The sequence below is a fragment of the Ammospiza caudacuta genome, chromosome 14 (assembly GCF_027887145.1).
Source record: "Ammospiza caudacuta isolate bAmmCau1 chromosome 14, bAmmCau1.pri, whole genome shotgun sequence".
Lineage (NCBI taxonomy): Eukaryota > Metazoa > Chordata > Aves > Passeriformes > Passerellidae > Ammospiza > Ammospiza caudacuta.
The window spans coordinates 11,396,439-11,468,060 of NC_080606.1; the positions used below are offsets into that span (position 1 = coordinate 11,396,439).

The following is a 71,622-nucleotide window of genomic DNA, read 5'->3' on the forward strand; positions in this document are numbered from 1 at the left end:
TGTTAATGTGCAGAATGGCTGGTTAGAGTAGATTGTGATTTACAGGGAACTGGGCTAATGCCTGTTTTGAAAGATCCTGTGCACCCCTTTTGTGCTGGAGAACAACTACAGCTTTTAGTCGTTATTTCAAAGATGTTGCAAGTATTCTCTGTAGCTTTCCTCTGTCTAAAAAGTAACAATAACAATTAATCTCCTCGGGGCTTCTTCACATTGTAATTATAAGCAAGCCCCTCATTAGTCCCACAGGGGGACGGAATCCAATGCCATATGGTATTTTACACTTGGGATGCTGTGCGTACCAAGAGCTGGAAGGAGGCAGGAAAAGGGGGAGTTAACAATTCATATCCATTTATGGAGCAGGCACAGCCCTCCTTGGAGCCAGTTGAGCAGAGTCTGAGCGCCTCAGATCAGGAACTTTATCTGGCCAGGGCTGCTGCAGCACGCCGGGGCTCTGGGGAGCTCTGCACAGAGTCCCTGGGCTGGCAATCCCGCCCTGGAATGAATTAAATGCACACACTCCTCCCTGGGAGCACCATGGCTGGCTTCTACGGGTGCCTGAAAAGTGACAAGTAAGTGCCAAGCTGAGCCCTCCCCTGCACCTTCCCAAAGGGAGCTGGGTCTGGTGGGTGCTTTGAAATTCCGTCTTTGTTGTGTTGCAGCTGCAGACGTGAACAAAGTGGGTTTGCCTTGGGTCTGAAGTGCCAGCCTGAGCACGAAAGTGCAAAAAAAATGTCCTGGCTAAAATATTCATTTAGTGAAAATTGGTCGTGGTTTTTCTCCTTCAGAGGTATAAATATGAAATATTGGAAAGGGCATTAAGAACCTTTTCCTGTTTAATTATAACAAGAGGGAAAATTTCCTCTTCCCCAGTGATTAGCTGTATTGTTTCTATATTAACACATAAAAAGGAGAAATACAGAAATTCACAGTGGCTTTTAAAGAATGTTCAGCTAGAAGTCTGGCAGTAAATGCTCTTTAAGAACTTGATGAGCTCAGTTTTTCTATAAGCAATCTGACGTTTGTTTCTGTAATTGCTCCCTGTTGAGAGATTTGGTTGTATTTAAAAAAAATATTTTTTATTGCTGTGCTGGCATGTTCTGTTGGAGTAAGCTATCAAGGGAAAATAGAATGAGAGAATCATGTTTGTGCTTTAAACCACCATGAAGATGCATTCTGTTTTTCCTTTGACATTCTCCCTGCTGAGGAATAGAACAAAATTTCCTGCTGCCAAACCTGAGCAGTGGTTTGGTCTTGTTTTGCACCAGCAGACTGCAGAGGGCTCTATTCTTGCACCCAGTGAAAGATTACAGACAGGGAACATGCACAGTGGAGGGCAAATGAAATTGTATCTTGAGGCTTAAGATGTGAATACTGATAGTTAAATGTGTGGGTAAGCCCTGGATAGCAGAGGGAGGAAAATAGCTCAAAAGTGGAGCTGGCAACTCCTTTTCCTTCTCCCAAAGGTTTATCCCTCACACCAGCAGTTTGTCTCACTTTACTCTGGTGGAAATGTGCATTTTCAAAGGCACACAACTCCTACTGCATTTCTGTTGGCTTTTCCATCCCATATTGACTCCTTTCCTCCTCTGGAATTTGTGACAGGGAATTAATATTTGGCAGAGAAGTTTGATTTGGGTAAAGGGAGAGTGTGCCATCAGAACTAGCAAAAGGGCTGTCAGTGAGTCCTGGTGAAGGTAGGTGGATTGGCACTTGAATTGACAAAAAGTAGTAAATTTACATTGTTTGATTTTCCCCCCAAGTCCTTCAGAATTTAATGCACTTAAAACAAATTTGTAATTCAGAGAGAGGCTGTATAAAGGCTAGACGGATGAAGCTTTTTTACATTTTTTAAACCATCTTTTCTGGTCAATCTCCACCTGACTTATGAGGAACAGTTGTTGTTTTTTTTTTTAATTCAACAGATTCTTCTTTTTTTGTATTCTTCAGTTAGGTCTCTACACTTGATATATGTGCACAGGTTCTATTCTCAGCCTCTTATTTCAGCCCTGTGATGTGTTCCCAGGTGAATTAATGCAACTACCAACCCCTTGCAGTCTTCACAGATTTTATGTGCTGATTTGGCTGTGGTTTTAGGCACTTAAAATGAGTTCAAGACACCAGTTGCAGAAATAGTGATGTTTTTACCCTGAGATTAATTTTCAATGAAATTTGTTTGCAGTTTAACATGAAGTATTTGTCTTTCTGGACAAAAGTGTCCTTGGAACAACTTCCCCAAATTGTCACGTGGTCATTTGACCCGTAGAAGTTAATTTGCTTTCTGAATGAAAGCTCTTTTGGAATGAAATTACTTTTATGCTTTAAGCAATTGGTTTGGATACCAGCAGGAATTTGGCGGAAGTGACCTGGAGCTCAGTGCCTGCCAGGAAAGCTGCCATGGGCTTTGGGGAAGGGTTCCCCAGGGCTGGGTCCAGCTACAGCACCTGGGGTGTTTTAAAAGCTGCTTTAGGGAGTGCTCTCCTGTGCTGCTGGCACATTGACCCCACTGCCCCACATCTTACAGGAGGAGCCAAGGCTCTTGGCTCTGACAGTGCCTTGGCGCACTGTAATAATGTGAGGCTGGATCTGATTTTGTACACAGAGTCTTGTCCCTGTGCTTTGTTAATGTCCTCTTGTGAAATGAAAATAAAAGAAAACCCAAAGCCTAATCCAGGTAATTCTTCATCATAGTCCCAATCTTGGCTGCTATTTCACTGAAATAAAACTTCTAAATTGATTTCATATTTCTCTTTAACCAGCATAGGCAACCTGAGTAATCTTGAATTGTTCTGCTGAGTTTATCATCACCCTTGTTGCAGAGTTCCATTTCTTTCTTGCTCCAAGCATGGTGCCAGAAAAAAATATTAAACCTGAACAAATATGATAAAGCTTCCTAAAGCCTGTGGAGGAATCTTTTCATGTGCTGCTCAGTTTTTGGGACTAGCCAAGTATGTTGTTATGAGCTGAAAATGTGGTTGCTTGAATAGCAAGGTTCACTGATGGTCAGTGCAAACTGCCAATTTCCAAAGATAAATATAGTGTGTTAGAAGCTATATAAAATATTTGGCTGAAGGTTTTATGTGCCAACTCAGTCTGGTTTCTATAGGAGACTATAAGAAAATGTATTTAACTGTATTTAATGTGGTCACTCAGGATTTCATGCTGCCTTTCACAAACAATCCCAAATTATGGACATTTTAGCTTGAGTGTCTTCTGCTTTGCCAAGCTTTGCACTTCCAGTGGGGTATTGAGTTCTTTTCTTATATTCCATAATTGTGAAAAAATGCTGAAGTGCACTTTTATCCTGCAAAGAAGTTCAGCATTTGGGTAAAGCAAGTTGATCAAGGAATGCATCAGTAGAATTTTGAATATATTTCTAGATTGTTTGAGATGAAAGCAATTGTCCATCTAAAATGATGTTATGACCATGAAGTTGAGTAAAATATGTTCTCTGGGTTAGGTGCTGCTGCTGTATTTTGTGTTGTTGCCTGTTCAGAAAAGTGTCAGGAGGAGATTGTGGTGATTGCTGGGTTTGTTCTGAAGATGGCACAGAGCTGTCCACTGGGCAGGCTGTCTGTTCACTGCCCTGCACCTTCACCCAGCCTTCTTGTTGAAGAGGCTCATAGGGGATGGTGGAAATCCCCAAAATCCCTTTGTCCTTACAGCCAGTTGCACTTTTTACAACTTTGACATGTTTGTGTGGTCCTTTGAGCCTTGCACAGCCAGCAGCTGCTGCTTTAGCTGGGACAGTGATGAGTGGATGGGAAGTGCTTTAAAGCTCCTCCAACTGCTACTGCAGGAGCAGCTTGGGCCAGGCTGAGCCTGCTGGCTCCTCTCTGTCAGCAGCTCCTCAGCCTCCCCTGCCTCCCTCCTGCTGGAGGCTGCATTGCTGCAGGGCTGAGGAGAGGCACTGCTGGCTGCAGGGAGGGATGCACTGCTGCTGCTGGCTGCAGGGAGGGATGCTTTGCTCTTTGGCGCTGTTTTAGACATGAAGCATCTCTCCAAGACTCCAGGGCTGTTTAAAGTGAGACACTGAGTTCCCTGGCCATCCCTGCCTGTGGCATCCCCCAGCATCATCTCGGCTCAGCCGTGGTCCATGGGCTCAGCTGGCAGCTCTGGAATCAGTGCAGGCTTCCACTGCCCCTGTGGTGATCTGGGATCTATCTGTCTGTGTGGCTGGTGAATTCAGGAGAGGTGAAATGCTTCCCATAAACACTTTGGTATTCCTAAATATGTCTGTTTACATGTCTTTTTATTCTACATCACTTTAGCACATTATTTCAAAATAAGAGCAAGAATCCCTCATTAACAGCTTTTCAGTGTTGGGGGATTTTGAGATGAAACTATCTGAGTATGATAGGTGGTTTCTGCCCAGCAAAGCAAGTTCACCTGTGCAGAGACAATCCTTGGATGAGTTTCAAGAAACAGGTTTTATGGAAGGTGGAGAGCTCTTCCCCCTAAGCCAAATCAGGGAGTGTGAGCTGAGGTACAAAGACTCCTCAGGGGTTGTGAGTCTCTTGGAGGAATCCTTCCATGCACTGTCTATGAGCATGTTCCTGTATTAGGCAATTGTACAGTGTTTGGATACTTGTGAGCATTTTGTCTTCAGCCCACAGGGGTCATTCAGTGCTCTGTCTGGCATTAAGTGTATAGAGATTTAAGTCCTGTTTTCTTATTCAAAAACAGCAGAGAGGGTGAACAGGGGTAGTTAGGAGGTGTCAGAGCCATGGCACTGCAGGCAGTTGGGCACTGTCAGTACAATGGTGCTGTATTATTAACCAAAAAATCAACTACTTCTCTTTGTGATTCACTCTGTTTGACTCATCTTTGTGCAAGAAATTCAATTCTGCTCTAATCCACCAGTGAGTCACTCCCATCTCCTCATTCTGCTCGTGCTTCTCTCTGGATGTGTTTGTTTTTGCAGCCACAGTGGTACAGTGTGTTTGCTGGCTGTAGGCAGAGGAATTCCAAGCAGTCCTGTTTGTTTGGTTTCAGTAGAACAGCCCTTTTGCTATCACCAGGGTTCTGAGTATTTGGCTGATATGCTGTCAGACTGACCTCCACTGCTGCTTGTCCTGCATCCCTTGCAGAGGAGCAGAAGCTTGGGCTGGGACAATCTGCTAAATGTGATTTTCACTCTTCTGCATCCTTTGACTATCAGGTTTTTTGTCTTCATGATTTTGCCAGACTGAGCCATGAAAGCATCTTGTCATAATTTTCCCTTGTGTTCTCTTAGACAGAAACTTCTGCTGCTCCAAGTGTCTGGCTTTGTATGCCTAGAGCCAACTGGAGAGATTAATTTGTCATTTCCTCCTTGTGCAGAGTTCTACAGAGTTTTAGGCTTTCATATCTGCTGTGATGTGAAGGCCTAGAATTGGATATAAAAGCTGAAATCTGATGATATATGGGACAAAAAATGCAGTGGGTTCAAGCTGTGCTTCCAGCAGATAACCTACCTGGGCTGGTGTAGGGCAGCTGGAGCTGATTACCAGCCAGATTTGAGAAAATCTGAGATAAGTCTGTCCATGGGGAAACAGGAAAAAGCCCAAGGTAATTCCAAGGTTGATTCCCTTCCACCCCCCATATTTCTCCTGCTGTAAGAAAACAGCTGAGCACAAGGTGTTCTACACGAATGTGATTCAAGCTTATAGCTCTGCATTACATCTGTTATAGTCTCAGGGTTGGTAAAACCATTATGGATTAAGTAGTTTTAAATATTATTTTGAATACAGCATATACTAAATGCAAACTCTCATATTTTATTTTGTTTATCTTATTATTTTATTAATAATTTTTTTTTCAAGTTCACAGGTGACCTCCCACTCCATTGGGGGAGTCACTGTATAAACAAAGAATCAGTTTGATTCTTTGTTGATAGTTGATATCCTGTCTGATTTTGCTTGCAGATGCTGAGTTGTCACTGCTCATCCCTGTGCCAAAAGTCAAGGTTGTGCCAACAGCCCAATGTTTCCAACACAGTGTGTGTGAAAAAGGCCACACACACCATTATTCATTTCTTTAGCTGTTACACCTGTGTGTGCCGCTGCATTTGGAGAGGTGTCCAGGTGCCTGGACATTCTGTGCTCTGTTGTGTCCTGTCTCCATGCTACAGCATGTTGGTGTCTTTGTGACTGCTGTGCTTCAACCCCAGCAATTCAGCCCCACCACAGCTACTCCCTCCCTCTCCCCTGCTGGGCCTGGAGAGAGAATTATTAATTAATTGGAGAGGGTAAATGTGAGAAAACTCGTGGGTTGAGATCAAGACAATTTAATAGGTAAAGCAATGTCATGCACACAAGCAAAGCAAAACAAGGAATTTATTCCCAAGGGCAGGCAGGTGTTCAGCATCCCCAGAACAGCAGGGCTCTGTCACATGTAATGGTGACAAGAGGACAAACACCATCACTCCAAATGCCCCCCTTTCCTCCTTCCCCAGTTTTCATATGGTCTGGGACATCCCTGGGCTCAGTTGGGCTCAGCTGTCCTGGCTGTGTCCCCTCCCAGCTCCTTGTGCAGCTCCAGCCTCTCGCTGCTGGGTGGGTGAGGAGCAGGGAAGGCTCTGGGTAAGACCTGCTTAGTGCTAAAGGAAGCATGTCTGAGTTATCAGCACTGTTTCAAGTACAAATCCCAACCACAGGTCTATACCAGCTGCTAGGGTGAAAATTAACTCTGTCCCAGCCCTAAGGATGCTCTTAGAGGGAATTGTGGCACTTGGTCAGAGCAGGGAAACTTGGCTGTGCAGACAAAGCTGCCTGATCTTGCTTTCTAACCATCCATCCACAGCCAGGGTGGCATTCCAGCTTCAAAATTTTGTGGTGGTTGTTCCTTTTGGCCACTGAGATTCAAGGATGTGGTGTTAATTAATGAGTTAAATAAATGTTTGGCTTGTATTCATGATGAATTAATTTATGCTTATACATTCTCAGGAACACGTAGCTGTGCACTTCTGTTGGGGCTTCCAGGTATCACTCATCTAACAAGGCGCTTGTGATCCACACAGTAGCTCTGATGCAAATTTTTAATTTGAGTGGGCTAGCTCAGAATTAGGATGGAGACACAAGGTAACCATCAAACTATCTCTGCACATGAGAAAATATAGACCTGGCAGAGGTGTGGAGGAATTGTTTGCTGGTTCACTGTGGCAGCCAAACTGCTTTCCATCATTTCAGTTCAGTGAAAAGAATGTTTCAAAAGCTTAAATTACAAAGATGCCAAGAGTCTCATTGTTTCCTTTCTTGCAGCCTTGGCCTATGAAGATCTTACAGAATCTGTCCCCATCTGATTCTCTCCCCCATGTGCCTGCTTGTCACTGCTCCATCTTGCAGTTCTTGTTGTCTTTGGTGCCAGTTTCTGCTGTCATGTGCCATCTCTGCCCCCTGATGCTGCTGTACCACTGCCTTAAAATGCAATGGGAATTCTGCCTGATACTCCATTGGTGCAAAACAGTATTAGCTCAGATAATCTTATTTTAGATGATCCTGTTTTAGAGCGGTATTTGTGTCTGGAATCCCAGAGAAGTAGGATCCCTTTTTAGTAGTTGCTCATGCTAGAGCAAAAGGTCAGGAGCTGCCCTTGGGACAGAAATGGCTCAGGAACTGCCCTGAGCACATGGATGACCTCCAAGAGTTCTTTCTCCATGTGCTTCAAGGCCATTGTACTTCAGGAACTGCCTAACTTGGGGCTCTAGAGAGAGCAGAGCAGGGACAGCAGGAGGTTTTCTTTAGGATAGAAGAAGGGAGGGGAATCAAACCATCAAACTTCCCACAGAGCTCCCTCTGCAAGCACAGAGGCTGCCTCTGCCCTTCCCTGGTCAGGAGCCAGGCTGGGCTCTGAAATGCAGAAATGCCCAGGGCAGTGGGAACTCGGGCTGAGCCAGCCACACTGTGTGTTCCAACTGGAGAGGAGCTGGCCTTGTTTTTATTTGTTGTGTGTACAGGCAGCAGATACTGACAAATAGATTTTGGGACTTCACATGAAGAGAGATTTCCTGAGCTTCCTGCCAAAGGCAGCTTCTGAGACCACAAAGCCTGTGTTTTATTAGCTTCTTTATAGCCAAAAGATGGCTGGCTGGTTTTATGGCATTTTGATCTTCAGAGAAAAATTGTAACAGTTTCTCCCAGCATTTTCTGTCCCTCCCTTTTTAAATTTTTTTTTTTTAAGCGCACTTTGAATTCTAGGCCATTAAGTGTTTTATCTCTTGTCCTGAGAAGTTTCATTGTATCTGAAGACTTTTTTCCCCTCCATCTTTAACTAAAAGTTGAGGGATAAGTGACTGTTTTGGAAAAACCTTAAAAGAGGAGAAAGCTTTAGATATAGCCTGAAGTTCCATGTTTCAGTTCTGGTGTTCAGTTCTCTATTGTTTCAGTCTCATTTTTCCTGCAATAGTCAGACAGCTAAATTTGGTGAAAATGCCTCCAGACTCTTTTCTTTCAGGCTCAGGGTGTAATGATCCTTCCCAGTTTCTGAGACTGGAAATCACTGTGACTCAAATATGGGGGCAAGGCAGATATGCAGATTGCTCCTGTGAAATTTTATGGGTTTTTTTGTGATTTACCTTCTATGTCTTTCGAGCACTTGAGTCAGTCCATACAGTCCCAGCATGCTGCTCTCCTGCAGCAGAGGTGATATTTAACTCTCCCACAGGGCTCATGAAGCTTTGCAGGAGTTCAGTGTGACCATGGTGATTCCACTGGTAAAGAAGCTCATGGCTAAGTGATATATAACCTGGTTCTTGTTAGAAATCCAGCAATTTCCTGATTGAGCCAGGAAAACCAGTGAATTTACCCAAATCCCAGCCCAATAGTCTCCATCTGCTAGAATATGTTTAAAAGACAAGCTCAGTCTCATATATTTTGCTGTCTAATACTTGTCACCTTCAGAATTTGCAGATATTGGCCATTTCCATGAAGTTTTCTCAGGCTCACAGACTTCCAGCCCCTGTAGAGCATGTTGAAGCCAGCTGATGGCAAACCTCTTTCCTTTGCCACCTTCTGCTGACCCCTACAAAGCAGCCCATGATCTCCCAGGGCTCTGCACACCCCAGATCAGACCCCAGTCATCTAAATTGATGCCTGAATGCTCCAGGGGAAACTAAATTAATTAGGAATTTGGAGAGGGGGTAAAAAGCACATGAACAAGCTAGAAAACACTGCCTAAATATGCCCACCTCCAGATCTGTGATGGAAGATTACACTTGTGGAATTTGCTACAGGAGAGGCAGAGAAGTGAGCTTGACTTTTACTCCCATACTTGACTCTCTGACACCTTGACCCTGCTTGTCTGCTGCTCAGTGATAGTGGTTGACATTTCCTGCTGCTTTGCCTTGAGACCATTTCCAGAGGCAGTGATGCTCTCTGTGGGCAGCTCCCAGCTGGCAAAGGCAGCCTTGGTTACATCCCTGATGATTTCTAAATGCATGTTCTTCCTCCTCCTCCACAGCTACTTCAAATCTACCCCTGTCAACTGGATCTGAGGGTGTCTCCTGCTGCTGGCAAATGGTTCCTTTAGTGTGGTTGCTGGAAGGCTTTGCTATTCCTTTTCTTCTTTTCAGGAAGAGTGGGGGAAGATCCTCATTCCAGCTGTTTCCCGAAGTTTCCCCAGTGTGTTGGTGTGAAGATAAAGAATTACTACATGGGAAAATCTTACTCCTATGCCATTGTCAAGTGGTGGAATTTAACTGGGTCATTTATTGGCCATTCCTTTAAAATGGAGACAGTCTGGGGCCAAAATCTTGCTGTGGCTTGGATCATGATTATGTTAGAGCCAGTCTTGATTTGGGCAAATTTCTGTCACATTTCTCTGCCAATGCACTGTAAAATCTGTGATAAATTATTATTAGGGGTGGGCTATCAAGAACCATTTTCCTTGGCTTTTGGTAAACATTTGCTGTATTGTCTGAGCTGATGCAGACTTGCAGCAGAGGCCTTGCACAGACAGCGGCTACCCAAGATCATGCTAATAAGCACAGCAGAGTAATTAGGGGCATGAGGAGAGCTTGAGGTGGCACCAAAGCAAGTTAATCTGTCTGGCATTGGTGCCAAGTGTTGCAAAGCCCTGGGACTTCCCTTTGGCCTCCTGAGCTGAGTACAAACCCTGCTGCTGGTACCTGCTCAGGTGTAAGGCACCAGGGCTGTGCTACAGTCAGTCCCCACATGCAGGGACACAATTCCCTAAACCAACAAAGGGCAGGAGTGCAGGGACTCTGGGGAGATGGGGCAGCAGGGAACAGAGGATTTGACTCTCTCAGTTTCTGGACTGGTAACAGAGTGCTTATGAATTTTTCCCATTTACCCTTCCCCCTTCTTATCCTCTTGGCTTCTCACACAATTACAGAATGAGTCTGTGTGACTGTATGAAAGGCATTTCCTCCTCTTACTTTTTTTTTGAAAGTCTGCTTCAGCCCACCAGCTGCTTTCCATTAGTGTTGCACACACACTCACTAGGAGGGCAGGACATAATGCTTCAGGCACTGGTGAACAGCAGAAATCCTTCAGAGCTGCTGTCAGGCAGAGGCTTCCCAAGGCAGATTGTAGCAAACAGGAGTTCAGCACATTGGGACCTGTCTGCTGGAGAGTCTTCACAGAGGAGCCAAGGTGTGGGGACACAGGGGGTCGGGGGCAGTGTCTGAGTGCAAGGTGTGGGAGCTGGGAACAGATCTCTCCATGGGCATGGTTGCTGCTCTGGATATTTTCTCAAGGTTAGGAGCTGAATGTCGTCTGTTGCTATGGGGAATTATGACCCGCTGCTTGATTCTGGGAGGATATTTTATTGATATTAAATATTATCTAGAAGCTTATCCAGACTTCCTGGTGGGTACTGCTGCTGTATTTATTAGTTGTGATCCTTGGACAAGGACCTTAAACCTTCTTAAACTATCCCTCCTTCAGTGAAAATTACAAGATCAATATTCTACAACTTTATAAACTCTTCCCTCCCCATTATGAGTGGAGAGAGTAGCAAGAATCCTGGTGTAAACTGCTGTTTGTGCTATTCTTTTGTACCTACATTAAACAGTCATGGGAGGGACCCCATGGGAGACACCAGCCAGGGGCTGGCAGAAACCCTGGGAATTCCTTCCTAGGGACACTCCATTGTAGAAGAGCACAGTGGGATCAGCTGTACAAGGTCAGATCCTGGTTCCCCCTCTCCTGTTGGATTGCACCCTGTTTCAACAAAGCTGTTTTGTTGAATCCCACACTGTTCAGCATTTTCTGTGCTGTGGGCCTTGAGTGCAGGGCACTCATCTCATGTAGAGCAAAGGGAGCTTTGGTTGCTGAGTTTCTGATATGCTCAAAGGATGTGAAAATTGAATAGAAATCTGGCTGGCTTTGCTATTGCTATGATTGACTCTGAGATCCTGTTCAGTGAAGTTGCAGAGGGTAAACTTTACTTCTTTAGCTGTTATTGCATTAATGAGATCATTGATAGCTTGTTGGGCTCCCAGAGAGAAAAGCCATCAACCACATTTTGTCAGAACAGAGTCCTCTAATGTGCTTTAATAAGAGAGAAGAAAATTTAACCTCTCATTCACCTTTTGCTGCAGGATGTAATCTGAATATGAAACCATCCTGCATTCTGTGTTTTTTTGAACCTTGGTTTTCAGGAGAAGTAGAGGAGCTTTCTCTGAGCTCCTGCAGTGGCTGGAAGTGTGTTCTGGGGAAGATTGGCTGCAGGGTGGTGACCTGGAGGACCAGATGGGGTCCACAGGCTCCATTTTCCTGTGCTGATGCCTCTTGCTGTGAAAAGTGTGTGCCCTGAAATCTGGAGCATAAGCTTGATTTCAAACAATTTTTGTAGCATGGAGGAAATTGGTCTTTGAAAGCCCCAGGCAAAAATTTCACTTCTTTCTCTTGGTTGCTTGCCACTGTCTGTCTTCTAAAGGCCATGAGGATGCTAGCTGAATGCAGTGCCTTGCATTTTGGAGGCTTTATTTCCTCAAGCATTTATTTGATAAGAAAGAGGCTGTTCAGGGTTCAGCATCTCCTTTGATCTCTCTGTCATTAGGCCTTGTGGGATGCTGATGCAGAACCATGACTGAAGCTGAGGAAGCTCTGAAGGTGGGCTGGGAGCTGGCCTGCTGTGCAGTTTCCAAGTCTTCTGCTCCACTGGAGAGCCAGCAAGGAGCCTGTGTCCCTTTCTGAGGCTGTGTCCTTTTCTGAGGCTGAGCAGAGAGCATTTCCCTTGAACTTCTGTTGTTTGCAGGAAACTTGAGTGCTGTACAAAGCTAACCTCCCAGGAGTCCTTAAATACACAAACCAAGCACTGAAAGGGAATTGTCTTTTATTCATTTGGTGAGATTCTCTCACCCCTTACCCCCCATGTACGGATTAAGTCATGTGCTCAGCTCTGCAAAGCCAATGGCCAGAGCACCATCCTGGAGCTTTATTTCTTTTTTCCATCACTGCCCTCCCATAGAGAACTCCAAATATTTGTCCAGTTGGTTCAGTTTGCAAAGGGGAGACAAGGACATTTCTCCTGTTCCTGGAGATTTCTTATTGCTTTTCAGACTCATGAGTTCCTGTAATGAGTCGAAGGGCTCTGAGTGAATGCAGCACAGTGGGGTTATCAATGGGAATGTTATGTGGGATAGCAGGGATAACCTGGATCTAAACATCAAACCAAATGGGGGTAATGGTGACTGCTAAGTTCCATTCTCTGTTTTAAAGGGAAAGCAAACTCTGCAACTTTGAAGGAGTTTAATTGCTTTAAGGCAACCCTAGCAATGTGTAAGAGGTCTAATAATGTCAGTATTATTTGTGTGATTGAGGCTACATAGGAGCCACTCTTTGCAAGTAATTAAATAATTCCAATTTCTGGTAATCCAGCCCATCATGCTGTGCAGGGGGAGGCAAACACTGCTTTTGGTAAACTTTCAGTATTTCCCATGGCCCTGCATAGGGATTGATGCAGTGGATTTTCTGGCCATGGCTGAGTCTGGATTTTGAGGGATGTGGCAGATTCAACATGTTGTGTGCCCTGTACCTCTGCAGCAGGAGGGCTGCACATGCAGGATTGAAAATCCTGTTAGAGAGAGGATTAAGAACATTAGAAAGGTGTAGACTGGGGAAATGCACCCGCTGTTCCACACTGAGGAGAAGTCTCCTGCATCCCTGTGCAAGCATCTCTTCCCAGCTGTCCTGTGGCACTCAGGAGTATCAGAAATATGCTCTAAAGGCCATTTATTTAACCTAATATTTTTATCACTGAAAATCAATACACAGACAGAATTTGTTGAAAACTTTGTCTCTAATGGTGTAATGCTCTGGGGGAGCTCACAGGGGGTCAGTACAGCTGACTGCACTGAATGTGCAGGGTATTGATACATCCTGACCCTGTGTCTGTCTGCAGTGGTGAATGTCTGGAGGTTTGACTGGTTAATGCCTGTGCACTCATGTGTATTTGTATTGATGGGGTTTTGTCCTTTTTTTCTCCATTACACTGACCTCCAGGCTAGGGCTTGTGGCTCAGAACATTTGCTAACTGTTCTCTGTAAAGTACAACTCTCTGCCACCAGAATTTGAAGTCTAAATGTCACCTAATTGCTAACTCTCCTCCAGGTATGTCATCAGATTTTCAATGATGGAACCTCCACTTTGCTGGTGGAATGTATACACCATATATTGTATGGGCTTTTTCCTTGTAATTCAGCTGACTCGAAGCTTGTGAAAATCTGTGATGTTCAGTTCACTGGAAAAAGATGATGAGGTCCTAAATGGAGCACCCTTGTAGTTGACATTTGAGCTCCATGTGCCCCAGAGAACTCAACTATAAAATTGAGTTAATGCTGGAGCTGATTTGACTGTGAAGAAGCTGCCTCAGAGCTGAACTGCTTTGCATTGAAGCTCTACTTGTATAAAAGATAGACCAGTTGGAAATATGTGCTTGCAGTTACAATAAACACTACAGTCAAAATATCTTCAAGGGCTGGAAGGATTCTGAGTGAGCAGCTGAGATGATTGAGTTAAATAAATGTTGAACTGATGCAGACAAATCTGGATCTGAAAGCATCAATTTTATCTTGCTTTGGTTTAACAAAAGGTGGAGAAGCAGAAGTTAGAGGTCTAGATGAGCCAAATTCCAGGTCCACTCACATTCTATAAAAATAGACTCAAGTCTGGAGACTTGTCAGTTTGTCCTTGTAAATTTGTTGAATGCTTTCTCAATATTTTATTTCAAATGCATTTCCCTTTACCTCAGAAAAATCTAATTCAGTGTGCATGGTGTATAAAGTTGAGAGGAAAAATTGGAACCAAATTTCTTTTTAATATAAAGAAAGAGCCTATAAGAAAGTCTACTGATGACTGCTTTAAAGAAAGTATGCAGGAAATGCAAACATTTTCATAGATAATTGATGAGACAAGGGGAAAAAGGATGAATGGTTATGATCATCCTGAAGGAAACTTGGAAATTTTATTTTTTATTGCTTGTCAATATTTTCTGAGAATTGTTTCAAGAACAACCTCAGTGCAACTCAGTTAGGAAAGGTGTAATCAGTCCTGGTTGTTGCAATATTTTCATTGGTTTTTAACAAGTTGAAGTGAGATTATTTGTAACTAGATTGTGCTGATGCTCTCCTGTGCCCAGTGCTCCCAGGGGATCTGTTTGACTGCACTTTGCTTCTCTTCTGTACCTCCCCAATTCCTCCCCAGGGTTCAGCAGCTTTACATTTTCCATGTCTGTGTGGTGAGTGCAGGGAATGCTTTACTCCATGGCCTCTTTTGTCACAGAAGCCCTCCTGTTTTACCTCCATGAGCTGCTCCTTTCTTTTCTCTGACACACACCTGTGCCTCTGAGTTTGTGCACTTTATCTTTCAAGGCTGTCTGAGGATGTGGGCTCATAGAAAGGTCCCAGTGCTTTTGGGCATGGCAGATTTTAGAGTATGTGGGTGATGCAGAAGAAATGGAAGAGTTTAGTGACTGGCCAAACTGGTACAGAATCACAGTCTTGTTTGCTGTGGAGATTCTTGACTTGGCTGTACTGTTACAGCACTTAATTGTGGCAAACTGTTATATGTGCTCTATGCAGAAAAGAGAGCAGGATTTGATTATAAAGATTCTTGGAGTCCTGACAGCATATGGGAGCCTCTACTTATATAAAAGCACCACTGAGGTACCTTCCATGGCAAAGGACAGTGTTTGTGAGCTGCCCTGCTAAACTGTCACATTCCCATTGTTGCCTGACATTTGTACCTCCTGTGGTGTGCTGCTTCATTCCTTTGTCTGTGACAGACACCCCTCTGGAAAATACAAAGTGGAGCCAGTTACCACTGAATGATGTTAAAACTAGGCTGGACTTCTGTTTTCATCAGGGAGGAAGATGATGCCATCTGCTAATTTGGTTGATCAATAGCCCTGCTGGCGATAAGGTTTCAGAGCTTGTGCTTAAAAGCTGATTGCACTGTATCCAAAATAAATTTGATCTATTGGTTTCCACAAATGTAGCATAGCCTGGAATGATGTTTCAGTGCTGATGCTTAACTGGTTTTAATGATGACAGACTAGACTGGTGCCTGCTGTGAGCACACTGTGATGCATGAACCCTGGGCAGCTGAGCACTAACTTCTGTTTTTAACAGTGGTGTGGAGCTGTCACTCCCTAGCAAAGGTTCATTATTCTAAAACTGGGAAGCATTACAGTGCTTGCTGTGCAAGTCTAATGACATCTTTCCTGAGAGCAACTCTGATTCTGGTCTCTTAGCAAGACAGAGGTGCTGGCAATGATTAGACTGGATTGTTAGTTGTGGCTGGAGAAGTAAGTGTCACTGAAAAATGAAAAGTTCTGTGGCCAAAGTGCACAAAAGTGTGCAAGGCATGGTTGTGATAGCCATCTGGGCATGTAGTTTTAGAAAAGATTCTGCTGTATTTTTTCTTCATTCTGGGTGGGACCATGTTCTGCTGGGGAGATGGACTAAAATTAAACTGATGCTTTAATCTCTGTTTCAGTGACTATATAATGGCCACGAGGCCCACAGAGGTCACACAGTCACCTGGAGACTCAGTGGAAGAGTGCACAGGTAAGCAGCTGTTCTCTGAATGTACACCTGATGTGGAAGATTTGTTTTCTTCAATTACTCAGGTCTGTAGTGACCTGTTTTACAGTGTTATTTTCTGGAGGCTTCTTTTGTAGTGTAAAGAAAATTCTGTGTGTCTCTGTCAGCTGTCAGTATTATGGAAAAGATGATTTAATGTGCAATACTGGAGTGACATATCCTGTTGGAGGATATTCCTTTTGATTCTGACCTGGATTTTAAAAGCAGGATGTCAGAGCCTGAAGGGCTGATCGTTGTGCCTGCACTGATGGATCCTGCAGAGGTGGGAGCTGAGCCTGTTACAAATCCTCTGTCTGTGGGAGCTGTGTCAGACCCCCAGCAGCCTCTCTCTATCTCTGCCTCTGGCCACAGGCAGACATTTGTTACTTATTCTTTAATCTGTGGCATGGTCTGATGCAAACAATGTGAGGGGATGGAATAACAGGCAAGAAAGTAAAATATCTTACTTATGCCAGACTTGTTTACCTTAAAGGATATCCCCTTTGCCAGTTTGAATATGAGGGATAGCATCATGTCTGAAGCATCTCTGGAGAAGTGGCTGTCACACCATTTGATTTTTCTCTCTTTTCTTTGGCTAATGTTTTGCAATAATCTTAAATGTTTGTGTTTTAAAGGTCATCTTGCTTTATCCTTTAGAAATATATTCACCACTATCAAAATATTGTTAGAAGAGATAAGCAAATGGCAGAGAGACTGTTAGTTGAACTCTGCTTGGCAGATGGATAGAGGTGAAGAAAGTGTAATGATGGATGCTCAGCACTCTCTGGTTTTTAGATTTACAATCTAGTTTGTCACACAGTCTGGTGCTATCCCAGCGATCTGGTAAGCTTGTATGGAGCCCATGCATGAAAATTTTGTGTTCAGGTTTACCAGAAGATTCAGAAAAGAGATCAAATTCTCTTCCCAGATGATGGGAAAAGCAGGACATGGCTCATGATCTGAAATGTTGCCTCTAAATCCTCCAGGAGTATTTCTGACCCTAAATGAACATTTTAAGTAGTTAAAGGCTGCTGTGCTGTTGCCAAGGAGTTCAGGAGACACTTGGCTGGACCTGGACAAAGCAGTTTAGATCTTCTGTTTGCTTCCAAAGGTGATGAAGGATTGCCTCACCTCTCCCTCTCCATAATCAGCTCTTGATGTAAAGGCTCTGGGAGTGTGAAATCCCCACCTTCACAGTCCAGTCAATTAGACTGATTTATTGAGGTTTGCCTTGTCTGTAGTGCAGGGCTCCCAGTGCATGCTGCTCCTTCTCTGTGGCAGGAACCAAAACCTGCCAGCACTCAATGTTGGTGGTACTGAATTCTATGATTTCATTGCCTGTCTGCCAATATCTGGTATTTGTATGAAGAATCATGACACTTTCTGAGAATCTTGTCTATGGGTTGGGATTTTTTTCCAGGTGTTCTTAATGTTGAAACTATCTAGTCCTTGGATTTGAGGGTTAAAAAAAAGATAGAAAATACTTCCTGACTGCACCCTAGGAAGTCAGAGACCATAGGAGATCCCCAAATGAATGGTTTAATTTGAATATGATCACTGACCTCCCAAATCAGATGTTTCCTATGCTTTCTGCAGTTTCAATTTTTGCACTGGAAGAAGCAACCTTTTATTTTCTATCTTATTATAAGGAAAGACTACTCAAAGAGCAGAAACTCCTGAGTTAATTTTCTCTGTGCTCAGGAGGCACAATGATATAGGCAATACACATACAGTAAAAAATACAGAATTCACAGACTTTACAGATAAAAGAAAATGCTTATTCCTACTTCTTTTCTGTTACAGTTGGCTAAAACATAGCATAAGCAACTAATTTTTGGGAAGGCTTTTCCTTTTTAGGGCAGTAACCTAGAAAGGTAGTATTCTAATTTTAATGCTGTAAAACTGAAGATAAGCAACCATAAGATATCAAAAACCACCAGTGGATGAAGGGAAAATAGGCATGGTTTTCTGAGCTTGGGTTTTTGTTGTGCAATGGTTTTTCTCCCATTTAAGTATTAAGGTCCTCTTGTATTTTATTAGTCCAAGTATCACTGAGCATTCTACCAATTTATTGTTATGTTGGGCTGTTTCACAGTGCACTGAGGTGTCGGCACCTTTAGTTTAAAGGTGGCATCCTTTTATTGGTGTGCAAAACCAGAGCACAGCTGTTCCCAGCAGGGAGCAAACAAGAGCATTGTCTTTCTGTGCCCATGTCCTTTTTGCTGAGTGCTCTCTCACAGAACAGTCCCACAGCTTCCATCTGCACCCAGCACTAAGTGCCCAGCAGTTATTTGATCTTTTTTTACATAACAATATGGCCAGTGCCAGTCTCTGGAACTGCAGGGAAACTTGCTGTCTTCTCATTCATCTGAGGCAGCTGAATGTTTGCAGCTGAGCAGAGCATGGTTGAAGAGGAGTTATTGCTGGAGGGGATGTACCCCACACACCAGTAACAAATTAGAGTCTAGAGGAGGCACAGAAGTGCCTGATGTGTCTGCATCAGATCCTCTCTGTTGCACAGTGGTACAAGAGCTGTCCCATGCCGGCTGGGGATTGCTCTCTGGCAGTGTTTGGAAATCCTTTCTGCAGCCTCCATTCTACAGTCAGCACCACTTCTGATTAGACAGGTATTTGGAGCAGTACCTTGGCAATGTTTGCTTTAGTGACAAGACTCATGACTGTTTCTCTCAAACATCCTTAGGATCACTTGCTGCTGTGTCGTGGGTTTTTGGTGTGGGCTTTTAAGGTGGTTTGGTTTTTTTTAATGCTTTCCTGGTTCTCTGGAAATGCCAGCATCTAATGAAGCTCATCAATAATGCCTGCACTAGAATTCAGCTTGCTTTCTGTCTCTACAGCTGGCAGTTCACCAGTGTACATGACCAATGTATATGTCCTTGTTTCTCATTTAGATGAGAGCTTTTGAGCTGCAGAGCTCTTTGCCTGTCTCAAAGTTTGCCGTTTCATTCTTGGAGTCATTGACTGTGTTAGCAGACATTGCAGAATTGATAATTTTGGGGAACTGCTTTCATTAAACTCGTTAAACTTTTGTTTTGCCTACCTAAGATAAACCAGATCAGCTTTGACAAGTTTCCTGGAAGAATACCACACACATTGTCTAGTTGTGGATAGGGAAGACAGGAATGGTCAGGATGTGTTTCCAAAGGCTCTGAGGCACACTGACAATGCTTGTTTTACTGGAGAGGCTCAGTGTGCTTGCTGACCTCTCCTCTCCTGCCAGTCCTTGCTCCATCTGCAGCATGAGGCTCATTGAGCCCTCTGGGAGTTTTAACAAACCCCAAACCCTTGGGATCAGCTCTGGGCACAGCAATAAATACAACCTGTGTGTTTTCTGTGGCTGTCTCATTAATTTATTGCCTGATAAGCAGCAGTGGAAGATAACAAGGCCTTCCACTGATAAACCCTCCCCAAGAGCAGCCACATCCCATTGTTATTGAGGGACTGCAGTGAGAGCTCCCTTTCCATGGTTTGAAAGCTGCTTTGGCCTCAGGAGCAGCCCAGGTCACTTGGGCAGCAGCTGCAGGTCTCTGGGGGCTCTGCACAGGGCTGGCAGTGTCACCAGGCATGGGGACACTGTGGCAATGTCCTCGTGTGTCCTGACACATGGTGCTGGCACTGGGCTGAGGAGCAGGGAGGAGACAGGGGGAGTGGATCTCAGTATCATTGTTTGTCTCTCAAAGTGGCCACTGTCTGCTGCAGCTGTGTGGTGGCACTTTCAGCCCAGATAAGGCCCATTGGCACAGATCCCTGCACGTACAGGGCACACGTTGAGACAGAGCATCACCAACTAAATCACTGCTGGGAGAGAAAATAATTGTCTTGAAATAATGCCCTGCTTATGAAGGAATCCTCCAGCTGTGGGCATGTGTTATGCCAACTGCTGTGAAGTATTATTTGAACAATGAAGCTGGCTCAGATAAGCAATGATGTTATTGCTCTGAGTATGTATTTAAGTCAATCACAGGGGTCTCAGTACAATAGTTTGGCCCAAACCACTCAAAGTGACCCCTCAGTGTAAGGGTCAGGGACAAAATGCAGAACTTGTGTGCTGAAAGAAAATGTTGAATTATCTTCGATCCTATTAATAATGAAAGATCAGTGATGTTTCATGGTGGGGTTTTTAAATTCTTTTTGTATTTTCATTTGGACTATGGAAAATCTGAAACCGAATTAACACTTTTCCAATTGTGTTCTTAGGGCTGCTCTGTTTGGGGCTCTCATGTCCTGCAAGACAATGTCTTAATTTAAGTTTGCTTCTTTGTCCCTGGAGGAGTTGTTGATTTTATTTTGGGACAGGTGTTTAATGTGTTTATTTAATGTGGAAACAGATATTTTGGTTTTGGAGTTTATAAATTCTTTTTCCAGTTTCAATCTTTTTGCCAATGTTGAATGTCCTTTAGGTGCTGTCTCCTTAGAGCACTGAATAAAGAGTAAGCAGAACTAAACCAAACTAAGTAAAGAACATTAATATTTAAAGACATTGACAGCAATTTTTATTGAAAATACACCAGGCATGATCACTGTTCAGTTGTAGATAGATACACTCTCTATATAAAGTATATTTTTGCATAGACTGGAACCCTGGTAGGCACCACTATTGTCAGCTTAATGCCAGTGTTGCTCTAGAGGAACCAAATGTAAGAATTGAAGCTTCACCTTTCACTGGACTCCAGCACTGAATTATTTACAGAGGAGCTGACACTGAATGGGCTGCTCTGGCTTTGAGGCTTCCTCCAGGGTTTAAGAGATAACATTACCCAAGTTAAGCAATACCGCCAACTTTCCTAAATTATCTTTTTTTTCATGTTGCAGGAAAGAAAAAATCCAAATTTCAGACGTTCAAGAACTTTTTTGCCAAGAAGAAAAGGAAAGAACCTCCAGCTCCCAGGGGAGAGAGTAATTTAAAACCTTGCCAGTCCATCAGCGATGTCAGCATCGCTGTGCTCAACACTGCTGCACTTCATTCACCGGGGGAGGCTGGGTAAGCTGCCAGGGAAGGAAAATAAATAAAAGAGGACCTCTCACAGCAGTCGGATGAAAGCATGAGTTGGCCCCTTAGGAGCAGCCTCTGTCCAAATTTGTGCAAAACAAGCCCTAATGCTGATGAAGGAATCCCAGGAATTTCCTCTTTCTTTGCTAGAGCTCGAGGAGTCAGCCTGGAAAGGAGGGGAAGGGCAGGGGTAGGGTGATCCAACCTCTCAGCCCAAGGGTGCAGATAGCCCAGATTGCTTTGATTGTTTTTGGTGTTTGAAATCTGTCCGGGAGGGTCTGACCAGCAGCACCTTTACAAGAAGGGGATGGTGAAGGAGTACTGCCAGTACAGAGGAGATGTGTGGAGCTGTGTGGGTGATTTTCAGCATCAGTGATGCTCTCTGTCACGGCTGCAGCAAAGAGAAAAGTATTTCTGGTCTATTATCAGTGTGTGGTTTCCTCTTTAACTTTCTTACCTACCCCTTCAGGCACAAATAACAACTGAAGGGCCCTGGTTTTGTGTCAGTCACCCCTGCAGCATGTAAGGAGGTTTGCAAGCCTAGAGTCCCATCATTTCCTCTGGCTTGGTGGGAAGCTTGAATGTTGATACACAGGAATGAATTGAGCATTTGTAGAGGGAAATCAGTGTGGCCAGGCAATGGCTGAAACATCTGGGCTTTAGTTAGTGCATCTTTAGCTTCAGCAGAAATATACCTATACATATACATGTACAGCCTGGAATTACAGAGGAATGTGGATTTGCACATAAGAGTGTACTAAAGCTGCAGTTAATTCTATATTTAATCCTTTGGTTTTTTTTTTAATGCTGGTGACTGCCAGAAGAAAATACAGTAATTCTCTTGCCATCACATCTGATATATATGCAGAGAGAGAGGAAAATACAGAGATCCTTTACTGACAGTCTCAAGAACAAGGAGACCTCAGCCCTTATGGGTAAAGAATTCCCCAGATGGAAAGGCAAATACATCCTAATGTACATGCATTCTTTGCAATAAATAAAATATGCCAGCTAATAGTGAACATACATTGCAGTAAATAAAAGCTACATGACTGTTTTTCTTAATGCAGTAAAATTATGCCTTGCCCATATGGAGTACCTCTCATGCTGAAAAGGACTATAAAATCAGACACAAAAGAATGGGATGGCTTCATTAATGATGAAATAAGGCAAGTGCCTTGCTTGTATGCAGAGCTGCTGTCCTGCAGACTTACAGACATTAACCATGGTGTGTAATGGGAGGAAGCACAAACTCTGACCTGTGCTGTGAGAGAAACAGCTCTGATTGCCTTCAACACAACAGAAACTTGCAGCAAATTTATTTTGTCCTGCTGTGAGGCTGTGTATAACTGCAGACTGACTGACTACACCTTTGGGGCAGCAGAAGGGTTAGTCCAGCAGCTAGGGGAGGTGTCTCTGGAGATGTGAAGAAGGGGGATGCAGGAGGAAAAAGAGGCATTTTTGGGGGTTTTTTATATAGTGCATTTGCTTAATGAATGTTCACAGTCTTTCTCAGCTTCTAAATAAAGAGAGAATCTATGGTTAGGCAAAGAGCCTATTTGATTTCCTTGCAGAAGAACTTTGACATACTGATCTTCTCACATCAGAATTGTGTTCCTAATCATGCTCTGTTCCCCAGAGTCAAACTTTCAGAGGCAAAGCATTGCCTGTGCAGCATCTGAGCCAAGGAATCCTTGTAATTTGTGTTTGTTAATAGTCTCATGGCCAACAATGAGAAAATATTCTATGATGCTTTCCAGTTCAAGACTGGGATGAAATCCTGGTAGAGGCTATCCTTGTTGTCTTTTGGACAAAGTAATGTACAAACTGTACCTGCCTATGCTGGTGGAACTTGGTTAATAAATTATTTGGAGCTTTCCTTGTTGTGCCACTCAAGTGCAAAAAAAATTTGCTCTACATAACTTAATAGCCCAAGCCCAATCAATCTCAGTTAATTACAACTCAGTTAACAGCTGCTGTGGGAACTCATCATTGCTTCACTGGGCTGAACAGCCAATGAGCACAGAAACAGAGCAGGAATGTCTTACCCTACACTTCAACCTGGCCATTGATGGGTCTGTAACTGTAGCCATGGACATTGTCCCATCTACATTTTTTAATACACTTAAATAATATTTAGGATATGGGTGAATGCAGCTGGTTTTATTGCTGGACATGAGAGGATTCGAGTCAAGTTTGTTAATATATCAAAGTTAAATTTTCTGCCCACATTTACAAGAAGGAAAAGAACCAATCCACCATCTCTGGCAGGTATGACACACTCCAGGCTGCAAAAGCTGTATCCTGAATGTCTGATGTTAGCCACACTGCCACCAAAGGAGGGCAGGGAACTCCTGTTGTCCTTTCTGCACCTTTCCTGGGGTGCTTTGCGTCCACCTCACTCCTAGCACAGGACCTAATCACACTGGACTCCCTCTCTAGTCAGAAAACTGAGCTGTGTGCTCAATGCTGATGCTGAGTGCGTTGCAAAGGGACATCTGCATTTGATCAAAGGTGTTCCTCCTCCCTTCCGATATAAAAGAAGCAAACAGTGACTGTCCTAAACATGCACAAATCTGAAGTGAAGCATGATGCATCCCACTCTGGCCTCTCTATCCTCCCTCTGCCCTGGTGGTGTGGGGATGTGCCCAGTGCATGACCACTCATTCCTTCCTTTCCAGGCCCAAGGGTAGCATGGGGAACAAAGCCTTGTCCCACGACAGTGTCTTCATTTTGGAGTCTGCACCAGGAAATGCGACAGGTGATGTCTTGTCTCAGGAAAACAGAGCTGGGAGAGTGAGAACTTTGCAGGTGAGAACATCACCCCCTTGTCAGCAGTGCTGCTGTTTGTCAGCTGTCTCCCAGGAAAGTCTGTTGCTTGATTCCTTTTGCTGTGTGCCTTAGGATTTTGCTGACTGAAGTGTCTAAAGCCAAATTTGCTACTTTTGGATCTACTCTGCCTCTTGGAAGCTGAATTTTTGAGCAGTCCTGGTGCTTCCAGCCTCGCCCAAGTCTCATAGTGTGTGATGTGAATCCAGTTCAGGAACTCTTGGAAACTTTCTTTATTAAGTGTGTCCTCTTCCAATGGGATTTATGTTCTTTACTTCATAGCTACTGCCTTTGGGTTAAGGCCATTTATTTATATGGTAGTGTGTCCCTTACACTGTTATTCTTTAAATATTATTTGTGTTACTCTTTTTGGCAATTCTGGCTCAGATGTTTTCACTATTCATGGTAGTGCCAATGGCTGTGTGAGTGTGTGGGATGATGGATATGTCAGGATGCTCTGACAGCTTTATTTATGTATTTGTTCTCTTGGTCTCTGCTAGCAAAAGATACCGTATTCTGCTGGGTCATTTCCTTCTTCCAAGGCAACACTGAACCCTCCTTGACAGCTCCCTTATGAACTGTTGATTATATTAATTGCATTTCACTAACTGCCCAGCTTGGAAAACTCAGATAAAAGTTTAAGTTTTTTCCAGAGACTGAATACAAATGCTTGATAAAGGAGCCAAAGGTCATTGAAATTCCTCCTTTGCTCAGTGTGAGCTTCATGTTGCAAAAGACAATTGAGTCACATGTTAAGTAATAGAAGATGCACAGTGGGACTTGTTCCTCTCTAAGGCTGCAAAACAGGCAAGGCTATTTTTTGTATAACTGAAAGAGTAGCACAAGAAAACATGTTTCTATATTGCAGAACATTGTTAGGGGGCAAAAAAGCTCTTCTCTTGCTGTTTGCAGTCCACTGTGCCCTCTCCCCATCCATCACACTGCACAGTAATGTAACACTGCCAGCATTATTTTGGTAGCTCTGACAGACAGGCTTTTTCTGTGAGCTTGACTCTTGTCAGAATAAAAGCCAAGCACTAATAGAAGCAGATACTTTCTTAGCAATGTAAATTAACTTCTACCACTAGAAGACAGAATGCAAATTCAGTTTCCCCCCTACACTTTGCTGTCTGCGTGTAATAAATTTAATAAATCTAAGACAGGAAGTTGTGAAAAGAGACCAAAGCAAAATTGACTTTCTGTTTTTTCCTTCCCATTAAGTGCACACTTATGTTGTATACCTTATGTTGCCCATATATCACAGTATTGCAATATATTGCTCATAAATTGCAAAAGGAAACTGTTTGAAAGGGGGATTGGTGTTCTAGATATTGTGCTACCCTGTGTGGCAGCTAGATCTATAGGAATTGCATTGTAAATGAACCTTGCTGAATAAGAGTTGCAGCTTTTTAGGTCTATTTTAAAGAGGTTTAAATGACTGCATAGATTGCAGGAAAACACAAAACTAGGCTTACAATTACCCAATATGGTTTAATAAGCAAAGAAACAGAAAAAATGAGTCTGCATGTTTATCTTGGGAATATTCTGCTGAGATGTTTTCAGTTGAAGGAAAAAAGTTTGTGTTCAGACCTTGTTTTTATTCCAGCTTTGTCACAGCTGACAGACTTAGGCCAAGAATTTTAGTGATGGTGTTTCCTGAGATCTGATTATTTTCAGTTTGAGGGAACATCTGCCTGCTCCTGAGTTTGCAGACTTTGTTGTATTTTTCTAGGGTCAGGGCTGGCCAGAGCATTCTTTTGTGAATCCTGGAAAAGAATCCCCACTCTCCTTTACAAACAAAGTTGTTCCTGGCTGCTGTTACCATTCCTGCTGTAGACCAGGATGTGGTGGTGGGGGAAATTAACAAGTAATTTATTAGGGTGGACCAGAAATGAAATTAATTTGATATTGTATAAAAATTGTGACTCAGCTACTTGTGTGGGAGAAGGTTGTAACAAGCTCTCAGATTTGGAAGGGCTTTGTGAGGGAAAGGTGACTACATAAACCTGGGATTGGGAATGTTGACTGGCAATACTTTGTTATACTTAGTCACATAAATACCTAGATTAATGTGACTAAATAATTAAATCCGGAATTTGAAAGTTTTTAATTTAAATGGAGTTAATCTGTAGTAAATTTTCTGGAATGGTGAAATTCCTGTCTCCTTTTGCTAAATTACTAAATAAAACTGATTTTACTTTTAATTTTATGCCAACACCAGTTTTAATGATGGGTCCTTGATGAATGTAGCTGGATAAAATGTTATTAATGGCTCTTTTCTATAAATGGTCTGTTTCTTCAAGTTTTTCTGTTAACTAAAGGATTCTGCATATCTTTTAGTTATGCATCTGGCTTACAATGTCCAGAACATCTTTAAATTACATCATTTAAAGTTTATATTCTGTATTTCAACCACAGCTTCAGCTTCAGCAGAATGTCAAACTTGGATCACCTCCTCTTGTTATAACTGGGAAAAAACTGGAAGATGCAGGTGCTGTTTCTGAAGATGATGGTTTACCTAGGAGCCCTCCTGAAATTTCAACCCTTCATGGAGTCCTGACAGATTCGCCAAACAAGGTACAATTGACCATCCATACAGAAAAGAGAGAATCTGCCTAGAGAAGGGGAAAACCATTTTGTTTGTTTGTACATGATGGTACAGATCAGTTAGAACCAGAAGAAACAACCACATGGATTGTGGGCTTTTCACTCTGAGGTGTACCTAGAAATTGATCCACAAATACCTTTTCTGTGCACAATTTTCCATGCTTTTATGTAGACCAGAACTCTGACCTCTATCATTAGCAAATGTGTGATTTCAGATTTCAGTGAACTTGTGAGAATTTGTAAATCTGATGATTTTAAAACAACAACTTTATAAAATGTACTGCCTCCTGTGGTCAGCCTTCCTGGTGTATCTCAATGCGGGAAATCTCCCCTGCTTTATGTTTGATGCCAATGAAGAAATTAAACCCACTGTGTAAGGCAGGGACCCAGTGACCCTTCCTTTATTTTTCCTCTTGTGTTTTCTCATAATTAGCACTGGATATCCAGCTCAAGATAATTCAGTGTGACACTTCCCCTGACTTACCCTCTTCCTCCTTTTATCCCACAGTCCTCCAACCCTGTTCAGCGTCATAGCTCTTTGAGTTTAGGAGGGACAGACAGTGAAGATGAACAGGTAAATAGCTCCTTTTCCTGATCATAAACTTCCCTGAGATGGCATATGTGGAGTCTGTATGGAGCCAGTACAGTAATTTTATTTTTCAAATTTATTCTGGGTACAGTGTACCCTAGGAAACATTTCTTTAAGAGTCCAGAGCGAGGGAAATTATATTTAAAATGTACCTCTCAGGGTTTTCAATAAGAAATAAAGACAGGCAGAAATCTATTGGTAAGTGGGTTGTGTGAACAGCATAGAGGCAGCTCTGTGACAGTACAAATCTATAAAGTTACACAAAACATTGGACCAGGCAAAGCTCTTCAATTCTGCTCCCGTATCCCAGGGCCCCCATATCAAATAATCACATCTTCCCATCAGCAGTGGCTGTGAGCAATGCCCTCCATCTCTCTTATCATGGGAAATGATTGCAGGACCAGCCTTTCCTGATGGCAGGTATTCCACAGGAAAGGGTGGGTTTTAATTTGAAATTTTCTTTGGATGATAAATGACCATGAGAAGCAGCAGGTTCTGCTCTCAGAACAACACAGTCCTTGACCAGATTGGAAAAATTTGCAGAGGTCATATATTTTTTGATGTACCTTGACAGTTTTTGTCGATGAGATGTGAAGATGTTTTCATGATCTTTAAAACTCCATCAGCACATGTGTTTGAAATGCTGTGTTACATCCTAAGCTTAAACAAATCTAAACTACAAATGCCAGGCACAGTGCAATGGCTGAGTGTCACCCAGCTTTGTGAATGAATCTTCTTTGGCATTTTACAAGTGTTCCAGAAAGTTTGGTCTTTCAAAACAGCAGCAAAACCACTGAAACTTCACGTTTAGGGGGCTTTAGTACAAACATTTCTGTAAACCCTTTATTTTGATTGCACAATCTAAGCTTATTGCTGTTCAGTTCCCCAGAGCAGCATTGCTGTGAGGATGAGATCCACAGCACTGTCTGGAGGATGGTTCTGATATTCTGAAAAGCATTTGATTTTCCTGAAAGTTGGTATTGAAAGACAAAAGTGGCTATGGCAGCTTTCTTAGAGACAATGAGGAGCAGGCATCCGTGCTATTTCTGTGGCTTTTAAATAATGGATTTGTGCGGCGGGTCGCGTTACTGGCATGAAGAGGCAGCTGTACAAACGGCAGCAGTGTCTCCTGCTGGTGTGTGCACAAACTGCAAAGGTTTTTGCAGATGGGACCTGGGGTGGGGACGGGCTGGGGCTCTCCCTGTGGCAGAGACAGCGATTTTCCTTCTGTGCTGTGTGTTCAGCTGAACTCACAGAACCCAGTGATCTCTCTGCACAGATGACTTTAGGCATGCATTTTAAAACGAGGATTTATGCCCGAAACTATGGCCATTTCAAGCTTCTGAAATGGAATGAGCTAACAAAGGAAATGTTCCAGAGATGTGGGAAGTAAAGCAAAATATACAGAGCATTGTATTGCAAATCAAAGGCGACTCTGACAAAGGGGAGAGAATGATGAGGAGGACTCCAAAGATATCAGAAGGCTAATTAATTACTTTATTATACTATATTATTCTATACATCTAAAACTGATTCTGCCAAGGACTCAGCCCTGCACACACTGCACAGAATCTCGTGGCTGTCAGTGACATTCCCAACACACACACACACACACACCTGGCCCTGATACCTGATACCAAACACCATCACTGTGGATGAACAATCTCCAGGTTGCATTCTACTTTGGCACAAACACAGGCACAGCAAATGAAATAAGAATTGTCTTTTCTTTCTTTGAGGTTCCGAGAAGGTGAATCTCAGAAATCCTTGGGAAGAATTGCGCCTTGCTTTTCTCTGTGAAGGGAAATGTGGCAACAGCATTGTATTTCTGTGTTACAGATCCCTTCTGGGGCTTCCTCCAGGCCCATCAGTCCTTCATCCTCTGGCACCCAGGGCACCCCCGTGTCAGGAGGCAGCAGCTCCCTCCCTGTGGATTTCACCAGCCCTGCCAGTCCCCTGGGCTGCCTGGACACGTCCGCAGCCAGGCACAGGATTGCCATCAACCCGCGCAGGCAGAGGGGCTTCACCAGCAAGCACCTGCTGCCCCTCCAGGTGGGTGTTTGCTGCCAAAGAATCACTGGGCAGAAGGAAATTAGTGTGAGTTTTTAATTATTATTTTAAATATTTTAATTTCTTTTTCTTTCCTATCCACGTTCCTTTACTTTTCCATTGGAAGAAATGAAAACACCTCTTTTGCACCAACCAACCAACCAATCAACCAACCAAAAAAGACTCTGAAAATTTAAATATTATGAAAACTGAAAAAAACCACAGTTTTTGGTTTTCATTATTTAGCCAAAAATTGTGGGCTAAGCTTCATTTGTAAAAAGACTTCTGGTGTTTGAAAAGCTGAATGTCAGTTTTATAGGGGCCTAAGTCTAGTTTTACAAATCTAGTTCTTAAGTAGAATAGTTCATTACCCACAGTGTTGGTAAATTACAGGAGGGAGGCTTTGTTTCTGTGATTTGAGTATTCATAGAAATGCATGTGTATAAACTGCCATTTTTGTGCATAATTCTTTAATTACAGCATCTTCACTTCTTTAGGTGAAACAGCTGGAAAATGAAACTTGTCTTCTTGCAACACCAGGAAGGAAGGGAAATTCAACAGAATTACTTGAGAGTGGCAAACATAAAAGTGATGGGGAAGGTAATGAAGACACAGGTATTGCTGCTTTGGGTGCTTGAACTCTTCTGTATAGCACTGACAGGACCTGTTTGAATTGTTAGTCCTTCCAAACTAGGCATCTTTTGGTTCTATAACATAAAACCAATCCTGGCTGCTGAATTGTTGTGATGGAAAAAGTCAAGTACACTCAACAAAGTGATGCTGAAGTGGTGAACTTTGAGGGCAGCATTAAAAAAAGAGCTGAAAGCATCATGTCCAAAAGCACATGTCCTACACAGCTGGCTGGACCTCAGTGTGTGAAACTGAGTTCCTTGACACTCAGAAAAACCTTAACCACAGCATTATATGTTGTGTGTGTCAGGTGACTTTGATTGGCTTCTGTTTACTGGATCTTCCTTTGCCACTCACCCAGAGAGAATTCTCCCAGTCATTGTAGGTGGCTTTTCTAGGCACACACATGCAGAAATGTCTAGAGAAATCTGGCTGGTAGTCTTACAGCTAAGGGTATGCACAGGAAACAGCTAAACAGCAACTAATGTGTACACCTGAAACGGACAGCAACTTTCAGTCACTCCCTGGATTAGGTGTGTTCAAACTGAAACTTTATTAATCCCTCACTTGGAGAGCCCATTTCTGAACAGGCTCTGAACCAGTTTGTTTATCAGTCAGCAGTGCCCAGACATGGGGCATTCCTGTTAAAGGACTGCACTATCTGCAATGCATACAGATGGTGTCTGGATTGTCACCTTTTCCTCTGTTTAATGCAGGATTACCAGCCCAGGTGGGACCCTGTGCAAAGGGAGGTGGTTTTAAGGAGACACCAGGTGTGAAATCCCCCACTGATGCTGCCCCTGACTCCTGTGATCCCACACCTGTGGCAGAAGACCCCTGTGCTTTGCTGCAGGAGCATGGGAGCCTTACTGGTGTGCGCCATCCCTGCAAAGGAGCCACACTCCTCCTGAGGCCTGAGCCTTCTCCTGTGAACCTACAAGGACACCACGGTGCAGGAGTGATGTGCTCTGCAGATGGGTCTGCTCATGAATCAAAAACACATCCTCAAAGTACCAGTGCTGAAGCCCCTGCACTTCCAGAGCTGCAGCAGCTTGAAGGAGAAGCTGCTGTGTCTCCAGACATACCCACAGCTGACTCGTTCAGCCTTGGTGTGGAAACATCTGGCATGGGTATATTGCCAGGTGTTGCACCAAGTTCCTCAGTAAATTCTGTGGATTCACACATTAATGCCCAGGAAAAGGGGGATCCCCTGTTCAGTGGCAAAGAAGAATTCTGCTTTGGTACTGCTGGGAATCATTCCAGCCATGCTGTCTCAGATGCTCCACAAGCTGCAGTAGCTGACACGGAGTCTTGTTCTGACATCAAGAAAGGGGCTGATTTGAGGTCTGAAAAGAGTTCAGTAGCAAAAAATGACAAAGAAACTTGTGAAATTATGGAATTTCAGTTATCCAAGGACAGTGTAGAAAAAAAAATAGACCCTGCTGCATCTGTCTCAGAAGCAGTTTGTGTGGTACCTTGCAGTAAATTGGAAGTATGTTCTAAAGCAGAAATGGTTCCTGCTTCAAAGGGTAACCAAGGCAGTCAACAGGGCAACACATCTTGCATTTCTGGAAAACTTTCCATTGGGTGTCTTGCCTCTTCAAGTTTGGCTGGCTTGAAGAGTAATATATCTTCTGATGCTGAGAGTAAGGAGCACCAGGTAAGCACTGCAGCTTCTCACAGAAAAGCAGCAGAACGCAGCCAATCATCAGATGAAAATGTAAAAACTCCACTGAAGACTGCTTCTGCTAGACCAGTCAGATTCACCATTGCACCAGCATGGCAAAGGTCTCTCTCAGGGGGTTCAAACTCAAAGGAAGATTCTTATTCCAGAAGTTCTCCAACATCCCCTATAAGACCAGAGTTCTTTGAAGGAATGACAAAAGAGCCCTCATGTTTTGATGCAGCTCTGCAGGAATCAGCAAAAACCAACTCAGAGAGATTTGATCGAGATTGTAAGGACAGAGATCTGCACTTGAATTCTTTCATGGAGTGGGCTGACCACGAAACACAGAACTTTGAGAGCCCATTTGGGGTCAGACTAAGAAGAACATCATCTTTACTGAAATACCAGACCGAAAGCCGTGTCAAGCCCCTGAAGCTGCTCCCTCCAGCTGCTCCAGCTGCTGCTTCTGCTTCAGTCAAGGAGGATCAGAAACTGATGGGCACTGGGAAGCCTCCTCCAAGCCTTCCTGTCCATACAAAATCAGTTGTTAAAAAACCAGATCTCCTAGAAGACAAAAATCCTGCCAAGGCAAGATCAGAAGAAGTGGCAAAGAAGCAAAATGGTTATAAACCTTCAGGTATTTATGCTGTCTTTGTATCCAAACATTGTGGAAAACAGTGGTCATATAAAGAGCCTTGGCAGAGCAGCACAAAAAAAAAAAAATTAAAAATCTTCTTGGCTAAGAACCAAATTCAGCCTTGAGTTCATCACCACTATAATTTAATTGGCTTGATGATTTGGCCAGTCAAGAGAATTCTTGGCTTATCTTAATGAAGGGTGTGTTCCAGCAAGAAGAACAACAGAATAATGGCTTAAATGCCTCTGAAACATTTCTGGTATGAGGTATTTGTACATATAGTTGGAGTTTCAACACAGATTTTTAAAACTTGCTGCAGTTTTAGTTAAAAATTCAGACTGCAGCTGCTCAAACCTTAACTAGGAGTTGCATTAGGTGAGATTATTTTTTAAACAATAATTTAATTTAAAATATGTAAAAAGTGACAAGGAAGCCTGTATTTTACTGCCTACATGAAAAAATCATTACTGTAGTACTCATTTAATCTGCAATGGAAGGATGTAGTTTCAAAGGCAAACTCCAGTTCACAGTGATCTCAGTGGGACATCTGCCATAGACTTAGACAGAAGCACTGTTGAGTCCAACACTGGAGAATAAACAGAAATAACAGTTATTGCCAAGGACAAAATCATCAGGGAAGGTAATTTTATCTCCATCATGTGCAAAGGGTGTTACAGATGCTGAAGGATTTAAAATGTGAAGCACTAACTTTAGACTGACTTGACCTAAATCTCTTATTTACTTCAAAAATGCTTCTTTTGTAGAAAAAGTCTCTCCATATTTGGAAACTGCTTCCTCTGAACCAGCTTGGGTCTCCATGGCAAAGCTGAAACGAAAGGGTTTCCAGGACCACCCTCTTGCCAAAGAACATAAAGACAAAACTTTGGCCAAAGTGGATCAAGGGGAGGTAGGGTACCAAGTAATTCTGCATGGGTGTGAATCCTGCCCCAGGCCACCTGGGTACTTCTGCAAACTGTTCGGTATTGTCTCCATGGGAGGTGTGTTGTGAGCATTATCCAAAGAAAGCTTTGCAGGCCTGGCCTCTAAAACCCTGAGACAGAAAAGTGACGCAAGGGAGGAAATGCCTGGGACAGCACTGTCACAGGGATTCATTTCACAGCTGGATTTTCCTATATGTTCTTTTCCTATATGTTCCTTTCCACTGCTCAAACCTGAACATTTCAGAGCTTTCTGATTGCCCAGAGCATGTTTATGTGGCTGCTCTGAGTTGCATTTACTTCCTCACTGCCTTCTCCCTCCCTCCTCCAGGATGTTCCCAGCCATCCTTGCCTGGCCTTTGCTGCATTTCCACAGGCAGGTTTGAGAGTTGCCAGGGTGAGCTTTAGGAGTGCCCATGGCTGGCAGTCAGCTGCATTCCTTTCTTTTCTTTTCTTCTCTCCTCACTCTGCAGCCAGGGCTCTGTGTTGGTGCGAACACTCTGAAGAAGAGGATGCCTCCCAGCTCTCAGGACAAGAAAACACAAAGAAAGACTGGTGTGTCTGCAGCAGCAGGTATTCTCTTTCTTTATGTAGGGCTACAGGTTGCTCACCACTCACTACCAGTGAGTGGTGTGGGTGGCAGGGATGGGGGAAGAGAGACACCATTTTTATAATCAGCACACTTTATGTAAGACCTATTCAGACCATGGTTTTTGTGTAAGTCAACATAATGGCTTGTTTGCTCAGCAGAGAGAGCAAGTGAGGAACTCTTATCTCAACTGCCAGTTCATGAAATGGCACATAAACAGTCTGGTGATTTATTACTGGCCAAGATCAGTACTAAAAAATAGAAGCTGAAGTTGGAGAGTGTCCAGAAGAGAGCAGCAAAAAAGGTCAGGTCTTCTAGATCTCCAGTCAGCCAGGAAATGCTGATAGGAGTGGAGTTGTTTAGTCTAGAAAAGACAACTAAATTTTCTGCAGAGGACAAGACCGGTTTTTATGGACAACATGAACTTAAAATGCACCAGGGGATGTTTAGCTTAGATGTTAGGAAATTCTTTCTAACAATAAGAGCTGTGAGGTGCAGAAGAGCGTGGCTTGCATATGGAGAGTGTGCAGTTTCCAAGGCAGGATGTGCAGGATAGATAAACATGTATCAAGAATAATTTGATAAACATGTATCAAGGATAATTTATGTAGAGTGAGCTTCACCCTCAGGTGAGCACAGAGGCTGGAGGGCCCCTCTCTTGAGCACTTAGCTCTGTTTCTCTGCATTAAAGATGCAGGGGGAGAGTGTGACTCACTTGGTGACTCACATTGCCTCTTCCAAGGCTCTGCTGGGCTGCAGCTTCTCCCTCCCTGCTCACCAGGGCGGTGCCAAGCCTCAGCAGCACGCTCCAGCTAGACACAGAGAAGCCAGTCCTTCAGCTCTAAAAGCACGTTGTGCTAGCTGAGAGCTATTGATTGCAGATACTCCCTGAGTAGGGAATAAATGCACCCCGTGCCAGACCTGTGGCTTTCCCATTGCAGATTTCATCATCAGATTGCAGCTGACACAGTGAGAGATGCTGTGTGGAAAGAGCCCATGCACTGCCCCCTTTCCTTCCCTGTGTGATCCAGCAGGACCCAGGGTTGTTGTACTGGAGATATTTGGCAGTACCTCTGTGCTACTACCTGTAGTAGTTATTGCTAGAGCTGTTAGCCATTTCTGAACCTGCAGGCTCTACAAAATTAGCTTTCTCCCTTACCGCAGCAGGTGACTGGCTCAGGGTGTTTGCACCAACACAGAAGCTCTGATGTTGGTTGCAGCTAATTTTGTGAGTGTGTATGTGTGATTAAAATACCACACCTTCTAAAAAGGGTTCTGCTTGTCTTATGGTTTTAGGTGCAAAATGAGGGAACATAAACAGGCTGATTTCTGCTCAGATGAGGTCTTCCTTTGAAAGGCTGACTGGATTTCTGTATATTGCATCATCCTAACCTTGGAAGCCCAGCAGCCTTTGGTGAAAATTCAGAACTTCACAAATTTCTCTGCTACTTGTTTACTAGAACTTGCAGTCTTTGTTGTGCTTACAGCAGAATTAGAAATTCTCTGATTTGGTTCCCATTAGCCCAACCAGGAGTTTGAAAGTACTGGTGGTGGAAATGATGTAGAGTTAATATCTAGAGGAGTTATTTATTTGGATTGTTGTGTTTATTACAACAAAGGTTTTCTCCCAAAATGGGGAAATTATTTTCAAAATCAAAATTCCAGTAACAGTTGAATTCCTACCTCATCTTAGATCAATCTGAAAATGTCTTGTGTATGTAGAGCTGCAGCCTGTTTAATGGACCTCCAGTATTAAGTATAGTTTACCTCCTGCAAGAACTATCAACCAGCCAGAACTTTTAAAAACCAGAGACCTCCTGAGTGAAAATGGGAACTACTTTGGCTCTACTCATGGAGTGTGACTAATGGAGCTGATGGATATTTTCCATTGATTTCAGTGCAAGCAAGATCAAGCTTCTTTTACTTAGCATGGCTTTGACATTAATTTTGAAAAATTTCAAACAAAATGAATGGAGCAGAGCTAGATAGGAACTCAAAGCCATCAAAGGAGCATTATCTGTGTTCCTTCATCCTTTGTGAGGATGACAGGCTTCTGTTAGGCTGCATCAAGAGGAACACCTAGTACCATCCAAATCCTACTATCATGGCTTACAAGTGGAAGTACATAAAGCAATGGTTTGATTCCTACCTGGTATTCAATAATATTGCTGGAGCAATATTTGTGTTGGCAGTGAACATTAAAAGAAATCTTTAAGAAGTCTTCTCAGTATTGGAAAACATAAACTTTTAACTCCACAGCAAGCCTGGGGTAATTCTTATCCTGCAGCTATTTTGTTTCTGTTTTCCTGCATACTCAGAACTCTTATTCCTAGATTTTCCTGCTCTCACAGAGCATAATTAGCCTGTGAAACTCCTTGCTGTGCACTTTATTAGAAATCAAGGGTTTGAAAAATTAGGAGATTAATTAACCAAGAATCTGAGTTAGACAAATAACTGGGGTTATAGTCTTCACATGCTTGAACAATTTTGAAAAATGTCCTTCATTTATCTGGGTTTAGACACTTGCTGTTTGGACTGAGGAGATGATTTTTTTATGGGCACATTGCTCACTGTTTAGTATCAATTTTCCTGTTGCAAGAGCTGGTCCTCACCATTGCTGTAGCTGGACCAGAGAGTGCCAGCAACAGCCAATTAATAATTCCTTTGCCTTCTTGGTGAGTCACAAGCATTTTGGGCTGTAAAACAGTTTTGAGAGAAGAAAATATTATTGGCAGAAATTGATTTTTTAACTCTCAAGATTTCTGATGAGTGATGTGTGTCTTCTCATGGGCAGGTAAATTTGGACCAATGTCTCAGGAAGCTTCTGTGGTTCCTGCTGTTGGAAAGGAAGCCAGGCACTCCCCTAACCTGCCAATGACACCCTGCAGTCCTGCTGAACCTCCCTGGCTGTCCCTGGCCAAGAAGAAAGCCAAAGCATGGAGTGAAATGCCCCAGATTGTACAATAGCAAATGACAGGACCATCCTTTGCATTGCCAATAGCTGTGTTAACTCCACTTAATCCCTTCTCTACTGTGACCATTTTTTTTTTCTTTTGAGAAATAAGAGCCTTAAAACTTTTGATCAGACTGTTGTATACAAAGACATAATGAAGAAATGCCACTGTGGGCTTAATCTGATGTATTAGGAAGCTGAGCATTTCCTACTACCAGACACTAGGAAAATTTGATTCATTTTTATATGCTTCCACATCTGATGGTGATGTTCTGAAAAGACACGCTTCAGGCTTTTGGAACATTTCTCTAGCACAATATGTTTTTAAAGTTTCTTTTAAAGAAACTTGTTCTTTTAAAAAGACTGTACAGTGTTTTGTAGGGTTTGGCTTTGAGCTAAGAAATTAAGGTATGCTTTAAAATATTCCCAGTGCTGGGCACTGACGCACTGTGAGTCATGGACACTGATGTCATCACAGCTCCTTCTCTGGGGCTCTATGCTGGGCAGCCTGACTCTGCTTCAGGTTCTTAATGATCTCTTTTGTGATAGCTGTGAGGTCTAAACACATCTGAGCTGGAGTGGTTCTGGCTTTTGTGTGATTTGAAGTCTCAGTGCTGTTGGTCCTGTGCTTGCTCACAGATACCCCCTGGAATGGCCCAGAGCTGCACACTCCATTCTCTGCCATGCACTGGAAAACCACCACACTGTAGCATGTGTCTGCTTTTAGTTGTACCTTTAGAAATCTGGGCAAATTAAACATTCTACTAAAAAGAATTTCTTCCTTTCTTTAATTATGGCAAATAGTGATTTTTTGGTGAGATTCCTCAGCCAATTTTCTCTCTTAAAGAGTGTGGTAGGGGGAGAATTTGCTCCTTAGAAAGTGGCATCTTCTTTTCAAGAAATGCCCCCCTCCATGTTCATAAGGATGTATATTTAGTCAATTGTATGTGATGTTAGTCATAAAAGGGGCATCTGCTTTCCTTCTTGTCTCATCAGCCTTTACCATTAACTCAACATCAGTCTGAGAACGTGCAGCTGGAACAGATTATCCTCTCAGGGCCTGGCCTTGCAGTCACTCAAACTCAAAAAGTTTTGCTATTGACTTTGAAGGATGCAGACATTTGAAAAATAAGCTCTGTGAAATGATGTTGGTGGCATAAGAGACAGTGGCACTTACTGGTGCTTCCAGTTCTTGCAGAATTGCACGTTTATGTAGTTTTTGTTTACAGTCAGTGCAAACTTTGAAAGCTGATTGACTGTTTTTAGCTGGAAAGTTGGTCAGAATTTTTAAAGGAAAATATGATCTATGATAGGATTAACTGCAAACCAAAGAAAATTGGTTTCAGATCAGCTCAAGCAAGACTTTAATCTTCCATTTTGGGCCTGAATTTAACATGTAGTTTTTGCAATTTGAAAACAGTATTAACTAGGAGCTAGACTGTGATTTTTTTTTTATAAAGGTGAAAACTTACTTCCCCAGGAAGGCTCAGAATCCATAGATACTATTTATTCTGGACTAACACCAGAAAGAATAGGAGTTTCACTTGATAAGGAAACAAGGAGTGCTTGGTAATTAATGCCTATTTTGTAACTTCTTTCTCTCTGCTTTAGGAAGCAAATATTTCCTTACAAAGAACTGAAACTTTTGTATTGCTCTGAAACTTTTGAGTGTAATGTAAAATAATTTACTCAGCTATGATTCCTGGAGTTCTGTACAGTTGTCATCCCACCACAAGTTACTGACCCTGTGTAAAACACAGGCCTTTCTATATTTAGGGAACTCTCTTCTCATTCTGTTAATGTGGATTGTGATTCTTCACCCAAAGCACTGTAATGGATTCTATAATCTCTCTTTCCCTGTGTTTCCTTTTGATCTTAATATTGTTTCTGTCTTTTATGTTTGGTATGTATATATGTTTTTGTAATCCTTGAAGGAACCCCTTTTTTATTCCATCCCCCTATTCGGTTTACTATTAAATGCTGTTGCCAGTGATGATGATATCATTTCTGGGAAGAGGGATGGATGGCCCTCGTTCATTCAGGAAGAAATAAAACCAGGTCTTTGGTCAATATTGACTCTGTACATGATAAACTGCATAGATTTTGTTTTGGGGTCATTTTGTGTGACTTAAGACTTATCAGCACAGCTGGTCAGACTAAAGAACTTTTCTAAATCTAAGTTCACAACATCATGAGAGTGCTGATGGCTCTCCTGTTGCCCTGGAGTTACTGCTCCTTTGTGAAAGGCTGGTTTGAGGGTTGGGCATAGGAAGCCTTGAAAATACTTGTTTGTGTGTGTTCAAAGAAGCTGCTCTAGGAGATTTTTGGAGTGCTTTAACGAAGAAGGAAAACACTAGAGAATCGTGTGATGTATATCTGAAATTCACTTGCATTCTGCATTTCTGCAGTTAATGTTTTCAAATATCTCTGCAACTAAGAGAACAAAAAGCATGTAGAGAAAGCATCAAAACTGAGTCTCATGTAATCACAGCAGGTTAGAAAATGGGAATATTAGATAAATGTTGAAAGATCAGTGATTTATTGTTGCATTTGCAGAAGTTGACAACTCTATTAGCATGGTTTTGATTTCTTGTTCTAGTGCAGTTTTTAGGGGTTCAGCGAGTAAAAATAAGTAATATAATAAGCTCATTTTGGGGTGATTTTTTTCTGGACACAGTCACTGTGTTTGAAAATAAGCTGTGTTGAAGTGCAGGGTTGCAGAATGTCGCTGTGAGGTTCTGTGCCTCAGAGTCTGTAGTGCAGGGTGCAGGAAGCTGTCTCTGCATCCCCTGTGCCTGCAACCCGGCTCTGTGTGACAGCAGAGGGTGCTGGTGCCATCCCTGAGCAGCGCAGGGGGATTTCAGGGGATGTTTGCACTCTCACAATGAGAGGAAAGCACAAACACCAGCTTTCTCATGTAGGAATTTGGATAGAGCCCCCATATGTATTATGTTATGTCTTCTTAAGGGCTCTTGTCTAAAATAAAAGATGTAATTTGTTTTGAAGTATTACAGTGAAACTCTCAGCTCAGAAAAGCTGCAGTTCCTGAGTGGTGCCACCTGCTCTCCTAAGTGCTTTCCAGATCAATACAGGAAGGATTTTAGCCAGGCTAATATCTGTGAGGGTGCCTTGTCCTTTAGAGCTGTTCCTGGAAGAGGATACATCTGAAGGGTACAGGTAATGAGAGCTGGGATTAGCAGCCTAATAAAAAAGGCAAACCTTTCTCTTTGTCTTTTCCTCCAATGTTTGATAGTTTACCTACAATTTTCTTAGAGATTTATCCTAGTTATAAGATTTGACAAATTTGTCACATCAGTCATCACCAAAATATTAGTAATGATGAGGTGGAACCTCTTGGGGAATCTGAGCATCTGTTTAAGATTCTGACCTTGATTTGCTTGCTATACTATAGAATTCTGTCTCCTCTATGCTGTCAGGAAATATTGCACCCAAAGTATCAATATTTGTTGCAGGCTACAGCCTGGGATGGTTCTTGGTGCAGAAGTTCACTGAAACCTCTGTTTGTCATTGGAAGCAGCTTTTTATGTCTTTTATGGAGGTAGGCAGATTAAATAAACTGTAATTCTTGTTTAGGAGCACAAACCCATTCATTTGCCCAGAACACAAAGGTTACTCAGGTATTTCCAGCTGGGTGGTTGAAGGGCCATGGCTCGATGGGGAGTGAAAGTTCAGCTGGAGAAATGAAAGGCTGAGAATGGGAAGCTGCAGTTGAAATCACCCTTCCATTGTGGGATTGATCTCAGGCCAAGGAAGGGCACTGAAAGGAATCTTTAAATAGTGATTTTTCCTGCATTTCCCCCTGCATGTAAGGGATACCAGAGCTCATTGCTTTGAACCACATTGAGCAGGTGAGCACCATGACTGCACTGCAAATCAAAACCTGTTGTGAGCTGCTGATCAAGTCCACACAGAGCAGCACTTTAAAGGGAATTGCTGTATGATCTGTGCATTAGAAATGCAACTTCTCAGGAGTGAGCTAAGCCAAACATTAGCAGCTTCCTCTGATTTGAGGGGCAGATTATTGACTATGGAAAATGTGAGATGCTATTTTTATTCTCATTGTGCTAGGATTGATTTTAAAAGAAGCTATTTTAATAGCTGTTTATTTTTTAGAGGCAGTTCAAAGAAGAAGAATCTAGAGGCAGATTATCTAAACAGGATTATTAACTGTCAAGTCTTGGACTGATCTGTAAGCCAAGTTAGTCACTAAACAACAAACAGGTATGGAAATGGGTGAAGCATGGTGTATTTAATTTATATAATTTTGTATGATGTAGAAATAGAAAGACAGAGGAAGAGATTGATTAGTGTAATAACCTACATGGAAAAGGTTGTTTGGTACCTGGAAGCCTCATTCCAGCCTTTCTTCTCTCTGCCTCAGAATATATTTCTTCCCTCTCTAAGCATTCTTACTTTTCATTTGGGGGATCAATTTTTAACCTCTTTTGTACTCAGTCCAATTTTTACTTAACCTGTTTTGTACTCAGTTTATGGAATTTTATTTTATGAAATTTTATTTTATGGAATTTGGATGAAAAGCTGACAAATGCAGGATCACCTATCAACACTGGCAACTCTTGTTCAAAGTTCACCCTAATCTGTGTGGTTAAACCAATACTTCCTTGCATTTTCTCTATTATACCATTCTGACTCCAAATTAGCTCTGATTTACAGGTATTTTTCCAACACAGAAGGGTGGGATTAACTGCCTTAAAATTGGAGCCTTTCCACATTACTTAGGAATATGTTTCTGTGGCACTGAGGTAACTTCCCCCAAGTTACACAACGAGTTCCCTGCAGCCACTGCAGCAATGGATGGGAAAAGGTCGAAGTCCTGGGGCTGTGTTGTGTTTCCATAGAGCTGAAATTCCACGAGCAGCCTCCCCCGATGTGTCCCTGGCAGTGCTGGGAGCTGACAGGGCAGAGGGGATGCTGCTGCTGGCTCCTCCAGGGCGGCACTCGGGCTCTGCTCAATGTCCTTGTCCCACCCGTGACGTGGGCAGGGGGTAAAGTGACAGTCCCTGAGCAGCTGTGCAGGGGTGACTGCACCCCACAGGTGCAAATTTACCAGCTCTGCCTGTGGGTGAAATAACTTCCCTGGACTTTGTGAGCTGTAGGAACATGTTTTATTCATACAGGAGTAAATAAAGTGACATTTCTGTCACGGCTAGATGTACAAATTAGGATATATCTACATTAAACTAGAGCTGTGTTTTAAACATAAGAGGCATTTTGGACTCAGTTTGGATCCTGAGTCATGCATATTTCAAAGAGGAGGAATAAATATATGTTTTAGTACAGCATTCAATTTGTAAAGGGAGTTCTGCCCAAAGATGTGTGACCTCATCTGTAACTGCATGAAGAGAAACCAGAGCAGAGCCTCATTTTGTGGGGGTTTTTCTTCCACTTTGAGAGAATAATTTATTATATAAGCATCCTTATTGTTATGATCCCTATAAAAAATTGTCTCCTTACTTTGCATTGTTTATAAAATAAGAGCTTTGGCTGTGAGATATACTTCATACTGTGGTAGAATAATCACAAAATAATTGCATTGTAAAATGCTAGAAAAATCAATATCAGTTCTTATTTGCTATTTATTCAATAAGTTCAGAGCATTACTTTCTACTAAAGCCCAATTCTGCAAGATGCTCCATCATGGTTCAGTGTGGGCTGAGGCTTAGACTGACCCCATGGGGCCTGTCCAAAGGCAGATTGTGGTTCAGATCCTGCTCTTCCCTGGAAAAATTGGATTAGGCCCCTTTTTGGAGATGTTTAAGCAAAGGGGAACAAAAGCTTTCAGGAAAGTGTGTTATTTTTTTAATAGCAAACCACATCATGCAAATTCAAACAATATAACTCAGGGGTTGATATGGCACGGGCTGATGTGACAAAGTGTAATGTTTCAGTCTTGAGTCCAAGCATACTTGGATGGGAGAAAAGTTGAGTTTTAGCACTTACTCCTGGGAATCCAAGCCTGGTAACTAGGCTGGTGGTGCTCTGGGCTGTGCTCAGTCTAACGCCTCTGGGATGTGCGCTTGTCTCAGACTTGCTGGGTGTGAAGGTCTTCACTTTTTCCTAGGTAATGCACCCCAAAATGGGATCTGAAGTGCACTGAAGTTCCAAGCAATCTTCTCTAAAGCCACATTCTCAGCCCTGAGAGTCCTTTAATCCCCATGAGCAGCAGCTGCTCTGTGCAGTGAGTTTGCCCCTGTGCCCAGAGGGCCATGCGTGTTTGGCTTTGCATTGACAGCAGCTCCCTCCGGCCACACAGCAGCAGAGGTGTTGGTGCAGCTTCAGTTTAGGGCTCTCTGGAGACAGCTGTGGCCAGTCAGGTGTGTTTCATGGTGTGTTTGATTAACCTGCCTCAGTGGGTTTCCTGCAGTACAGCTGGCTTTTATCGTTTGGCCTGGTGTGCTCAGTTCACATGCAGCAACTTCACCAAAGTCACTGGAAGTGACAGGAATTGAGTGAATGTAATTTGTTTATGTTGGGTTTTTTTATCTTATTCAATCTTTTTCTTATGGATTTCACCTTTGAAGGCAGCAGCTCAAAAGTGAGAGTACACAGACACACTGCTCTGACTGATTTTTAGAGCACGCCACTCCTTTAGAAGGGCAGTTCGTGTCTCTGCAAGCTGATGACACAGCAGAGGGAGCCGGGGTGGCACGGTGGGATGCCCGGACCCCTCTGTGGAGACTCACGGTGTGGCAGAGCCTATTCCCTTCCCTGTTCCACCCTCCGTGCCCGGGTGAGCAGCCTGAGCCCCGGCTGGTGTTGGAAATGAGCTGTTTCTCACACTGGGGTTAGGGATGAGCTGTTCTCACACTGGGGTTAGGGATGAGCTGTTCTCACACTGGGGAGCAGCGGGGCAGAGCAGAGGCGGGAGCGTCGGGTCGGATCCCTCTGGGGCTGGCAGCCTCAGCCGGGCTGTTCTGCCCCTCTCTGCCCCTCTTTGCCCCCTTCTGTCCCTCTTTGCCCTGTTCTGTCCCGTTTTGCCCCGCTCTCTCTGTTCTGCCCCTCTCTGCCCAGTTCTGTTCCCCTCTGTTCCTCTCTGCCCTTTTTGCCCCTTTCTGCCCCACTCTGTCCCGTTTTGCCCCGCTCTCTCCGTTCTGCCCCTTTCTGCCCCTCTCTGCCCAGTTCTGTCCCGTTCTGCCCCTCTCTGCCCCTTTTGCCCCGTTCTGCCCCTCTCTGTCCCGTTTTTCCCCTCTCTGCCCCGCTCTGTCCCGTTTTCCCCCGTTTTCCCCCGTTCTGCCCCGCTCTCCGCAGGCAGTCGCGGCTCTCAGGCTCCCATCCCCGCGTTTATTTTATTGACTCTCCCGCAGCGTTTCCCTCGCCGTGCTGATGTAACCGGGGCCGGTTATTATTGCATAATAACCCAGCCCTCAAAGTTACTTTCTCTTGGCTTTTGCCATGTGAGAGCAGCGCAGCCGGAGCTGCTGCAACAGCTGATTCCCCTGCTCGGACCGGCTGCTTGTCAGCCTTGCCACCCCGTTTAGTAATGGGAGTTTCAGAAGTGCGTGCACACACTTTTGTATTGTCTGAGCAGAAAAAAAATGACAATTTTCCAGACAGAACTCATACTTTTCCTAGACTTTTGCATTTGTTTTTATTAACATTGTGGGCCTGTAACCACAGTACTGCAGTTAAGGTTTTTTGTTTTAGGGAGTGACCTAAACAGCAACACTCGTTATGCAATTTTCCAAAGAAATGTAAAAAAGCAACAAGGATTCCAGTGTTAAGTGGCACTTGGGGCTTTCTTTCAAATCTGAGGAACAACTCTGTCAGACAGGAACAAATCTGCTAAAGCAAATGGAATTAGTTTGGTCTAAATAAGATTATAATTGGGCCTTTCTGTTTCTGCATTGCTCAAAAATAAATCCCAGTAAACAACTTGAGGTCAAGTCTGCTCTTAGCTATGCCAGAACTATGTTGAAACTGGGGGAAATTGCCCCAAATTAAGACTGCCTGATAGCCTACAGCATAAAAATGGTTGAATACATATTTGTGTTTCCTAGGTAGCCCTTTCAGAACATGACTTGTAATTACCAGTTCTAGTCTCTTACTGGAAATACTGTTTTGTTGGCTTCTTTGGCTTCCTCAAATTTACACGCAGCAACAGCCTCCTTTGCAACTTCACCAAAGTCACTGGAATTGACAGGAATTGGGTGAATGTCATTTGTTTAAGTTGTCTATCACTGCCCAAGGTGGGAGATTATTTCACAGCCTGACCACAGCTGAGTTGAGGTTTTGGTTCTGCGTGTTGTGGAACGGTAATGCAGAGCTGCTGCTCTGGTCTGAGTTCAGATCTGAACTCTCAAAGTGTGGAGGTACTTGGAGGATTGTTTTTATTTTTAAACCCATAGAATTTTCTTTTTCTTATAAACAATGTTAATTTTGGAGTCACTCTATTAATATACAGCCTAATAGCAAAATAGCTGCTACTATCAACACATAATCATAAATACTTCTACTAATAGCCCAAGCCTGACGTCGTGATTCTAATTAATCTGATTATGCTTAATAATAAATTATATTAATGCTTTGGACATATTTTTTTAACTGGTGAGGCTGCTAATCAGTTTTGCTAAAATGGCATTCTTTGGGCTAGGGATTTACCTTGCTTGAAGGCAGTATTAATCCCTGGCTAAAAAGATGACTGTCTTTGTATTTTTGGAATCATCAAACCAACCTTTTTTTACCCCTTTATTCTTTGTAGAGCAGTGATGTGCATTGAAAGAAATCAGTTTATGGGAAACAGTCTGTCTACAGCATGAAAAATGGTTTTGTGGTGGGTCTCAGTTTATTTTTGCTCTCTGAAGTCTTTGATGAGTTAACAGCTGTGTGCTTAAAGCACAGAAATGAGAGCTAACCTGAATGACCTGTGACCATTTATTGTCACAGAAGCAGTGAAGTGCCTGTGTCTAATGCAGGCCTATGTTTGGAGGCAAATTTTCTCTAGCTAGGAAGGGCTGAAAATAGGAAGCAGGTTTCCATTCTGGTTTCCCAGAAGAGCGTGTGTATTTTGGCTCCAAAGGAGGCAGGGAGCAGACGTGGAGCTTTTGCCTGTTTTCTGCAGGATATCCCACTTCACTCTTGCCTGACACCCATTTCATTGAATACATTCTGCAAATTTGCCTTCTAGCACTGGTTTGCTATGGAAACTTGTCCAACATCTTTTATGTTCTGGTGAGACAGGGCTTTGAGAGACCTGCAGGACTTGTGGGTGGTTGGCTTTGACCAATGTGAAATGGTGGTTTCACCTTCCACTGATGCGAACTGCCTCCACAGAATAAATCCAGTGTAAACTTTTCTTAAAGGATTGAGGGGAAAAGTTGGTCTCTGGCAATGAAATGCTGTTTTTATTTTAGGCATCTCAATGTATGAGTGAGGAAGTAATCTGATTAGCACATTTGCTAGAGAAATGAACCAATGGGAAGGTGAAAATATTAATAAAAGATAGAGTTGATTTATACTCAAACTGGCCTTTAAATTTGCAATATATGCTGTAAGAACATGCTTATATAACCTCTATTTCTATTCATAAAGGTTTATGTGGGTCTATATTGAATTATGCATTTAAAATTAATCCACTGAGGCAGCCCACTGAGATGCCACTTCTCATTTAGTAACTGCATTAAGGACTTTGTGCTTCATTTAGAAACTGTGAGAAGCTTGCTTTGTGCTGTGGAGAGGAACTGGCCTGCCAGATTCTGACTGGCTATTATAGGGTCTTTAAAACAACCATCTCTCTGTCTGTCTCTCTCCAAGTTACCAGTAAATCTCTGTTCTTGACTCAGGCAGCTTGGCTGAACCTGACAGACCCAACCGACCCGTGTCAGATTCCTAGAAAAGATTCATGAAGGTTTTCTTCAGGGCTTGGGAACAGCTGATTCTGCCTCTGCAGGGCTCTGGGGACCCAGAATGAGCAGACACACATATTAGGGTTTTTTACCAGCAGCTGTAATTCAGATTTATTGAGTGTTTTGTTTGTGTAGCTTTCCAGTTCTTCAGACATTGCAAAAGGGTCAAGAGCTCTTCTAGATGTTTACATGGATTTTATTCTAAGAAATCTTAGACTCTTAGTTTGTCTGATTTGCATTCTTCAGAGTGCAATTATGCTGCAAAAATGGCATTGTGAGGCTCTGGGTTGTGTCTGAACTGAACTTCTTTGGCTTAAAAATAAAAGCTTACTAGTTCTGCATATGCACACTAGTGAAAAATACAGATTGACATATGTACAAAGCCTATCTCGTTGATTACAAAACATGACTTGTTGTGGGAATGAGTGCCCAGGTTTGCCTGGGCAAACCTTTTGTCTCCCTGTTCTGCTTTTGGTTGGTATTATCATTAAGACAGTGCTTTGTGGCCTTAGTTTAAAAACTTGTGAAATACCTGGCAAGGCTCAGTTTGCATTTCTTATTCTGGGAACTGTACTTATACTGCTAAAATATTCAAGTGTCTTCTGAATAATTAAGAGGTTAATTCTGTAAATAGTGACACTGAAGAAGTTTTCTCTCATACAGAGTTGTGTATCTTCTCTTCTATATTTCCACCACATTGTTCCCTGTCCCTTGTATTCTCCATCCACCTTGCAGACAGTCCAGAGCCACCTGGAAGTTCACCACATTCTCTCTGTGTGCACCTGCATGTTGGGGGATTGGATGGCAGGCTGAATTTTGGAAAGAGGTGATAGAAATATTTTTTTAAAAATTGGTTAAAAGTCTTGTTCAAAACTTCTCAGAGACGATGAACATGCAGGACCATAGTGTAGGTGAAGTTCTGCATAAAGGCAGGCTAAAAGTATAAATATTTGTAAGAAGAACATTCTCTCATTTTTACATTGTCTCCGCTTACCAAGCATGTTTTGTTTGCTGCTTTATTTCTGTGTGAGAGAATTAATATATGTGATTTACTAGAGGGAAGCTAAGTTGGAAAAAGGGATTTTTATGTAAGTACAGAAAGTGCTTATTCCCCTGATCATTTTTATCTGCTAAAGGATTAAATTCCATAGTCTAGATTCAGCTGCTATAAAAAGTTTGTCTCTTGCATGTGTGACTGTGCTCTACTAGATGAAGGTTTCACTGCTGCAGGGTGTCACGCAGCCAGTCCCAGGGAGGACTTTAATATCAGGGTAGATACTTGAAGTAAAATGCAGAAGGTGAGCTAAATAGCATCTATATATAATAGACAACATTTTCAAACAGTCTAGCCTTTGGCAGAGAAGTGACAAAATTAAGACTGAAATCCTCAAAGTTATTTAGGTGTCTCATTAATGCAATGGAGAACTGGATGTCTGAATATTTAGGGACCTGAAGTAAAATCAGAAAATAATGAACATCTTGAGGAAATTATTATCAAAGATTAAAATAGATCAGAAATATCTTCCTTTAAGTCTCACCATTTCAAGGACTCCTTACAGGTTTATTTGTGTTTAGATTAAGGGTAAATAAGATGATAAAATTAAATGCTCCTTTTGATATGTGAAAAGCAACTGGTTGCATAACTGCTGAGTTATGAAACCTATATTTTTGTCCTCTGCATTCTGAACATCTGTGGCCTATATTTAATTGTAGTTTTCATCTTCAGTTTGAAGAAACAATGTTTAGCCTGAAGACAAAAGTGATCGGTGTAGTGAAATCAGCTAAATGGTGTGGCTGAGTCTCACTTGCTAATGGAAAAGGCATTTTTATACATGTTCTAACTTAAAAATGTTATGCATTTGATAGCTTAAATAGAGTTAAGACTATTCTGCTATTCTGAACAATATGAAGAATTAAGGTATTAAGACATGGGGGGATTGTACCTCAAGGGGAACAGGTGCATAAGGAGAGAAATATGGGGCCATATTGCACCATCAATTTTTAAGCAGAAATCTGTACTGATTCCAGTAGGAAGTAATTCTGGTAAAATATTGATGAAATTATGTGATATGACCCACGGGCAGGAAATCAGGAATTGTGCAAAGTACAGCAAGCTAGTAGAAGTAGGGAAAATAATATGAAATGAAGAAACAAAAGGAATGAGCAACTTCAGAAGTAATACTCGTGAAAAGTCTGGAGAATGATACAGAAAGAAGGTTTTACATAGGGTGGCAACATGATAATGTCATCACCTTTCCCTCAGCAGTCAACACAGCCAGAGAGCTTCAGCCCAGATCTGCAGCTGTGATCTGTGTTTTGCAGTTGGTCCATATCATGGACTGGATGTGGTTTCTGTTTCACTCAGCCTCCTTTTTTGACATGTAATTCAAATCCAAATTCTAATCTGCATTTGTGACTCAGAAATCTCTAAGTGACATCCTTACCAAAGAAAGAAAAGATGGAGCCTTCATGTAGAAATAGAAAGGTGATGTTTGAAGGATGTTTTTAAATTTTTAAAATGTAGGTAGTCAAGAACTTCTGAGATGTTTGTGTTCAATTTGCTTGCACATTATTGTAGCTGTTAAATTCAAGGTCTCTATAGGCTTCTTAGCCCATGTCTGAGTTGCAAATCAAACTGTCTGCAAGTATACACTGCTGAAATCAAAGCACGTTAGGAAGTTTTAATTTTAAAACAAATTCTGTTGTTAGATGTAAATCTCGGGTTTCCCAGGTGCAATCTTCAGGAGACATCTTGAGGTAAAACTACAGTTTTCTCCCAACACAGTGCGATTTATTTCCACGGAGGTAAGGAATTCTAAACTCCAGTTTCTGCCTGCACATCTCAGGAAATAGATTGATGGTTTGTCTGGCTGGGGATGTTCTGCTCAGTAATGAGGTCTTGTTCATAGCCATGGCATTGAAGAGCCCTACCAACAAGGTGTCCCAGTTAGCTGAAGGTGGAAATATTACCCTCTGCTATTAAAATGTAACTTCTCATATTCTGCCAGAGACATAATAAGCATTTTGAGAGTTTTCTAACACATTGCTATTCATTTCCCCGCATTGGATCTGTAGATTGAAAAGAACACAAAAAAGGAGCCCTCGAACATACGCCAATAGCACATGCATATTAATGCAGCCAGCAGTTCCCTTGTTTAAGAAGAATACTCAAAGAATTAAATTTCATAATTTTCTGAAATAGCAAGGACATTTAAAGAGCATCTGTGGATTAGTCTGAATAAGTTTGTTCTGTGAATTGCTTGAAAAGAAAACAGACTCTTCCTAGGTATTGCAACAAATTGTTCCCAGCACTTCAGCTTAACACAGTAAATGAAAATTCAGAGGAAACAGCACAATATTGGATGAACCTGCTTCAGAACATTGGCTCAGGCCACAAAGCAAGTAATTAACAAGCTGAATGAAGCATTTAAGCCCACGCCTTATCATTTATGTAACTAACCTTTGAGTTTTGGACGCACTGGTATGCTGCAGTGAAGCCTACACAGTGTTTCTTTTATGTGTGTGTATTGAGCAAATGGGAAATGCATACCCTGCCATTTGTTTTTCACATTTTCAGCACTTATCAGAGTTCTCTGGCTGAGTGATCTTATATTGCAAAAATGTACGCCTCTTGGTCCTTTTTTCTGTAGTGCAGTATGAATCTAGACCAGCCTCAGCCTTGTGTGTGTGGGGGGATGTATTCTACTTTTAAGGGTGCTTCTGAGCTCGTTTAAAGCATCATTAGCAGCAGTAGAAAAGAATTAATTGAATGTCACTTTTCACTAAAGAAGTGAGCAACAAAAAGAGTGATGGGGATTCTGCAAAATCCTTGTTTATGGAGGCAGCCTTCAAAAACAGCTTTGAAAACAAATCAGCAATGCGTGAACCAATGAGGTCCCAAAAGATATAGCGTCCATCCTTGTCACACATCTGTTTTTCCCATCCTGAGAAATACTGGGCATGCTAGGAATGCTGAGACTGCTGATGACAACATTAGTTTCCTACAGAGTCGTGAGATAGAAGCAGAGTGTAACATCACCTCTGCACTTGGGAAATGAGTCACTTTGCTTATTAATGCTCTCACTTTTGTCTCTCCCTCCTGTTCTTTTCTCCATCACTTTATAACCAGACTTATTTGGAACTCTTGTGAGACAAATACCATTTCTCCTTGGCGGGAGGAAAATAAAATAGCATACTTAACACGGTTATATAACACACTGCTACGCATGCCTAAAATGAGGTCATTTTGATTAATGTATTTATCTGGTGTGCAGCTGGAACAGGACATGTAATTGTGATTAAAAGACCACCGTTTTCTTTAGTCTCTTTGCAATGGCCTTTGGTTTTGTAACTAATATCCCTGAACCTGATGGGAGTTAGCTGCTGGTTATGTCATAATTTGTGCCTTTGGGCTGTGGTCCTAGCTTTCCAAACCTCAGAAAATCGTAGTGTGGAAACACAATTTCCTTCCTCTCTTTTTTCCTCTGTCAGAAGTTAGGTAAGAATTCTGCACTAATTATGTTTATTAGAAGTAATCCAGCAACATATGCATAGAAGGAGGAAAGAGAACTGGGCAAACTGCGGAATTCCTTAAAGTAGGAAATGTTGCTGGATGATGGAGAAAGTAAAAGGATGAGTGATAAAGCCAGTGACAGTGAGCCAGGAGAAAAAGTGGAGCAGCATGCTGCAAATGTCTCTAGTATCATCTGTGGGAAAGAGAGAACCGGTAGAATCTGCTTTTGGAACACAAGCAGATGTATTTTTCTTTTGGGATGTTGAGCTGCCATTCTTCAAAGTTCTGACGCATCCGGTTCTATTTCGGTGTGATGACTCCTAACGAGACACGTTAGGCGGCTGCTGCTCAGAAGCCAACATTTAAAAACACTGTTTTTCTGTTCCACTCTTTCTGGCAAAAATCTCGTTATTCAAGTACTTGCTCTAACCTTTAGTTACCCTGGTTGCATAACTGGAAAGCAGCATCCCACCATGCACTTCTGTGACCCAGTTGTGCCTTTCCAGTAGTGACTTTATGAGTTATGAAAGGTGTGTCTGCCACATTGCTACAGAAGCATTTACTCTACTGACCCTGATTTCCTAAATATTATATAGTCATTGTTCACTAAGGAGTAAAAACAATGTAAAAGCACGTGAAAAAAACCTTAATTCTGCTATGTTGAAAATCCCTGTGTTATGCTCTTTAGCCTTGATAGTGTTTGGACTTCTCATTGATAAAAAAAATACTTGTAGAACCAATTTAAAAATCATTAATGCTTCAGTAATCTTTCAAAATGAATTTTAGATGGTACATTCAGTACTAATAGTCACAGTACAAATCATTGACTCATCCAAGGAAGAGCCTGAATAACAATTGCTTTGTTGAACTGATTTGCAGTCTAAATTGTGATGTGCAGCTTTCACATTTTCTAGACTGTCTGCAGACTTGCTAAAATCCTTCCACATTATCGTATCATCTATCACCCTGTATTCTACTCATGATAAAACCTCCCTGTGGATGAGAATGAATTTCTAATGTCTCATAGAGAAAACTGTTTATTGCTAGCATTACTTTCACAAAAATCTTTCTGTAGCTCATAGAAAACACAAAAGAGACATGTGCTTGGTTTTTTTGCCATCACATAATACAGCATAAGTCAGTTATATAAAGTCCCTTACATAAATAGCTTAATTCTACTTTCATTTATATGGAATTATAAATCAAGAGATCTACTGAAACAAAGGATGTTACACCAGCATAAAACAGGTATTGACAGCATGTGCATACTTTCATTATATAGATTCTTCCAGCCAGTGATTTTTGGGCTTTAGCAACTTGAAAATCATCTTGTCCTGAGAAGTAAAGTATTTAGTACGTGCCAGCTGAAGGCTGGTCTCCACAGCAAAGCTTGTCCTTTCCATCAGTTTTCTAGTAGCCTCTGCATATCAATTTTTGGTATCAATATACAATTTATCTGTGTAGTTAAAATATAACATTACTTGTCTAGTAAGCATGATGTAACCAGTTCTTCTGTGGTGTAGATTTTAGAAGCTTGATATTAGTGACTGATGATAAAAACCTGTTTGAAACTCAGGAAAACCTTTAAAAACCCATCCTAGCCCTACAGTAGTTTAGTAAAGCAGTTTCTAGTCTTCTTTCATCTGTGCATATGGCCAAGAGGCTGAGAGATGGCATTCCTTACCTTATCCTTGGTTGTGAGTAGTATGGAGCAAAGACCAGGCAATCTATGGCTCCTACAGTAGAGGCTAAAGAATTGTTGATTTTAAGAAGTCAGCATGTTTTCTAAAGATAAAACTGTTGCCATTATACCTTTCACCCAGTCACACAGAGAACCATGGCACATTAAGAGAAGTTCCAGGATTTTGTGGCATCTTTTAGAGTAAAAACGTGTTACTGACAGCATTTTGAAGCTGGGGCAGGTGACAGCCAGGAGCTGTCCCATGTCCCTTTGCCCAGCATGGCACAGGGTCCTGATCCCATGCACAGCAAAGTCAGCACAGGGTCCAGTGCCAGGGAACTGGGGAGCAAAGGCTGACTGGAGACAGCGGCTTTCCTTTAACTGCTTCACAGGATAGAAATGATCCAAAATTGCTAATGATCATTTTAATATGAAGCATTATGTAAGTGTGGATGACTTTAGCATATTTCAAATACCATTTGAATCAATCTGTGTAGGTACAGTTATAAAACGACGACATAGTGAGAAAGTAGTTGGGAAATATTTTGCTATCCTATATTTGGGTTAAATTCTGTTTCATATTGCATCTAAACCCCTCTTTTTTATAACCATTCTTAAAGCTTTCAAAATTAAAGTTATGACTTAAAAACAATAGTTTAAATCAACATGTTCCCAAGAAAAGGTCCAGTTTTGACTATTTACTATTTCCTGATGAAAATGCACTTCAACCAAAACTTCCTCTTATCAGACACAAATATATTTTGTTATAGATGATAGAGACCTTGACATACTGAGTTGTAGGCTCACCACAGGCCTTAGCCTGTGCCCTGGATTCTAAAGCAGATGCAGAGCCTGAACAAGCTTACATAAGAGGCCAGCAAGGCAACCTCTGACCCCAGCAGTGGCTGGGCCTTAGGCAGCAAGTCACAAGCATGCTACAACTAGATTAAATGACAAGGCAAAGGAAGCAGCCCATACATATGTAACTTGTAAAAAAATTTTAAATCTTCATATTTTTTGTAGAACAAACTCTTAGTATTAGGTTTATGAATAAAGGTGTTCTTTAGCTTTCTCTGTGGAGTTTGATGGAACTTTTGAAGTGGTCATCACTGGAAATAGTCCTTTTATCACCACAAAGACACAGCTTAAATGTGGCTGGGATGCACTCCTGCCTCACACAGTACATGAAAGGGTATCCTGGTCACAGGTTTAAATAACAGCAAGCTGTAAAGCAAACAGTGATGCAGCAGAGGAACCAAAGCCCACAGAAGTGCAGGGTAATGCAGTAAGCCAGGCCTTCTTCAGCTCCCATCCTTTTTACTTTACCACAGCAACAAAGGAAGAGAGGAAAGGCAATAAAATCAGCCTAAAACCCCCCAAAACACCAGCAGCACCTGCTGTCATCTTTTATAATATTTGAGGTTTGAACAACTTAATTTCTATGGTTTGGCTTCTTGACTTCAAGTGTTGTTGTGTGACTGCAGGATATAGGAGTTGTTCTTTGCTCCTTTACCTAAAAGACCTGCAAAAAGCAGCTCTCCTATAATATTTGTTTGCCTCTGTAGTTGTTATGCAAGCCAAAGAGTAAAGAAGACAAAAATTTTAATTAGGAAACAACTCTCCACACAGACTTTGTTGGTACAACAGAGTTATAAGTACATCTACAAACACATACAGGTTCTTTGGACTATGATTTTTTAAAATATATTTTATATGACAATGCAAACAAGTCTGGAAAAAAACAAATTACTTCAAACTTATGTAGAGGTAGCTGAACAGTATTCTGTCCAGTGATATGAGAGTATAACTTAAGTTTCATTTCAAGTTCATTACAGTGCACAAAAGGATGTTTTACAAACAAATGGAATATACAAGTCCACAAAACATTTTATTTAAAATGGCTTGATAGATATATTTCTGGCACTCTTGTAACCACATAGCTTGATGGAATTAAATTGGACAAGTATATGGTTCCAAATTAAGACATCTTACACAGATAGTCTTTTGCTCCTCATTTTTGTACTTCACCTGTTCCTTATCAGGGAATTATAGAAGCTATAACATTGTTTTTGCTACACTTCTGCTCTGTAAACCTTTGTTCTGCAAACTGAATGTAAAGATTAAAAGCTGCATATGTTTTATATTTATAAAATATATGGCTATGACTATTAAAAAGCTCAAGAATGGCAATAACAGAATACAGGCACTTCTATGTGAGGGTTACTTTAGACCTTATGAAAATCCAACATCAGTAAGCACTTCACATGATACCTGGATGAGTAAGTCTATGTAATAGTTCAGGTTTTTATTATCCACCATTTTAATCCTGTCTAAGCAGATTTCTTTCTTCTTTCAGACAATATTTATTTAGCAAAGTGTTTCAAGAGAGTGACTTTGCTCAAACCACCATTTTGCTATTGCCACAAGACTTCCATTGATTTGCTGGGCTTTGGAAATAAAGCCCAGCTCCTAAGCTACATGCTGCACTAGTTACAGTTTCAGTTGTGAATTAAATGAGAACTAAGCAGGGGCTGAAAAGAGGGATTGTGTTCATCTGATGAAGGACTTGGGGGAAATGGGGAGCACTACCCTAAGTGCATATAGGTCCATAGGGTTTTTATGCACAAAACCCCTATAGATAATTTTCACTTTCTTTTTTAAATAAGTGTTTGTGAACATGTTCTCCATTCCTAAACACTGAATTTAAATACAACTCCTGTCATTGATTTAAACACCAGTAAAACTTCAGCACCAAGTAGAAATCATTAAAGAGAAAAATTTTCACAATGAGAACAATCAGCCATTGGAGTAATCTTCCCAGGGATGTGTTGGATTTCCCAACACTGGACACCTGTAAGATTTGGCTGGATTGCCTGCTGGACCATCTTGTCTAGACCATGCTTTTGCCAAGAAAAGTTGGACCAGCTGATCCTTGAGGTCCCTTCCAATCTGGGATTCTGATTCTGTGAAAAGACCATCTAAACCAGAACTCAACTCTATGAAGCTCTTTCTCCACAGCACAGATTAACACAGACCTGCTACATCCAAATCCACTTTTTTTTAGATTAAAACAATCTTTGGATTAATAAATCCATGGTTGAGGTGTTCTGTCAGTGAGCAGTGGTGCAGGACAGAAGGACGGTGAGCCACATCTGACAGCTGGTATCTCTTATTGCTACATTGTCATGGAAGATAGCAGCACTTAAAGTAATGACAGAAAAAAAGCAAGAGGAACTTCTACAGCTAACACCAGAATGTCATTCAAGACTTAGCATGAAGGCCTATCACACCATTTTATCATTTATTATTAAAAGTACTGAACTACTGTCTAAGCATCCTATGCATTACCTATGCCCACACAACGACTAATCAATACCTCACACCACACAGGAAATGAAATTTGAATCATGATTTGGTTTGTTGAGTTTTTTGTTTTTAGCAGATGAGCAAGACTGGTTATAAAACTGGGTTTGGTGTCTAGAAAAATGTGAGCAGCTTAAATAAAAGATTCCCCTAATTAGTATTTTATCTGATCAATGCTATTTCTATAATTAAACTGAAGGTATTTTTAAATCTGTTCAGCTGTTTACTCATGCCTGTGATAAATGTTGCATTTACATGCTTATACTTATTTATGCAACTGAAAAAAACAGTGGTAGTGTGGCAAACCTAGATTTTTTTTTATTTTAAGCATCATTACTGAAACTTTACCATCTCAACATAATGAAGGCTAAGGGTACTCCTTGTCCAGTTTTTCCTGGACAGGTTTGTGTTCATTAGCATAAATCTTTCTCAGTATTGGTTTTCATTTCTGATGGAATTTTCAGACTTAAGCCATTAACCTAGGATGTGTGGCCATAGAGCAGCCCCAGCAAGAATGCTACTGTACCTGTACAGATGGAATTTTGATTTGTTGTGCATGCAGATCACCTGTTTGCATTACATGCAGTAGGTCCAGTGTTTCCAGGCTGCAACAAATGCACTGGGTGCTCACGATGCAGGGCATGGACACAAGTCTCTGCTTGGAAATTCTGGCTGCTTTACTCAAGACTAACAGAAAAGACAATATTCATCTTTAAAATCAAAGATTCTTTCCATGACATCTTTTCTAAAACAACAAAATAGGCAGAATGAGTATGTAGAAGACACAGCGTGCAGGATAAAAAATAATTACATCAGTGAGAAAACAGTTTAAATTAGGTATTTAAGCTAATTTTCTCACAGATAAGAGTAACAAAAGTGGAAGCTTTTTTCCTGTGGGAGCAATATGAGACACTTATGTTCTGCAAATGTAATGGTTTGTGGAAGAATTGCAGTTAATGCAGCTTCACTTCCAAAAAAATATAAATCACTTTGCTGACTTAAGAACACAAAATGCCATAGCAGGTGTCAGCCACCATCACTTGGTACTGTTCAGAAGATGTAGATGCTTTTATACATTTTTTCAGCATGCCAAATACCACTCACAGAGGGAGTGCAGCAATCCAGCAGTATGGAAGGAAGTTACAGCATTTCCAAAGTAGCTCAATGCAAACAGGACACAGATTCCATGTGCACCACAAGGGTGAAACATGTTTGTCTTCCATTTGTTTCTTTGGTACCCTTATAAAAAAGTTTTACAGAATTTAACAAAAGGGGAACAAAGGTAGCTTTATGAAAACTACTTTTAACTAACAAATATTACTGATGAGATAATGGAAAAACATGCAGAAAAGTTACATTAAATCCTACTGCATTTTTTTCATAAAGGCATGAAATGGCAGTGCTATCCTGCATAAAAAAACCCAAAGAAATTTATAGCATTCCATAACATTCTCACTTCATTCTAGTTTTTGCCACTGAAAGGGAAAACAGTAGCTTAGAATAAAGGCCCAGTTTTGCTCACATTGAAATTAGTCAAAGTCAAAATCAGATGGAGGTAAGAGCAGTCTCAAAAAGTGGTACACTGAAAGCAATACAAGCAGCAAAACAAGTATATGAACTGTTGATTAAAAAAAAAATCTAAACCAAGATACTTCCTGTTCTCATTTCTGCCCTATTTTTACCTGCTTTATAGCTAGAAGTAATCATGCTAAAATTCACTTGCCTTCCTTGGGAGATAACTATTATTAGCAACACTACCCAATCTCTTAAGAGAAAAGCAATGGCTGGGTAGAGATTTGAAGCTAACAGAAACCTGAAGATTGGGGTGAAATAAATAGCATTTATTACAACATAATCCTTCTTATGTGACACAAGCTACCCTCTGAGTCCTACAGTTCAAAATAACTCCCCCCTCCCCCTCCCATACACACACTCCAAAGCCAAACCCCACCAAACAGTTAAAAGAAATAAAACTCATCTTAACAGCAACAGGAATTGATGAAAAAAAATAAATCTATGTATTAACCTACAATGAAATGACACCAGTACTTCCAGTTTTCTCTAGAATAAGCCACTTTCCAAATATTGCAGCTCTTTCTTCGCAGTTGTTCGTAGCCATTGTCCATTTTTGCAAGAAAGAGTTCAGATATAAATTCAACTTCAAGTTATTCTGTTCTGTGAAATATTAGGGGTTAGATCCTTCTGTCACCACTATGGTCAATTCCCACTGACATCAACCATCAGTACTTGAATTTACCCAAGCACATAAACACATGCTTAAGCAGGTGCTTGACTGTTTGGTTGTATCAGGAACCTCTCCACAAGCATAGGATGAACCTTCAACAGCTGTGCTTCAATTAACTCAGACAATCTGTGTAATCAAAGACTTCAAGGCAGAATGTTCTGGGGGCATTCTTAAGCTACAGCAGAACTGGGGATGAGTAGAAAAACATTCAAAGTATTTGAACACAACTGAAAAATTATCAAAGCAGTTGCTTGTGCACTGCAAGAATCATCATTTTTGTCCCCAGTCATAAATACAGGGTAAAAACACTATAAATAGAGCAGCTCACTTTCCTTTAGTGAATGAACACATAAATAATATACATTTTGAAACAAAAAAATCATAGTGCAAAAATAAATTATCAAACAGAAGTTGTGAACATTATTTTACACAATGCTATATAAAACCTGAACCATTTGAATAAAAGACTTTGCAGTTCACTGAAATAATGCATCAACCTTATTATTTCTGCTTCACATTAAACTGCACAGTTTATCCTTTATCCACTAAAAAATAAAAATAAAATAAATTAAAAAAACCCTTAAGATTTTTAAAAGGTTTATGGCAAACAAGATCACTTTTTGTTCTATCACATTTGTTATAAATTTAGCAGTGCAGCGATTGAATACTCGTCTCAGTTCCGAAAGGAAACTATTGAAGTATCCATAAACATCCCCTGCTCTTTATAAGTCATTCTCTTTGAAACTCAGGGCTTGAAGCATCCTGACACACTCAGATCTGTAAGACATTATTGCAGTTAGCTGGAGTGACAGGGGGCAGTGGGAGCTGCCCAGCTCTGGTGCTGGCTGTCACCGCGCCCGGGCGCGCGCCATGAAGGTCAGCACGCGGCGGATGCCGCTCAGGCGCTCCCGCAGCGACTGCATGGCCAGGAAGGGCAGCTGGGCTCTGTTCTCCAGGGGCAGCACAGCCAGGACCCACCAGCACCAGGCTGGCCCGTTGGGGTTTGCCTGCAGGCAGGGGGAAAAATAGAAATTAGAAGTCAGGTGCTGACTTTGAGGGTTTAACTCTGAAACACGGTTGTCGATAACAACGCAGCAAGTGAGTTATTGCATTGCCAGCCTAATGGCTTGGCCTGGAACAGGTTACAAATCAGTGGCACCTTTCCTAAAAACAGTATGAAAAAACAGAATGTGTTTCTATTACTAGCGACAATTTATGGGGTGGACCTTCTGGATTTTTTAAAATTAATTTTTTTAATTTTTTTTTTTTTCCCTGGGCGACTGCATGGCCGGGAAGGGCAGCTGGGCTCTGCTCTCCAGGGGCAACACAGCCAGGACCCACCAGCACTAGGCTGGCCCGTTGGGGTTTACCTGCAGTCGGGGGGAAAAATAGAAATTAGAAGTCAGGTGCTGACTTTGAGGGTTTAACTCTGAAACGCAGTTGTCAATAGCAATGCAGCAAGTGAGTTATTTCACTGCCAGCCTAATGGCTTGGCCTGAAACGGGTTACAAACCAGTGGCACCTTTCCTAAAAACAGTATGAAAAAATAGAATGTGTTTCTATTACTAGCAACAATTGATGAGGTGGACCTATTTTTAAATCCCTTTTTTTTTAAATTATTTTTTTTCCCCTGAGTGACTGCATGGCCAGGAAGGGCGGCTGGGCTCTGTTCTCCAGGGGAAGCACAGCCAGGACCCACTAGCAACAGGCTGGCCCATTGGGGTTTGCCTGCAGTCAGGGGGGCAAAATTATAAATTAAAAGTCAGCATTCAGACAGCTGGTAAGGGGCTGGTTTTGAAGATTTAACTCTGAAAATTCTGTTTATGATAGCAATGTAACAAGTGGATTATTTCATTGCCTGACTAATGGCTTGTGATTACCGGTTGGCCTGAAACACATTACAAACAAGTGGCAGCTTTCCTAAAAATAGAATGTTGAAAAAGGATGCATTTTCTATTACTAGCAACAATTTATAAGCTAGGCCTTCTGGATTTTTAAAAATTTGTTTTCTTCTCATATTATTACTGACCCAGATCTTTAGGATTCCTTCTCCATACTTTATGACACTACCTCATATTAGCTCTTGTTATATTCTTGTTATATTTTAGGACCCCACCATTTGCAGTTCCCCACTGTTTGCAGTCCTTTATCAAAAGTAAAAGTTTCCAGTTGCCTATTTACTCTCAGTCATTTAACTGGGGAAGTAGAGCAGGCAAAAAAGGCAGTTCAGTCTCCTGGGATTAATGCAGTAAGATAAATAGTCTCAAAAAGTTATCAACATTAAATACAAACTTTTTCTTTGCAACTGTGCTACCACTGGTGTGTGGCAATAGAATTTAGAGGCTCAGCTTATGTGGGGTAAATGCAGAGTATTCATATTTTCATCTTAAAACACAATGCCTGCCAGCTTATCGGATATCCCTGTTATTTATGTCTCAAAAAGTTACATAAGCCACTGATTGTGGATACCTGTGGGTCAGGATCCTTAGCTGGCATTGGACCAAAATGACTGAGAATTCGACTTTTGAGTGCTTGCTTGAGGGAGTTAAACCATGTAGAGGCCTGATCATAGACAGAGTCATGGAGAACAAGTAATGCAGCATACTCCTGTCCTTGCACCTGGAATGAGAAATGAGAGGGGGAAGGTTATTGTTAGTTCAGGCTGCATGCTGGGGAAGGCATAGGATTTTCAGGATTTTCAGGATTGGGTAAGGGAAAGGAAAAGAAAAAAAACATGCCAAAAAAGTTCTGGAATAAATAGTGAGAGCTCATTTGGTGTTTCCTCTTCTGATGATCCTCCACTAACCAAATTCTTCACTTTGCCTGTATTCTAAACCAAAAATATCTATTTGTAGAATTTGCAGTTTCTGGATTTTCATATGAAAAAACCTTTACACGAATAGCGCACAAAAACAGGAAAAAAAGATTGTGCAAAGCTTTAAAAAAAAAAAAATCAGTAGAACCTCAGAGTAGACATTTTACCTTCCCATTACATACCAAAAGCTCTTAAGAATTAATGCAAGCAATTTTGAAAGTTATGGTGCACTCAATCCTGCTGCTTCTTACCTGAATAGGGATTTTAAAATTGGCTTCCATACAAATAGTGTAAGGCTCCCCCTCCACCCTCTTATAAACTGCAGTTTTTCTGTCTAGAAGAGCAGTAAGATCTCATCCTGGATACACTTATTCTGGTCCTCTGATAAATACCTCCAGGAAACACACTTCAGTACTTGGGCAGTGTGTGTGCATGCTTGTGCTGACTAGTATGTGTCCCACCTTAACCATGAGCAGCTATTAAATACCACAAATTTGTTGTATTAGATACATCTACAAAAATAAAACCCACTAAAACCATACATGCTTAGAATTTCACATGTTATACAGTTTAAATGAAATATTTCTGAACTTACCTTTTGATCCTCAATGTACTCAATATCTGCTGTATTATATCCATCACGCTGGCTGTGCTGGATCACCTTAAATCTCCTCTTGCCAATGCTGTCTACAACAGAGCGACCATCAGCAAAGAATTCAACATTTCTTATCTCCAGAATGCAGCCATAATCTGCAAACCTATTGAAATCAGAACAAAAGCAAGTAAACAAATCTTATTCTCTCCACCCTGAGTTCCACAGAGCTGCCATGCAGCCAGTCCCTGCCACAAAGGTATTTACCAATGTCAGCTCATTTCTATTGTTCATAGCACTGACCTGCTCTAGTTCAAATTATTCCACAATTGTTTGCAAAACTATCAGGAAGATTCAGACTGTCTAATCTGATTAATGCTAACTGGATGTTTTGGAATACAGGAAACATCTTATGAAACAGAAAGATACACAGATCAGAAGCATACTTTGTCCATAATCCTAACATGTTCAGTCAGTTTGTACAGAAGGACAAGTGCAATTCAGAATATTACCATTATGGAAGGACTAGGAAATCTATGAAGAAAAAAGTGTTTGCACTATTTCAGCATATTTTACTTTGCAGGTGGGTATTTTCTGTAAATCATACTTTCCACAGAGTATACATACCCAGTAAGTTTATAGCATAAAAAGAAGGAAGAAAAGCTAAATAGAGTTAAACATTGAAGTCAAATTACCTAAGACTGACTGTAAATGGCTCAATGTAAATGCTCAGCCAGTCCTTATGAAGGTCCTGTTATACCTCTGCAGCCACTACTATAAATATATAAAAGATATAAACATATCCTATAATTTAAGGAAATTTAGCCCAAGAACACACCTTACTACCATTTTGATTTCTTGTGCCAAAACAGCAGATTTAAAAGCAGGAGAAAAATACACATTTTTTCATGTACTACAGGAGGTCTGCAGCTCAGTCACATAATGACACACATTCAGTTCTGAGAAAACAGACTATTATATTAGTCAGAATCCAAGTCCTCAAGAGAAAAACTTCTGTCTCCTCAACCTGCATGATTAGGAGGAAACTTTAACCTGCATGATTAGGAAGAAAATTTCTCTACTGGAGAGCTACCCCAGATATTACAGCCATGGACCTTTCTGCACCTCTCCACTGGCTCCAGACTAAGAGGGTGCCTCAGATGGTCCAGGCTGTTCACTCACCCCTTGACAGGGTCGCTGATGCACATCCCAAACTGCCTGGTGCCCGTCTCCATGCACCTGCGGATCATCAGCCGGTAGCAGGGCTCGAAGATGTGCAAAGGACAGGGCACTGTGGGATAGGCCATGGTGCACACAAATATGGGAACATTCTTATTTAGGCTGTAAGAAGGAAAGGAAAAATCAGATATGACGTTTTACCCAACTACTGACACATAAGGCTCACATTCTTTAAGATTATGACATATTTAAATAGAAATTACAGCATCTTTAGAATAGAATTCTTAATGGAATAAACAAAGAAAATTATTGGTAAAAGCTTAATTTCATTCTTAATGGAATGGTAAAAGCTAAAATTATTTTCCCTTTAACTGACTAAATACTCTAGAAAACTATATACCACTTAATAACAGATATTTTTTTCATTAAGCTTTCTGGACTTGCTTGTGAAAGCATTATTGGATCTCTAGTATTGCTTTTATTTACTTTATTTCCCTTAATCCCATTTCTTCCCTATCCAGTATATTCCAAACCCCATCCTGTGAGACTGCTTCTCACTCTGTGCCTTTTATAGAGGTTCACTGAAAGCAGACACATTGCTTTGTACTTTGTTTATAAAGAGACTTCTACTTCTCTTTATTCTCTTTCTTTTACTTCTCTTTATTCTTTAGCACAGTGTCTAGTTTTTATGCTCACTCAAGCACAGTTTCCCCTGGACCCTGTTCTCTGAAATCACATGGTACAGAGAAAGAAGCTCCATCAGCATCTCAGCTCATGTTCCACAGCAGCCAGAGCCACTCCAGCCAACAGCAGCAGAATTAGAGATGGGATTTTACATAAATGGATTACGTACTTGGAAAGCTCTGCTATTTCCTCTTCATAAATCTTTCTCCTTTCAGTGAGTTCTTCTGGAAGATATCTGGCTATTAGCTCCTCCATTAGCACTGTTTTACAATATTTCCTCATAGCCAAGCACTGCAGTAAGAACACACACAAGCAGTTAGAACACCCAGCACTTCACAGTGTTTGTTTGGTGCCTGTGCAAAGGACATCACCCATTACACCCCCATTTTCTGATGTCTGTGAGTCTATCATCTGTCAAACTTGCCACTGAAGAATTGGGTTTTTTTTAACTATTCCCTGTGTTACAGACATTCACTTAGGAAATCTGGAAAGCAAAAATCACCTACAGATTTTCCAAGTACAGGCCTGGTCCTAAGGTTTGAACAGAGACTAGCCATGCATGGCAACTCACAAGAGCATTTTAAAATTCACATTCTTCCTGAGTTATGTAAGCTTTCTTTTGTGTTGGGAAATATCAAGGCTGTCTGAAGGTGAAGTGGTTCCTATCACTTGAACTTATGCTGAAAAAATCCAAGTGTTACCTCTGAGAGCCCTTCCTTGCACAGGGGACATTTTGGGTTATGATCCAGGCATCTCTCCAGACATTTGAGACAGAAGGTGTGTCCACAAGGTGTAGTGACAGGTTCATAGAAGAGCCTGGATTGGAAAATCCAAGAGCAAAAAGACAACAATATCGTGTACTAAAGTAAAAGAAAAAAGTTGCTACCAAAAAAGCTGAATTTATTCACTAACTTAACTACTGACTACTACGGGGACAAAGTCTCTTCTTGCTTTTAATTTCTTCAACCAACTTTTGTATTTATTCAGCCTACAGACTTTGTTATTGCCACCCAACATGAAAGGCAGCCCATGAACTCTGACTTCAGTGAATGTGAGGGACAATATTATCATGAACTTCCAACACGCCAGCTTTTAATTTTCCTCCGTGTGAGCAATAAACAGACCCAGAAGTTGGACCATCTGACTTCACTAATGAAATTGAGCAATACTTCCACAACTATTACTGAAATTTTGTGATTACTTGTATGTGTGGAGTTAAGCACAAAATACCTATTTACAGTAATAGCCCACAAGAGTAATTACAATAAACTGGGACTTGGCATGATTCTATTATTGCCAGCTCTAATGGGTATATTTTTTTAATAGAGTTTTTAACCTTCAAGGGACTGCTCTTCTGGAAAATGAGTGACAGGACATTCATATTTTATATTTAGAAAAATATATAAGGCCAGGTATTCAAAGTATCATGGTACCTATTCTTTACCAATTTCAAGCACCTCTATGACACTTAATTTCATGTAAAGATTTTTTTCCTTATTATGATTATGCAACACTGCAAAGTCATATTTCCTTGTCAATAAAGACCTTACGGGGATGTAAATTAGATAGAAGTTTTTTTAAAAATAGAAGCAATACAAATCTAGCGACTAAATTGTCTGGAATATACTGTATCTTATAACATACTGAACATTTGAAGGTCTTAAATACTAGTCTCATTATAATTTAAGTGAATTCATAATTTTTCTTAAAAGTATTAGTTTATCAAAACAGTACACTATGTTCTGTTAAACATGTGGAAATTAAAATAAGTAAACCCACAGTTATTAGCATCTTTGACAAGATGAGTGTATTTAAGAATGCAATTGGCTTTTAACAAGACTGCTATAGAGAGCTCATTAAATGTCATTAGTTACTAAAAACATTGACATTTAAGCAATGGAACATATGAAATAGTACCTAAAATGCCACACCTATCTTATTGCAACTTGATGGCGTAATTGAAAACACTTGTTAACTGTTTCATGAGCAGAAACCTCACGTAAACCATGTGAAACACTGAATTCTACCCCATGTTCCAGAAAGAACTGCATTGCATGTAATTATTTGGTAGGGACTGACTTCATCTGAAACACAGCATAAAGACAAAATGCTCCTCTTAAGATTCCTGAGCCTGCCCTAGCTCCAACAAAAGCCAGCTTTTCCTAATAACTCTAAGAGGACCTGGACAAGCTCCATGATTTGCAGAAAGAAACACTACACACCCACACCAAGACTTGCCATGACATTATTTTGAGCTACTGCAACACAGAAACTAAGATGCTGTGGAATAACACTCCTTTTCTCATTAGTTCCTTGCTTTGAGTACTTTGTATTTTCTGCTTGCTGCTGGAGCAAAGGTAGATCAATAACATTTTTGCCACTCCATCAGACAAACAGGTTAATAACAGCTCCTGCAGTTAATTGTGAGCAGGTCAGTAGGTTACTGGGTAATTAGACCAAAGCACTCAGGAACCAAAACCCCAAAAGGCTTCTGAAGAACATGGCAGGAAGTAATTACAATGGGTCTGCATAAATAACCAGGAAGATCTGAGGAGAGCTTTCCTGAGCACAAGCCCTCGCCCTCCTTGTGCAGTGATGTTACAAAGCCAACATCCTTCTGAAGGCAAAGTCTGCATTTGGCACTATGATTCCAGGCACAGCACCTATACATCCTCTGTTCTATAAGGGAAACAGAAATCCCTGGGTTAATTCTTTTACAAATGCATTTTAGTCTGGCTGTTTCTGATTTAACATAGAGGATGAGAAAGTAGGATTAATTAATTTTATTTAAAACATCTGAAAAATGGTTTGTGGACACGATGATAAACAAGCAGAATCACCAAACCATCTAAGCCTAATTGTGTGGCTTCCTGTTAGAGGAAAGCTTTGCTCTTTGCACTATTGAGTGTTTTGACAGCTGCACAAACTTTTGGAACATATTTCAGCTGTAGACAGGCAGAGGGAGAGGGGGCAGATCTGATTTATTCCAAGCAGAAGCAAATCAGACAATACAGCAGTTGGCCCTCAAAGCTTTCAGTTTGTCTGAAACAAATTGAAGCCTCCTCCTCTGCATACAAACAACAAAATCCAAATTTCTCAAAACACATGCCTTCAGAAGTAAATCCCTAAAGAGGCTATTTGCTATTTAAGAATTTTAAAATATTGTGCAAAACCAACCCCAGCATGAATTATACATAAAGGTGGGTAATTAAAAAAACCAAACAACCTAAGCAACACCCACTGCAGCAAGTGAAACACCTTCCCAATATTTCTAAGGCACTAAACCCCCCCCACATAATGTGTTTGCCAAAGTGAAAATGTTTTGTACAAAACAAGTAGTAAAATAGGTGCAGTTGACAACTCCTACTTGATTTACTAAGCCATTGCTGTTCCCAAGAATAACTGCTGTTCTATTAACAACAATTTTCTTTACTGGAAGAAGAAATCTTCAAGCAAATGGAGTGTCTGCCTCAGTAAAGCGAGGAACACATCTCTAAAGCAAGAGTTAAAGCACACTCTCGCTTACCCACAAGATCCTCCTATGGCAACAACACAGTACTTCACATGCAAACTCAGAATATTCACTGGATGTGGTCTCTTTAGGTATTTTATGCTTTTCTGACAAACAGCTCCACAAATTCCCAGGTGACAACTGTGGGTTTGTGCACTGTGTCAGTAGTGAGAGCAAATCTTTCAGACACCTTCTCTAACATGCTGAACCCCCACGTGACTGTGTGCCCTTTCCAAAGCAATCACCAGCCCAGAGAAGATCAAAGAGTGCCCATTCATCAACAGTGCTCAGAACCAAAGGTCTAGAAATGCATCACTGGAGTGAAAATCACAGCCAAAGCTAATTTCATGTCACAGGCAAAAAAAAGTACCAAGCAAGCTAGAAAATCTCTAGGTCATAAAAGGGAGGAAGATACAGCTAGAAGGCTATAGATATCTGTGAGAAAAGAACACACCTCATACACAGGGAGCAGTCCAAATCTGATGGATCCACAACTTCAAATGGAATATGTTGTCCAGTACTATTTTCCCTAATATCAACTATGTCTATCAATAAGAAAAAAAAAAAAAAGCAGTTGAACAGAACCATGCAAGCACAATGCCATCTCATGTATTTACACCAGCATGTGATATTTGCAACTTATTGAACCATGAAGCATCATCACAGTAATTTCTAATCAAAGCTTCAAATTCAAAAGCCTTGGCACAAATCAGCACATCTCCCCTTGATTTTAGTCACATTATAGCCACTAACAGAGGGATCAATCTGGCCTTGCATTGGCCAAGTCCAAACACTTTGTTAGTGCTGAAAGTCTAAAGTGAGACAAGTTCTTCTCCTATACCATTGTAAATACATTGCACAGCATGAAAACAAGGCCAGATACCAAGAACAAATAGAGGTTGTACTTTTAAACTTTTAAAATTATTATAGAAAAGTCTGAGACCATGTGCAACACTGATGTTCTTTAAAAGATTCAGAGCTCTGCTGAGAAAAGCACATGACCTTCTTTGCCCCTATTTACATTTTTTTCTCTCTGCACACAGTAAAGCTTCCACAACATGCATCCCTTGATTAGACAAAAGAGAAAATATAAAAGGCAAAGTGGAATTTGGTCCCTCTTTGTCTGAATCTTACAGAAGAAAAGTTTCCATGGGTGGCCTGCCATGGAACCTGTCCTGTAATTAAACATACCTTTCTTCATCAGCTTGCAGGGCACCTCAGCATTTCTCATCTCCTCTGAGCAGCACTTCCTTTTCAGGAGGCTGCATTTCTCAGAGAGGAGAAAAGTAGACTCTGGCATGGAGGTGAATTTGTTCTCCTCCTCTGAGCAGTCCTTTTTGCTCTCTGTAATTTGTATTGGTTTCCTCAAACTACCAGAAGTAGTTACATTTGGTTCCTCTTGAATGGAAAAACCCTTTTTCTGTTCCACATTGACCTGTGTGAAGAGAGGACTGACATTAGACCAATTTTCCAACAACTTGGTAGGGAGAAAACTCAACCTGTCAACAATCTTTAATATTATAGATCACCAGGAAGGACTTTGTGGGTCAAGAAGCAAGAGTTTGAGAATCGCTAATACTAATTTAAAAAAATTAAACTCCAAAAAGCAAGCAACCAACAAACTTGATTTCCCCTCCCCACCATTGAGGGTTTTCAGCCCTTTTGTGTGGCTTTAAAGCTCAAAGGTTGTGAAACTGGATTCAGTCAGAAAGGTGGCTAAATCTCATGTTAAATATATTGTTATCACTGAACCTATGGGAAAATGCATATTGTTTACATCATGGTGATGGTATCAACCAACAGAAAAACCAAAACAATTCAGTTCATTTTAAGGAAGCAGTAAAAACACACAAAATTTATAAGAGAGAAAATGCCCAGAGCTTCCCCTTGCAAGGCAGATTCCTTTCTCAGAGGATAAACCATTCAGGGTTTATCTGCCATGGCCACAGGACTTCCTGTGAGCAGCCCCTGCACTGACATCACCTGTCAGCTCTGTAACATCACCTCCCTGGATGGACCCAAACCAGACACTGGATTGTGATGTGTGACATGCAGGAAGATGAGTGAACTGTCCCCTGAATGGCTTTGTGAGAGTCATGCAAAAGGGTTTCCTGGCAGAATATCCTAACAGCCTTTCCATGGGGCAGTGTCACTGATTGTTTCTTATCAGTCTCAACAAGGCAGCTAAAACCTCCACCTCTGTCTGTAAGGACTAGCCAAGTTTTCTCCTAAATATACAATATATGCAAAACCCATCCCAAAGTTCAGGTCTCAGTGAAGCAGAAGTGATCCTTACAAACCTATGAATGTAAACTTCTGCAGCCCTTTACAAACCACAGCTGCAAAACCAAAGTTATGAAGTAGCTCACATATATAGCTCTACAATAACCTGTAAGTATTGTACAGAGTATAGAATGACTTCATTACTTGCACACCAGCTATAGCTCAAGTTGAAGCTCTAGATTTTAGCATTTCAAGTTGAAGCTCTAGATTTTAGCATTTCACAGCATTTGAGGGTATCTAAATCCAATCTACAGAGGCCCTTTCCACTGCCAACTACTTGGAAGACCTAAAGACAATTACAGGAGTAGAACCCACTCAATTCTGATATAAAATTTATCAGAACAGAGGACTTACATTAAAGAAAAAAAGTCAAATAAGGAGACTTCAGTCTCCTTAGTTAACACTGTTTTGTAGGTTCTGAAATTCAGTAAAAATTTGAGAAAATGTATCCTCCTATCTCCCAGAGGCAAAAAGGAGAGAAGGCTTCCCAATGTGAACACAAAACACACAACAAATTAAGAACCACACATCAGACTTGATCTTTACCTTGAGCAACCTTTGTAGGTTATGGCTGGTGCCTCCAGATCCCACTGAATTTAGGAGATTCCCCTTTAATCTAGAGTGATGTGACAACAGCTGCAGGATATCGGGTAAGTGTTCCTGAGCATTTCCCGGGATCAGTGAAAACAAACTAAGTAGAAGCTGTGATATAAAACAGAACACTTCACTGCTTAGTTCCTTCCTTGCAACCTCTAAATGAAAAAGCAAGTAAGGGAACAGCTGAAAGAAGCATCCAGGATTTTGTTAAAACCATTTAAAGAGCCCTTTAAATGAGGGTAGGAACAAAAAGTGCAAGAGCTAATGCAGTACAGGCCAAACAGACAGCAAGAAACATTTTCAGAGTTAAACAAGCCCACAGAGTCATTAACCATTCTCTGTGATGTGACACACACATACTTTTGTCCTCTTTGTCCTGCAGTTCAGGGTTCACCAGAAATTGCTAACATCTTTCTTGAATGTTTTTGGGTCGTTGTTTTGGTTTTTTTTTTTTGCTGCACATCATCTTTCAGTGGAGTTTACTAGCACAGAAAGCACTCATCTCACAGGCTTAATCCAAGATCAGTTGGGTAAATGTGTCTGATATTGTAAACTGTAGCTATTTTTAATTCACTTATGTGAGAATACAAAAAAGGTAGGCAGTAGAAAGATGCCATTTTTTCATTTTCTATAAGAAAATAAGTGAATCTATTTCAAGTAGCAGCTTGAAGCCTCTTGTATGGCATAGATTATCAGATGAATATTTAAGGAAAGAAACAGACATCAATAGAAGATTCACACTTCAAAAACTAATTTCAACATACTACTGAGGTGATCCTGCTGATGCCTGAGGAAGCCACATGACAGCTGAGATTTCTATTTAAAGCCAAAAAGGATTTCACAGGATCACACTATGTCCAAACTAACACAGGCAGACAGTTAATGCAGGCAGAACATCACAACTGCACCCAAAGAATTTGGTAAAATGTAGTATGTCACTGTTATGTGACCAGCCTTGGAAATGACCTAGTAAAATATTGCATCATGGATGAACTCTGTGTCTGATGAGTGCACAAGTAATTCTTTCAGTCATAAGAAGCCTACTTTTTCTCAGAGTCCCACTGCTCAGAAATTAAATGTCTTGGAAATGGCTATTTGGAGTCAGAATTTAGAAACATATCTGTTTGTTTCTGGTCTTTTTGCTCTAGTGCACAGAAAGTCTTCCAGCATGACTGTGAGCACAAATCATGACATAATGGCAATGAAAGACTGCATGGAAACCACTGGGGAAAAAAGCAAACAAAACCCTCAAACATCAGTGACAAAAAAACCCTCAGAGGCTGAAATCTCAACCATATATAAAATGAGATAGAAATTTGATTTCACTACAACCATTCAGGTTATACTCTGTTACCTTTGTGAATAGAGTTTTACTGTAAGAATTCTACTGTGCTTAGAAAGCCTGATGTGCTACAGAACATAAAAACCCTAATGTTCCCATCCCACCAGGGATTGAGAATGGCATAAATACACTGTCATGAAGGAAAATAAAACTATTATATTTTTATTGTCATAAGTAATCACTGCAACACTGAGCCTTTTAACTATGACAACAACAACAAAAATTATTAAATGTCAAAATACTGATTTACAGGATATCAGAGATTTGAGGGGTGGGCAAAACAGCAGTATTCCAAAAAGCCATATGAGAATTCACACACATTGTAAATTGCATCTGAAAAAAAGCCTCAGTGCAGATCAATTAATTTTCTTGCTTATTTAGCATTAATTATTAGCCCTAAAAAACTATTTTAAA

At 41.3% G+C, this 71,622-nt stretch overlaps 2 protein-coding genes across 3 annotated transcripts in view; one reads left to right on the forward strand and one right to left on the reverse strand.

Moving 5' to 3' along the window:
• The first annotated feature begins 395 nt into the window (after positions 1-395).
• On the forward strand, positions 396-38,568 carry KIAA1210 (KIAA1210 ortholog). Of its 2 annotated transcripts, XM_058814174.1 has the most exons (12): positions 396-569; positions 15,939-16,009; positions 20,855-21,023; positions 23,714-23,843; positions 26,280-26,438; positions 26,977-27,042; positions 28,897-29,109; positions 29,604-29,706; positions 30,453-32,039; positions 32,804-32,946; positions 33,451-33,550; positions 36,361-38,568. In XM_058814174.1, the coding sequence occupies exons 1-12, from the start codon at positions 508-510 to the stop codon at positions 36,531-36,533; spliced, it is 2,976 nt and encodes a 991-aa protein (XP_058670157.1). In that variant the 5' UTR covers positions 396-507; the 3' UTR covers positions 36,534-38,568. The 2 variants fall into 2 exon arrangements, with proteins under 2 accessions (XP_058670157.1, XP_058670158.1); XM_058814175.1 differs by lacking the exon at positions 26,977-27,042.
• A 15,614-nt stretch (positions 38,569-54,182) lies between these two features.
• The window catches only part of LONRF3 (LON peptidase N-terminal domain and ring finger 3), a 20,532-nt gene continuing 3,092 nt past the window's right edge, over positions 54,183-71,622 (reverse strand). Inside the window, exons 4-12 of the mRNA XM_058814257.1 lie at positions 69,816-69,971; positions 68,178-68,421; positions 67,441-67,531; positions 64,177-64,291; positions 63,645-63,766; positions 62,795-62,953; positions 61,616-61,778; positions 60,675-60,824; positions 54,183-59,212 (exon numbers count right to left, since the gene is read on the reverse strand). Coding sequence (XP_058670240.1) covers positions 59,054-59,212; positions 60,675-60,824; positions 61,616-61,778; positions 62,795-62,953; positions 63,645-63,766; positions 64,177-64,291; positions 67,441-67,531; positions 68,178-68,421; positions 69,816-69,971 — 1,359 coding nt within the window. The 3' untranslated portion in view covers positions 54,183-59,053. The remainder of the gene's footprint in view (positions 59,213-60,674; positions 60,825-61,615; positions 61,779-62,794; positions 62,954-63,644; positions 63,767-64,176; positions 64,292-67,440; positions 67,532-68,177; positions 68,422-69,815; positions 69,972-71,622) is intronic.

Coding starts and splice junctions, on each gene's coding strand:
- KIAA1210 (XM_058814174.1), top strand. CDS start 508: ATGCACACACTCCTCCCTGGGAGCACCATGGCTGGCTTCTACGGGTGC. Junction 570..15,938: donor GGGTGCCTGAAAAGTGACAA/GTAAGTGCCAAG, acceptor TCTCTGTTTCAG/TGACTATATAATGGCCACGA. Junction 16,010..20,854: donor CTCAGTGGAAGAGTGCACAG/GTAAGCAGCTGT, acceptor TTCATGTTGCAG/GAAAGAAAAAATCCAAATTT.